This window comes from Phaethon aethereus (assembly GCF_964289735.1).
Source record: "Phaethon aethereus genome assembly, chromosome: 10".
Taxonomy (NCBI): Eukaryota; Metazoa; Chordata; class Aves; order Phaethontiformes; family Phaethontidae; genus Phaethon; species Phaethon aethereus.
Window position 1 is genome coordinate 23,027,739 of NC_138586.1, and position 70,817 is coordinate 23,098,555.

The 70,817-nt window shown below is 48.5% G+C and overlaps 3 protein-coding genes across 3 annotated transcripts; all 3 read right to left on the reverse strand.

The window, feature by feature from the left end:
* Positions 1-5,390: 5,390 nt before the first annotated feature.
* GPR174 (G protein-coupled receptor 174) lies at positions 5,391-6,359 on the reverse strand (the record flags this gene model as incomplete). The annotated part of the gene is made up of 1 exon (XM_082004204.1): positions 5,391-6,359. One exon carries the CDS (start codon positions 6,357-6,359, stop codon positions 5,391-5,393), a length of 969 nt encoding a protein of 322 aa, XP_081860330.1.
* Positions 6,360-20,074: 13,715 nt separating this feature from the next.
* Positions 20,075-21,187, reverse strand: LOC309408216 (putative P2Y purinoceptor 10; the record flags this gene model as incomplete). The annotated part of the gene is made up of 1 exon (XM_082004004.1): positions 20,075-21,187. One exon carries the CDS (start codon positions 21,185-21,187, stop codon positions 20,075-20,077), a length of 1,113 nt encoding a protein of 370 aa, XP_081860130.1.
* A 10,318-nt stretch (positions 21,188-31,505) lies between these two features.
* Positions 31,506-32,918, reverse strand: LOC309408472 (putative P2Y purinoceptor 10; the record flags this gene model as incomplete). Its single annotated transcript, XM_082004300.1, has 1 exon — positions 31,506-32,918. The coding sequence occupies exon 1, from the start codon at positions 32,577-32,579 to the stop codon at positions 31,506-31,508; it is 1,074 nt and encodes a 357-aa protein (XP_081860426.1). The 5' UTR covers positions 32,580-32,918.
* Positions 32,919-70,817: the final 37,899 nt, after the last annotated feature.

The following is a 70,817-nucleotide window of genomic DNA, read 5'->3' on the forward strand; positions in this document are numbered from 1 at the left end:
AGGAGCCTGCTGGGCCAACAAGCATGCGGTCGTTCCCCTTGTAGCTCCTGGAAGCAAGATGAGAAAGGACGTTCCTGTCGCTGTGGTTGCCCTGGCTCTGGTGGAACAGACCCTTGGACAAGGGTTGAGCCTTCGGGAGCCTGAACCAACGTCACCTCACATCAGCTGACCTAAATCAAAAATAGGATCGTGTCTGTCCCTGTTTCCTCCTGGGAAGGTCAGTGTTTTCGTTAATAGAAATTAATGAGCCTGCTGGCGTCAGCAGGAGTCTTTGCATGGAGTTCAACCTCGGGAAATAAGGAACAATATAAAAAGTACGAAATGTTTTTTGGGGTAATTTGTCAGAATTGAGAGACTATGGATGAGTCCTTGATGGAGCAGAAAACATTCAAGAAAGACTGGAGGAAAGAACTGATGATGAGCAAAACAAAGATCCCTGTACCTCTGACTGTTTCAACTGGAATGTCATGTCAGTGTTTTGCCCCCAGTTTCCCAAATACTCTCCTTTGTGGCATATTTTAATTTTGAGAAACTCATAGAGCCTTCCTCTATTTATTTATTTCAGCAGTGTTACCCATGCAGTTAAATTCTGAAGTGCAAATCACTGTGTTACGAGAGAAAGGTGAGTGAATGAGGTTAATTGGCTGGCAGTTGCTGGTCCCAACAAACTCATTACAGTGGTGAGTGGTGGTGCCAAAACAGCTGTTGCAGGTGTGTTCTGGGTTCTTATTATTTTGTTCTTGATGGCTTTAAGTAACTGGATCCATTTCAAAATCAGATCTTTTTACCACTAATGTATATCATATAGATCCTATTTACACAGAGCTCAGTTTATCAGCCCAAATGTGGGAGCTCCTCTGCCCTGACTTGGCTGTGTGAACCAGGCACTGTCCAGACAGGTCCAGCTTACCTGCTTTCTTTTTGTCAGGGTATTTATCAAACCATCTCTGACAAGATTTTTATCTGTACTGGATGGCATGTACTTGTATCTGGGTCACTCTCTGTGGATTTTTTTTTATTTTTTTTTTTAGTTATTGAGGTCCGAGGAGTGGTGTGCAGTGGCGCTGTCTTTGATGCTCTGTGTGCCTTTACGGCCAATGAGCTGGTTTTGCCACCCTGGGGACGATACTAATTTTTAGCCTCTAACAGCAAAGTGAAAAAGGAAGTAAACAGTGAAAAAGTGTCAAAGTTGGCTGCCGATGCAGCCTGAACCAGAGCAGGAAAATCTAACACCGGTTACAGAGAAATGGGGAGTCTTCTCATTGAGCAACCGGATAACAAAACAGCAAATAGTCTAGTCCTGATAAAAGAGAAGACATGTACGGTGGAAGAAAAACTCTGCTTAGGTAAGAGGAGCTGTAAATCAGCCTTTTTCAGGCAGAAAGATCTTTTGAGTTGCCTGGATAGCTCATAGGCAATGGCTGGAGATGAAGAGGACACTGGAAATGTGATGGGCTGTGGCCATGGAGGACCCCTGCTGTGGCCATCAGCGCTCGGCCCTGCTCCCATCCGGGAGGTCGCTGGGGGTCCTGAGCGCGGGTGAGACCTCGCCTCTACTGAGGCACGAGTCGTGCAGAGGAGGTGCAGAGGGAACCGGTCGCTCGTGGTGCAAGAGGAAGGGACACCGAAAGAGCAATGTACGTATAACTAAGACAGGGGATTCGTTGCCACTGGACTTGAGGTATCGGTGGGTTCAGGTGTACGTTGGCCAAGCAGGTTGGGAAAGAGCTTTTCATGGCTCTGGAGAACGATGCTTTCAGTGCAGCTGCAGCAAGCCCCACAGCCAGCGGTTGAGGACGGCTGTGCCCAGGCAGGTTTGCTGCCCACAGCCCAGCCTTTCAGCACTCTCCCCAAGCCCACCAGCAGCAGCGAGACACTGCCATGGTCTCTGATCTGGCTCAACGCAACCATCTTGCGAAGGTGTGGAGAACGGGAAGGGAGGCAGGCTCTCCCACTTCCATAGCAGCCTTCGCTTGCAAAGTTCAACGAGCAAAAATGAAAGACCAACCCCGTCATGTCTCTTCTCCTGGTGACAATGACACAAAGGAAGCTGTGAGAAGCAGCGCCCGAGGTGTGATGAAATCATCTGCAGCTGTTGCAGGCGGCGCTTGCACTTTCCGTGGTGCGTGGGTTCAGAGGCACGTGGCTGTGTGGGAGTCGATGGAAAGAGGGGGCTGTGATGTGAGGCCTTCAGAAACACGCCGAGAGCTCTGCTTCCACCCAGACCTGTGTCATCATCCTCATTCGCCTTGAAATATGAAATAATATTTCATGTATAAATAAGACTTCCCAAAAAAGCTTGATGCTGCTTCTGAACAGCTGAACATCCCCAACCATCCCCCAAGAACCTGGAATCATAAAATCACAGAATAGTTTGGGTTGGAAGGGACCTTCAAAGGTCATCTGGTCCAACGTCCCTGCAACGAGCAGGGAGGGACATCTCCAACTTCCCTGGGTCTGTGCTGTTACCGTGATACTTTTTCTTTTGGTCTAGCACAAATCAAACATAACACTATTTGTGACAAAAAAGCCACTTGTCACTTGAGCATAAAGTCTGCCAGTGAGGTCGGTGGCAGAGACCTCAGTACTTCGCTTCTCAACAATAACAACCCTCTCAAGGGAGAGGTGCTGCTCAAGCAACCAGAGGAAATACTTCATGCAGAATAAAGGAGATGTTTTGGGTTGGTGTTTTTTTTGCTCTCAGTTACATTCTCATTCAGATTTCCAGTCTAGTGCTGCAGACCAGGTTTATTACTCAAGAGGCTTTCTGGAGAAAAGATTTCTGTGGGAATATCGGCTTCTGCAGGCTATCGGAGAACTGCAGCCAGGTGAAGAGTTGGATCTTGCCCAGCACAGAGCTCAAAGCTGGGCAGAAAAGCAATCAAACAACAACTGCTCCCTCCTGCTGCAGTGACTGGACATTATTTGTCTTCTGCAAACCTTCTGTGTGCCATGTGGCATCCCCACTTGAGGCTTTCTCGGGAGGCGGAAGTGCAGCAGAGCATATTTCTGCTGGTGTGTGGTTGCTCTGGGGCTCAAGCATGGGCTGGTGTCGTGGTTCCTGAGCCATCGACAGGGCGTGAAAATACACCTTCTGTTAACCGAAGTAATATCTTGATTCCTCAGCTGTCCATGGCAACATCAGCCAAGGGCTTGTGAGACCTCTGCGATGGAGAGCGTGGCCCAAGCAAAGCCCACCCAGAGCAGAGGTGCGGTGGCAAGAGGAGGGCAAGCAGGTCTCCCCCGAATTCGGCTCACATGAGCTACTGCGACTGTTACACCCGACTTCCTGTAAAAAGAGACGGTTCATACTAATATGAATAAACCACGTTGCTATGGCAGCAGGGAAGAAGGCTCATGGTGCACCCACAGCGTTCTCTAGGTGGGAAGACTTAAGCTTATTGAGGTTCTTTCTCATTGGAACAATTTCTGAACTTCTGACACTGCTTCGTGTAACATCTTTTACCCTCGGAAGCTAAAAATAGTTCTGAGAGTGTTGTACGGGGCCATCCTGCTCCCCTCCCATGTGGCCAGGGAGCAGGGATGGTGGCCAGAAAGGACAGTGATGGGCTTGTGCCTGTGCTGGCCTTCAGCTGTGGGAACTCACGTTGGCTTGTAAGCCTCTCGTGGGGGGCAGAGGAGCTGCTGCACTTGGCAGCAGTGTTTTGTCCCTTTGCAAGCCAGCGTTTTGCTTTGCTCCCCGCTGCGAGAAGGAGGTTGAAGTCATTTTGAAAAGGCATCTATGATGTTCTACAGGTGCTCGAGGGGTGTCGGCAATCCAAGCGCTGCCATGCGTTGGTCCATGCAAGCATGTATTGGTGATGCAAGCAGTTACAGAGGGGAGCGTGGGCCAAGAAAGAATTACATTAAAAAATTTTTTTTAAGGCTTTTTTAATCATATACTGCAGGAAATTAAAAAAATAAATATTTTTTCATTGCTGTGAAGAAATTACAATGCGCTTCGTGGTTTTCGTGAATTAGCAGAGCTTACTCAGCCGACATGCTCAGGTACAGACACACTGGTTCAGACTCCTGTAGGGATGAGGTGGTGGAGTTTTGTTTTATTATATAGAAAAGTTTTTCAAAAGAAAAAGTCTTTCTGTGTTCCATCATGCTCTGGGATTCATATAATTTTTCTACAAAATATATATCTTTTTATAAATTAAATCTATAAAACAACATTTGCATTAAATAAAACCTAATACCATCACAGTATTTTTACATTTCGAAATGTAACATTTCAAATGTTCACAGAAAAATAAACTTGACAAGAAGGTGCAAATGAAATACCAGTGAAGCCCAAAGCTTCTGTTGTTTGATTTTAAAGAAATTATTATTAAAAATACATCCACATTTGAACCTTTCTTAAAAATCTCTCATAGCCTGTTGGGTGGCACCTTTAACTCTGCTTATAGTGAGTTCCCATTAAGTAAACTTCAGAAAGGTTTGGTTCCTCTGACTCGTGTTTTAATCACGCTGCTGTTAATGAAGAGTAGATGTGATGGTGCGGGGCCAGTTATCAGTGAAAGGGAAATAATTTGCCCCATCTTTGGTGAAAAGAGGACCTGAAAGGCTTGATGGACGTCTAGCCTGAATGCACACCCTTGAAGCACAGCCCCGTGGTTAAAGCTTATCCAAGGCAGCGATATGGCACCAAACCATATGGCTTTCAAGCCAGAAGCAGGAACTGATGGCAGAAATATAGTGTCTGGATGCTTCGGTGGCTTTGTGAATTTGGGGCATGTCATTTGCTACACCTCAAAATGGAGGCTTGGTTAATTATTTCAATGGCAAGTCCTCTGGGGCCACCTTACGCTCCTCGCTCTGTGGTCAGCACGGCTTGAGGCAGGCTCTTGGCACTCTCCATAGAAATTAGTCACTTCTGGATTGTCTTTTGCTTCAGATAGATACAAATAATACTGTGTCACCTACTAATTTTTTGGATCAAATTCTTTCTGCATAGCAAGACCTCAAATCTTTGCTGCCTCTTGCTGAAACCAGGGTGCGTGACCAGGATACGGCCAGGTAATGGCCCCACCGGTGACAACGGGGCGCAGCATCACCTCTCGCCATGGGTCCATGTCCTCCTCCTACTGCCAAAGCTACCTGCTTCTGGCTGCCCAGCTTAGAAATCGGGCCTGTGGGAATTTCACGATGTTATTTCTATTCAGAGAAAATTTGCAACCAATGTATTAAATCAACATATTTTTGGTCAGGTTTGGGGTTTTTGTTTGTTTTTCTCCAACCGTCACTGAAATCAGCAGAAGCTTGCCTCAGTTGTCACTCTCAGTGTCCTGGGGGTTAAAAAAAAAAGGCAAACCCCAAAATATAGTGAACATTTGCAAGACCTGGCAAATATTTGGGGAAAGCCAGCGCTAGTAGTCCATGGCTCAGGAGTCCCTGAGCACACCTCTGGAGTGCTTCCTCACGTAACTGAGGTTGTGGAGCTGAATGCTGTCTTGCAAATCCTGCCTGGAAAGGCGTCTCCTGAACTCATCTGTAGTAAAGTAGTAGATGACTGGGTCCACGCAGGAGTTCAAGCTGGCAAGGCACAAGGCTACGACGTGAAACACCGAGATCACCTTCTGGGCACACCCGTTTTTAATCTTTTTGGTTTTGACAAAGAAATCCAGTGGAAAGCTGATATGATAAGGTCCAAAGCAAATCAGAAATACCAGAGCACAGGTGAGAATCATCTTTAAAGCCTTTTTTTTCTCTCCGAGGTCACGTGAAGCAGAATTTTTTTCTTTTAGTGTTAAGATAGTCTTCCACGAGCAGTATAGGATGATGAGTAGGGGGGTTATGAACCCCACCAATTCACCTATCGTCATCATTGCGATGGAGACAGGAAGGTCAACTTCCTTGACGGGGAGATCCACAAAACACGTGTTTTTAGCATCCTGGTGAAGTCTGAGAAGAGGGAAAGGCAAACAGCCGACGCAGACCACGACCCACCCAACGATGCTGATATACACGTCACAGATGCGTTTGCAGTCACTGAATTTGAACGGGTGCATAAGAAACAAATATCGTCTTACACTGATGCAAACCAAGAAGTAGATGCTTGCGTACATGTTGACGTACTTCAGGTAGAAGCAAAACATGCAGAGACCTCCTCCAAATTCCCACGTCCCGGTCAAGTAGTAGAAAATCCTCAGGGGCAAGGACAAAACCTGCGATAAGTCGGCAATGGCTAAATTGATCATAAATATTACGGCCCTTTTAGTCTCTTTCATGTACCCGTAAAAGACCCACAAAGCTAATGTGTTTCCTATTAGTCCAGGGATCAGGATGAAAGTGTACGTAATCGCATAGTAGGGCTTGAGGTCTGTTTCGGTGCAGGTTGAACTGTTCGTCATGGTTGTGCTCCAGATCCGTGCTCAGCCCCGGCATGATAACATGTTCCTCACTCGCGTCCTGCAGCCAGCTTGTCCTCAGGTTGTCAGGGCTTAAATAAAAACGTTCAGCCCCGGCACCTGTGCGTGAGGCTTCGGTTACCAGATCATCGTGTCCACTCTGGGGAAGAGCTTCGTTATGGGGTGAGTCAGTTAAAGTCCTGTTCGTGTGCTTTGCTCATACCCTTTGTCTGAAGTTACCAGACTTTACTCTCGTCGCTCACAGGATTGACGGGGAGGGGATCTGCACCGAGAAACGCATCGTCGTGTGCTGAAGCCATTGACAGTTCGTCACCAGAGCTGCACCTCTGTCACCTTTTGGGTGGCATTTCAGCCACTTCTCTCAACACAGGAGTTTGACAACCGATGTGGCCCCGCAGCTGAAAGACAGAAAAGTGCAGTTAACACACTGCAGGGAGACAGGGGTCTTACAAAGCAGAAGGTACAGGAAAGCAAGAGCCGTAGGAGCATCTCTCTAGCAGAAACCTACTGCTGGAGGCACCTGCGGTGGTCAGCTCTTCTCCCGACTTACAAGCGCCATGCCTCGCCCAGTGAAGGGAGGTGCAAAGCCACTGAGGAATAAACAGAAAAAGTGTTTAATTGCTGCCGCAAACCAGCCTGCCGTGCCGTACCGCCGAGCAGAAGTCACCCCCGATGGCCGGGCATATTTAACTTGCTGCCAGGTCTTGCAGCTGCGTCTTTCCCAGCTCCAGCTTTTCCATCCGAATCCCCCTTTGCCTCCGGTTACGTTGGTCTCCCCATGACCGAGTGCGCGGCCAGCGCAGAGATGCTCCGGCCAGCCCAGGAGATGGCGGAACGAAATCTGCTCCTTGTGTAAGTGAGCCTGACACAGGCGCCTGAGAAATGAGCATTTTCCACCGGTGCAGCCGCTGCTGCTGCGACACGGAGTGGAAGTCCCAACTGGCTTTCACTGAACCGCAGTCACCTTTTTCATTTCTCTTCCATGAACAGAATATGAAACATGCAAGCAGGGACAAGTGGCCCACTCGTTAAACACTTTTTGCTGCAGAACTACCTGCACTATATTAAATTTGATCTTCTCACAACTGCTTTTTCTAAGCCTTTCCTTTACCCACCATGTGCATGTGACTGCTGTGGCTGTTGGAAATACCAGATATCATCACTGCAGTGGACTTTATTTTAAAATTGTTAGCATGGTAAGCAGCTGTTACTAGCTGAATCTGTCAGACAAAAACATAAAAACCCAGATCTGATAAATATAGAGGGGATTCAGATCTCTGTCCAAACCCTCTGAGGTTTGCCTTTTGCTTCAGCATGAAGAATTAACCTACAGGTCTAAGTGGGAGAAGTTCGGAGATACCAACCAGGATGCCAAAGGCACATTTATGAAGGAAAAAGTATATCCTGCTGCAATCCCTGATGTTTTCTGCTGTGCTTTGAGGTATAGGCATTATAATGTGAACATTTATTAATGACGTCGATGTTCAACCCTTGCCAGTGTGATTGCACCGAAACTTTGAAGTAGCTTTGGGTGGAAACAGAAAATCTTCTACAAAGGGAAACAGTTCGGGGAGGCAGCTTTTCTATGTCTGTTTGCATAGTTTCTCTTGCATACCGCTGAGTAACGCTGATGGGACTGAGATGTCTTCCTTTCTTCCAGAGAGTCAGCAGGTGCTGGAGTCACCATCACTGGAGATGTTCAAAAAACGTGTGGACGTGGCACTTCGGGACATGGTTTGGTGGGCATGGGGGTGTTGGGCTGATGGTTGGACTTGATGATCTTAAAGGTCTTTTCTGACCTTAATGATTCTGTGAGTCTGTGGTCTAACATAACCAGTGAAATAATCTTGTTGCACTTCAGAAGCGATGATTAGTAAGCCATAGAATGATTAGCCTTCTGTTCAAAGACTTTCCAATTCTTTTATTAATTCTCCACCCAACTTCTGATGCACGAACCTACACCACTAATTCCAGAAATGTGAGTAATCTCTTCATCGTGCAAGAAAACTAATTGATGCTCACCTACTCATGAGGTTTTATTCATCACTGGTGGGTAACTTGGGCTTCGGGCTTTGGTTTCCATTTGCTGGAGCTTAACTGGCACAAGTAACTGGGAGGGGGCTGTGGATGTGGCTGGGTTTTGGCAATGCCCGGGGGTTCCCTGGGGCTTCAGAGCTCGCCCTCGGCAGCTGGTTAACCCCTTTGGGGCTTCCTGACAGCAGCGCCCGCTTCGGGCAGGTTCTTCCTCTTCCGTATTGGGATGGAGCCAAACTGGTTGGCCAAAACCAGCACATCCTCCCCGAGTGGTCTGAATTGCCCTGCTGGGCTTGAAAAAATGCTGAGCATAGGTACAGGCAGAGCAGGCTGTGCTGGGAAAGTATCCAGAGCCGCTTAGTGGGAACTGGTACTCGTAGAGGACGGGAGGGATGCTCTCTTTCTTGTTGGTTTTCCACGGCGGTGCTGAGCCACGTGCCCATCTTCACTGTTACAGTGAGCTCCTCAGCGTGGCGTGGCCGGGCTTCCCATCCAGGTCCTGGTCCCGCCAGGGTGTCCGAGCAAAACAACCGCCTTGTAGGTCCCTGGGCTGTGCCCACGCAGCGGGACCGGGGCACCAGTGAGTGGATCTGCTATTCCTCTTGGCTTCCCAGGTGCCAGCACTGGCCCTGGGACGTGGGCAGCCTGCCCGGCAGAGCGAGGGTGCTCGCGAGGAGCCGCACAGCTTTGCCTGGGGTTGATTTTCACTTTTTTTCCACCCAGAATGTCTCAAGTCCTTGCCTGAAGTTTGCTCCGAGGCGCCAGCAGCGAGGAGCTCGGGTGACTTCGCGGTGCCGTCGCCCGCTGCCCGTGCAGGCGTCCTGCTCCCGCAGATGCACATGAGCCCAGCTGGCTCCGCTCTGTGATCTGCAGCAGCCTCTGCAAGGTGAAGCCCTAAGCCCACATCACCCGGCTCTTCCTTCCAGTGATTTTTTAAATTTTACTGTTTCTAAAACCAAACTTCTCTTGCCCAGGGGTTCCCATCACCCAGTCGGGGAGGCTGAATCAGGCTTCCTTTCCTCTGGCTGCGTTCCCAGGTGGGTATATCCATCCTACCTCCGTCGCTGGGCGCCGTGGGAAGGACGAGGTGCAGTCCCAGCCCACCTGTCTGTTCTCAGCCCGGTGCGCACACACGCGCGCGCACACGCGCCTTTTTCCCGCTGCCCCCCTCCACCGCACAGCGGCTTTCCTGCAACACCGACCTCCGCTCCATCCGTCCGGCCCCGGGTCAGGGATGCGCTTGCAGCACCTTCTGCCCCCGCCGGGGCTGCAAACCTGCAGCACGAGGGGTCCCAGAAAGCCCGGCTAAAGCTGGGGAGCACCCGAGGGTGCTCACCCAGGGCACCCAGAAATGCCCCTGCGAGAGCGGCCGCAAAAACACAGCAATGCGAGAAACTGCACTTTGGAAATCCCGAGCAGTAACGTTGCGAAGTTCAGACAAATGTGCTATGTAAAAACCAGCAGGATGCTAAAAAAAGCTCCAGAAAGAGGAAATTTTGTTTTGTGTGCTCTGCGCTCGCTTCCCCTCGGCGCAGGGGGCTGGCTGCGGCGGTGGGTGCGAGACTCTCCCCAGGCACATCTTCCTTCTCCCCCGAGCGGTTTTCCACCCCCCTTTTGCCGAGGAGACCCCACGATCAGCCTTGAAAGCTCTTTGTTTGTAGTTACTGAATTTTGCAGGCGGCCATTACAACCAGGGCTAGTTAACGCTGGGCACGGGACTGTGTGACGTATTTTCTATCCGCTGCCGGGCAGCCATATAGCCACCCGCTCCGTATGAGCGAGCGCAGGAGCTGTGGCAGCCGCGACACCCATGGGCCTGGGAAGCAGTGGGGCTCTGCCCCACGCCCATCACACCCTCTGTGAGCCCTCCAGCCCCTCACCTGAGGATGGTTATAACTGCCCGGGTCAGCCCAGGACCCTCGTTAGCAAATCCTGGGGGTTTTACCCCAGGAAGCAAAGCCACCGCAGCTCCTAAAACCCAACTGGGTGGAGGAGAGGCTCTTCATCCAGCCGGGGGGGAGCAGCCCGTGGGTGGGTGCTGCCCCTGCTGCAGCATCATGCCTGGTCCCCTCCTGGAGGGGGGTCCTTTGGGCGCGCGGGATGCTGCCCAGCACCTCCCGCTCCCTCCTAGAACCGGCGTGAGAGATCAGCCTGGCCGGATCCTGCCACCAAGCGCTAATCTCGCAAGGACCGGCCCCGGTGAGCAGCGGGCACGTAGGTGCCCTGTGTTTGGTGCGGGGCTGGTATTTACGCTGTAAATCCAGATAAACACGTGGCAGAGCAGCAGCCGGTGCTGTACCCGGCACCCTGGTGTCTTCTGCTGACTTACCCTTCTGGGGGGAGGTTTGGGTGCTGCTGCCTGGGACCTCTCTTCTATTTCTCCTCCTTTTCTCTCAGGGCCTAAAATAAAAAGAGAACGTGCACAGGGGTAATTTCGAATGAAACTTTGGTTTCCTGCTGAAGCTGCCCAGGCAGAGGCGGTGTGGCGGCGGCTCCGTCCCTGCGCGGTCTGTCGGGGATGGGGGACGTGGGAGCTGGCCCAGGGACCAGAGCTGGCGGTGTCCTCTGCCAGGCTTGTCTTCTATATCACCTCAAGTGCTACTAGTAGTAATAATTAATAGGTATTAACTAAACAGAAATGATAGAAATATAAACTGATCATTGCATGGGATTGCTTTTTAGTTCTTTAAAAACAAAAAAAATTCAGGGGAGGATAAAGGCTTTTCTCCCTGGAAGCAATTATCTGGTAGATATGTGGGTTTTGTATCTCCTTCCATAGGAGCAATGTTGCCTCTTTCTGTGCCAAGTGTGGAGATTTATTTCCTCTTTGGTGGCCCCAGCGCTTTTGTTGGGCATCCTCAGGGCCTCCCGTGTTCTGCCTGGCACGGTGGGAACCCTGACCCACGGGGGTCCCTGCCTGCCCGGAGCCCACCCGGGTGCCAGCGGCCTCCGCAGCATCCCCGCCTCGCCCAGCATCTCCTCTGCGCCGCGCGCAGCCCTGCTCCGAGTTGCCGGAATGTATTTGCTAACTGTTGAGTTAGCTGCAGAGTGCCAGAGCCGGCTCATCCCGTCCCATTTCCGTGGTTACCTGAAACTGAGTCACTAAAGGTGGTGAACGTTTGTTCCAGGGGGAAAAAGCCGTGAAACAGCCAGGATTTTACAGGTTAGGACTGTGGGGCATTGGCACGGCGGAATGAAAAGTTTCTTTCTATTTTTTCTTTCATTAATTTCTCATTTGCCCGTTATTAAGGTGAGCGGGTGTTTCCGCGGCATGCGACCCTCTGCCTCTCCGCCCGCGCTGGGAGGAGCGGTGGAGCTGCCTCCATCTGCTCGAGGGAGACTCCCCTGTGGCACTGCAATTTTGGGACGGGGCTGTGGGGCTGGAGCCCCGGGGGAGCTCGCCGGGAAGGGGGCCGGGCCGCGGGGCTGGCCGCGCGCCGCTGGGCGGTGAGTCAGGCGGGCAAGCAGCCGGGGACGCCGGGGGGAATTCGGCTGGGTGAATTCCAAGAGTATGCGGGCGAAAAGAAAAAAAAAAGCTGTGGTTTAAGGCTGTGCGAAATAGGCTGCTTTTGCCTTTTAATCCCTTGCAAAAGCTCTTGTCCTCCCTTGTTAATATTCATCCCGGCTAAAAAGGGAAAGTACACCTGGAGCAGCGGTGTATTAGCCTAATCCCCCACCCCTCTTCTCCCTCCTGGCGCACCCTCATGTCCCTGGTAGATGTTCATTGTAACAAGCACCAAAGCCGCGAGTTTTCCACCCAAACCGTCGGCGCGGGGCCGCGAGCGGCGATGGCGGCGCAGATAACCCTGCCTCCTCCTTCCCCCGCTGCTTGCGCTTCAGAGGAGAATTGCCAGCGGAAAGTCAGCGTGCCGCCTCCTGCGAGGAGCAGACCGTTTAAGAAAGTCCACCCGACAAATACGCGGGGACAAAGGCAGGTGAGACCCGGAGCGATGAGAAAATCAGCCCAGTTATCTCCGTCTGTGGAGATGGGGCTGCGTGGGCTCAGAAAGTCCACGTACAGACAAGTCCCTTCAAGCAGCTGTGGGTTTTCCAAAGGTTGAGAATCACTCCCGCGGCTGTTACTCTTAAACGCAGCTTCTTGATGCTCCCGTAACCGTAATAGAAAATACGGGTTGGAACCTCGTGGCTGGCTATTTTGGCTTAAGCCGTACCCCTTCTCTCCCGCGGACACCCAGAGCGTCTCGCGAGCGCTTGCAGGAGCTTGCTCTACTGAGAAATGGAGATGCCGGCTCCTCACCCACACCTGGGCTCAGCCTGCATCTCCTTGCTTCTACTTATCTCCTTCTGGAGCTTCCCGGGGTCGGTGGCTATCGCTGCAGCCTCCTGCCCCTCGGTGGGGTGGCCCCGTCCCCCCTCAGCACCTCGAGCGTAAGGGGCACCAAGTCTCCGTTGCAGTAACGAAGAAAAGCACAAGTTAAACCCGTTGGCCTGAACCAAAGATAACTGGGGATAAAAGAACATCGGCCTTACCTTCGCTGTCGCGGCGGGCTGCTCCGCTGGGAGCCCGGGGGCCCCGATCCGCGGGTGCCGGCAGCGGGTCCCCACCCCGCCCGACGCGCAAAGCAAAAGCGCAAGTGCCGGGAGCGGCAGCCGGCGCCGCGCGGGAGGGGAGCGGGGCCCTCCCCGCCGGCAGCGCCTTCCGCGCCGCTGCTCCTGCCCCCGGGTCTGAGCCGGGCCTGACCCTTCTTCTTTTTTGTGGTTACATACGTGTGTGTGTATATATAGACGCTCGCATGTCAAGGCGCTGTCGGTTTCGGGGTGTTTTGGAAACTGCCGAAAGTTTCCAAAAGTTTTGGTGTTTGCCGCCGGTGCTGGGGGGCCCGGGGGCCGCGGGGCAGCGCCTGCTCGCAGGGCCCCTTCCGCGGAGGGCGCGGAGCTGAGCGGGCTGATCGAGCCGGAGGCTCCATCAATTATTTTCCTCTCCCTTTCCCAGCTGTCCGGGAAAGGCTCCTTCGCTCCCGCCTGGCTCTTTTTACCCCTGCACCGCAGGCCGCCGCACCCGGCGCTCCGGGGGGCTTCAGAAAGTCACGCCGAGGCTGGGCGCGGTCCCCTTTGGGCTTCCCCAGAAGCAGGAGGTTCTCCACGGTCATTATTTTCTTGTTCAGTGGATTTCCGCAGCCGACGCGGACCAAACCAGGGCCAGAGCCCAGGACCCTCCGCTTCCAAATAAGCGCGTGTGCCACGCCGCGGTGTCACCCATGGGTGCTCGGCAGGCGATGGCCCGTGGCGAAGAGCGGCGCTGGCCACGGCACAGGCTGCTCGCTTGCCTCTGTGCGCTCGGTGATTCTCCGGTTCTGACAAGTAGCGCTTCTGTAGCTGCCCATCTGGGGACTCCGGCCCAAGAAGTATTAAAATCTTTCTTTTTTTAATATCGAGAGGTATCAAGAATTCTTTATTCAATTGGTTATTTTGAAAAAGTGACTTTTTTAACCATTTCCGCAGCAATTCAACCTGCAATTATTTGCAGCTTTTTAATCTGTGTTTACTTTTTTTTTTTTTTTTTTTTTTTTTTTCCTCACGTGCCTGCTCGGGGGAACGGGACTGACTCGGCAGCACGACTCGTGGAGAGGGTGCAGCTCTGCAGAGGGGCCGTACAGGTGCCCGGGGACCAGGCAGCGCGGTCCGCTGCCGCGTCCCCGTCGCAGCATCACGTGCGCGCAGCGGGTACCAGGCTCTGTCACACCTACTCCCTTAAAGCGTTACCGATTTACTCGTGTAACAATCTCAGCTTATAGCAGGGCTTCGTAGCGCTGTGTGCTTTTTATTGTGGTTGATAGGAAATTAATCTCTTGGGCACATCGCGGGCTTTTTATAGCCTCGGGGTGTGTTGGGCTTGTCATCCCTGCGGTGGCACAGCTCCTCGCTGGGGCTTTGCAGCTTGCGCCTCCCAAAACGCGCGGGCGCTTGCCTGTTTCAGCAAATAATCCGAAGAGCTAAAGCTTCTAGCCATTTTTTGAAGCTTGCTGATTACTTAATGGGCCTTAATTAATCTCGTGTGGGAGCTAGAGCTTTCAGCACTGTGGGATCCTCACCGCAGAGTGAAGATCCTTCCCCTTGGGTGCGGGGATGGATTTATCTGCTGATGCCTTTGGGCTGGAAGCAGGGGAGGTTTGGGCTTTAGTGCTTAAACGGGGCTTGTCACTGTTGCGGAGTCTCCTGGGAGACGTGCCGAGACCTCGGTGGAGGATACTGGCTTGATTCACGTTGATCCTGGGGCATTTCCGTGGTCGCGGTGGGATCTGGGGTGCAAACCTTCCCCGTGCTTGCCGGTGCCTCCCGGCAGCTGCCTCCACCGTGCGCTCTCGCGCTTTGCAAAGGCTTTTCACCATAGTTATTTAAAGAAAATCCTTTTATTTCCTTCCCCCTGTGCCTCTAAATCATGTGCTGTGAAACCTGGCGGTCCCCAGGCTCTGCTCCTGACCCGCCAGCCTTTCCCTGCCTGCCCCTGGCTCCGCAAAGGGGACCGTGGGGCCGAGGGGGACGGCTTGGGCACCGCTTTAATAGACAGCGGAGTTGCAGCCAGTCCCACGAGTAACGGCAGTACTACCCCCCCGCGGCTGAGCAGCACCTGGGCTCTGGAGGTGTCTTTTACTTTTCTTTTCCTAATCAAAGGCGCGATGGATGCTCAATTTCGCACTTTCGTTTCCGCAGCAGCCAGCCTGTTTATAAGAAGGCATCGCCTGCGCTTGGGGCGGCGAGCGTATTTACGGTACGGACAGGCTTTTTGTTTCAGAGGCACCTTTCGGAGCATAACCATATCCTGTTTTGCTGGTGCCGCGCTCCGCGCGCAGCCGGCGTGCGTCGCTGGCGGCATCCATCCCCTTTCCTGTCACTCCAGGAGCCGTCGCGCGCGGCAGCGCCGGCTCAGCCCCTTCTCGAGGTGCGTGGGTGGGAACCCGTGGGTGCCTTCCCCAGCTCGCCTTTACCGGCAGCCAAAAGCGAGTCTGAGTCGTGCCGTCCCCCGGCACGGGGTGCACAGTGGCAGCGCTGGCCGGACCCTCCCCAAACCTGCCATAGTTGAGGCCACCAAAAATCAGGAGGACTTGGGGCTGGGCACAAAGCAATTATTTTACGGTATAAGATAAAATCTTATCTCACATTTTTATCTTATACTTACGTTTTTATCTCTCAAAAATTGGAAATTTTCAGTTTGTCTCAGCTTGTGCTTCGTGACCTTGTAGGAGACCCTCAGACAGAAAGAGCTAAGGTCTTTCTGGTCTGCACTGACAAGTCTTTAATAGAAATAATTCCTGAGGGTAGGTTGCGTGGCTGCTCCCCACGTGGCTGGTGAAGTTTTGCTCGGTGATGACACAGCAGGGGCGCGGGGTGGGTGCGCAAAGGGGAGCGGGCACGGGCCCCCGCAGGCCACGGGCATCCCGGGCTCTCGCCCGCAGCTCCCAGCATCAGCGGGGCTCGCCTGGAGCCAGCGATGCAGCCCTGCCGCTGTCACCACGCCGGGGGGCTAAAAGGTTCTGGCTTTTCCTCCCCAGCCTCGGTGCCTGCTCCACCCGCCTACAGCAGTGAAATTTGCTTTAAAAAAAAAAAAAAAATTTAAAATATCCCCTGTTAGGAGGAGCAGGACCGAGCGATCCGCGTGGATCAGGAAAAATTCCTGCTGGAAAGGACTCGCTGGCTGCTGCAAGGTTGAGGCTTTGGCTGTTTCTTGGGGCAGAGCTAACCCTTAGCGCTGAACGTGGCCACGGCATCAACACGGAGTTCCCAAAACCCTTTCCCTTGTGCCTCAACAGGACCCTGCCGCGCACGAGGGGCAAACGGACATCGCTGGGTCTCTAAAGTGGTGCTGTCCCATTGAACACCGGTGACTTGGGCTTTGCAGGGTGCTGCTGGCTGAGCCCGCGAATTAAAAAAATCAGACTGGGGTCTGACGAAATCATGACTGTCTGGAAAACCGCTCCCTGGCTCGGGCTGGTTTAAAGCAGGAACATTTGCTTTCTGTGGGTTTAGGTTGCACTCGGAATCGACGCTGTTGTGTTTGTTCCTTTGCCAGGCGCAGCGCTTGCCCCTCTCCTCGGCGCGAGGCGGGTGGATGGGGAAGCGGCTCGTTGCCAGCAGCGGTGGCTATTAGCACTGCGCCAAAAGCCTGAGCCTCGCTCCCGGGGAGGTGGTGCGAGCGGTGCCGAGAGCTGCGGCTGAGCCGTTTTCCGGAGGCAAAGTCACTTTGCTGGGGCTGGACTGGAAGCATGAGGTCATGGAGGCAGGAAAAAGGTATTTTTAGCAAAGAGAAAAGCAGCCTTCTCTCCTTCCTTGCGGTGCCCTAGAAAGCGTTGTGCACAGGAGACGCCTTGCACGTTCCCAAGTACTGCGTAATTTTAGGTATATGTAAGCGTAGCACCTGTGCAGGGCTGTATGTGTATATGGATGGACACACACAAAAGCAACTACGCCGCTTTAGTCAAAGGAATAAGCCCTACAGAATGACCCATGTGAAAAGCTCGGGGCGTGCGGCGGCTGTCGGTGCTGGCGGAGGCCCGGCTGAGCTGCCGGCTTTGCTGCTCTCCCTGCCGCTGCAGCCGCTCGCCCTTCCCAGGAGGACATTTCGGAAGCCCCCCTGCAGCGCGCCTTGCTGGGGGGGAAATCATGGCTGCCAAAATCGTCCCCAGCCACGTATCGGCCTGAGCGCTCGGGCTGGCTGCGGCCAGAGCGTCGTGCCGTGCGCTCGTCCCTCGGAAGAGCCGAGGATGTACGTGGGGACGAGAGTGCCCCGGGGAAGGGACGCGCTCCTGGCGCGGTCGCCGCTCGCGAGCGCGCGGCCGGAGTCTGTAACGCGTGACCTGGCAATTCGTGAGGCTGAAGCGCAGGGTTGGGGTTATTACTGGCTGCTTTTTGCCACGTGAATAAAAAGTTTGATGCGCACAGGTGATGGCTCTGGGAAAGGCATCCTGAAAAGCTCTTAATTCACCCTGTCCTCTCTTCCCCCCACATCAGCTCCCAGTCCCTTGCTCGCCCTTCTCTTCAACCTTGAGCTTCTCCCTTGTAAGAAGTTGTCTCACACCTTGGCCTCAGGAAAGCAAACCCTCAATGTGGCAGCTTTTTACCTAAATCTTCTTAGGAGCACCACAGAGCCAGGCATCCCCCAGCCCACGCTGACCTGCTGCCCCACAAGGTACCCGAACCACCAGCGGTGGAACCCACTGCTCCTGCATCTCTGCGCCGGGGACCAGCAGCATCCCTGTCTGTCCGTCGCCCCTCCCTGGCTGTGGCAGAGCTGCCACTGACCCCGAATCCTCGTGGTTTGGGTCCCGGCGCCCAGCCAGGGTGTTTGTGGTAGTGGGTCTTGGTGGGCTGTCACGTAACAGGAGGGCTGGCGGGTGTCTCGTGCCCTCTGAAGGGCAGAAAGCACCGGTCTGCACTGGAAAAGAATATTTCCTCAGGGTTTGGTTTGGGTAAAACCCAACAAAATCCTTGCTATCCAGTGCATCTAACCCAGAAAGGGATTTTTCTGCCGTATTTCCCATGCAGCCTGTGCCACAGGCAAGCCCGAGGTGCGGCACGGGCAGCCCGAGCAAGGGCTGCTGCTGCGTCTCTGCGTGACAGATTAGTGAGAGTTTTTGTTTTGCTTTCTTTTTCCTGTTTTCTTTTTGGAAGGAGGAAGCTGCGTTGCAGAAATTTCAGAAAAGCTGTGCAATCTGGAAACGAACCAGCAAAGTCCCACCAGTAACTGGTGCTACTGAGAAACCTGGAGCTGGTGCTGCCAGTCAGGTTGGAGCTGCGGTACGGGCTTCGTGGTCAGCCAGCAGGACTTACCAATATCTGACTGTGGCTATTGAGGGCTACCTGGATGTCCACCCCAGCTACTCGGGGTTGTAGCATTCCCGAAAGGCGCTCGCAGGCTCCCGGTTAAGGTGCTGGTGGTGCGACTTGCCCGGCCCGTGGTGGCTGCCTGGAGCCACGTCTTGCCGGCCACGGCATCGGCGAGGTTTTGCTTGGGTTTCCTGTTTTGCCTGTGCACACTGCTGGGTTTGTGCCGTCCGAAGCAGCTTTTTTCAGCCCTGAAAATGCTTCCCTCCACTCCCAAGAAAATAAGGAAAACATGTTCTTTTGTTGGGTTTTGGGTTTTTTTTGTGAGAGGTCAGGGAGGTTTGGGACAGAGCGAGCCGCAGGGCAGCATGTTTTCTGCCTGTCTCTGGCACGCTGTAAGTACCAAAGCAAATTCCTCCAGGTTGTCTGAATCTCTCATTTGTCTAAGACCGGCCTTGGCAACACAAGGGTAAGCCACCGCCCGCTCTTCCCAGAAACTCCGCACGGGTTGGAAATGTGCATCCAATCATCAGCGAAGCTGTTTTCTATCAACCCCCCTCTGCCTACGTTTACTTGTATAATTCCCTGAGGGTTTCTTGGCTCTGCAGTCGTCGATGCCTTCGCCCACACGGAAGAAAGCTCATAGCCCCCGTGCTGGCTGCTGTGCCCGGGGCCGCGGTGGCAACGGGGCCTCTCTCAGCCCCGAACGGGGGTCCCTCCCACTGCAGATCGTACCGTTGCTCTGAGAGCAAATGTGGTGCATAATGAGACTATTTACAAGCGCTTAAAATAAAGCCCACAATGCTAAAATACGTGTCGATCATTTTAATTCCTCCCGAGTTTGAAGCCTTAAGGATGCGCTCGGGTCAGTTTTGTAAACTCTTCTCGGTACCCAGTGAGGGCTGGGGCCTTCTCTGGTTTTTAAAGGCTTGAGAAACACCTTAATCTACGACCACGGGCTTTAGCACAATGTCAAATAACACAAGACTTCTACCAACGACATGAGAGACAGCAACACCAGCTACTAGTCCTCCCTTCTGCGGCTCGCCCGGAGTCTCTGCAAGCAAACGTGCTCTGGGAGACACCCTTCATCCTTCCTCCCCTTCGCTTGTGGCAAATCCAGTCACAGTCTGTCTTCCAAGTATTCATCCCTCCCAATCAGTGGAGCATCCTGGAGCTCTGAGGAGCCGGCAGACTCCCTCGCTCAGCGCTGGGTGCCTTTTTCAATAGCGTGAGCTGACCCCAGTTTGTTCGAAAACTCCCTTTAACGCTGATGTGGATATAGGTTAATGCTCTTTGCTTGATATATGTCGGTAAAGTTATAGTCTTGCAGTCCACATTAGGCTACATTAGGTCCAGATGACTGGGTTTTGCAATGGAAAGAGGTTTGGTTTATATGGAGATACTTAACTGTCCTGATCTAGAGCCTCATGCGGGCACGGTGGATGCCGTAAGTCATGACGGGCCGCGGGTAGCCGCAGTTGGCGCTGAAACGCCGCTGGTGCTGCCTCTGTGAGCTATGCTGAGGCCCCTGCTTACAACACAGGATTTAGAAGGTTTTTCAAAAATGACAAATATGTAGAAGCACTGAAATGACAGAAATGAGGGACGCATACCTGGCTGCAGTTCAGCACAGGAGAAATACTGGCATCAGCAACGGCTGTTTCAGGTTTTTTAACAATAACGTGATGGAGAACGCTGTAAGGCAAACAGTCCCCAACGGCGGCAACACAACCCGCAAACCTTTTTTTCATCCAAATGTCATTCTAGGTCAGATCCTGGCATCTGTTGCACACAAGGGTAATTCAGGACTTTTTGGAGACCTAATTCAATCTTCACTCGAGCTATGAGAAGCACCTACATGGACAGAAATGGCTTATGTTTCAAGAGATGGACTCCAGCAGAAGCTCATCGGGCGGCATGGGAGGGATTTCCATGCTGTTTATTCGGCCAAAGAACTTGGAAAGAGACCAAAACTTAAAGCGCGGAAGGTTTCTCTTCATACGAATGTCATGGCCAGTTTCGGTGACGGAGAGGCTGCTCCCGCGGCGTGTGAACCGATCTCGCAAGGCAGCACAGCTGTGGCGCAGCAGCTGGTCCTGGAACTCGGAGGTCATGAAGTAGTAGAGGACCGGATCCAGGCAGCAGTTGAGGCTTGCGAGGCAGAGGGAGATGGGGTGGAAGCGGAGCGTGCTCCTGTGAACGGCACAGTCCCGAATGATGTTCTCTATCACCATCATGAAGAAAGGGAAGTTGATGTGGTAGGGGGTGAAGCAGATGAAGAAGACGGCCGCGCACATCAAGACCATGCGCAAAGCCTTCTGCTTCTCACTGGTGTTCTGCAGCTGCGTTGGACACTCCCGCAGCGACTGCCGCATCTTCCAAGTGCAGCAGGCAATGATGCCGAAGGGGATGACAAACCCAAACAGCTCCGCCACCGTCACCAGCGCGATGGAGGCTCCCGGGCTCAGCTGCTTCACCCCCAGGTCTGAGAAGCACGTGTTTGTGCTATTGGACAAGGCTGGGCTCCTCACCACGAGCAGGGGTAAGCACGCCGCCCCGACGAAGAGCCAGACGGCAGCGCTGATGGCTGCATCGTACCGCCGCTTCCAGTCCTTGGCTTTGAAGGGATGGAGGAGGAAGAGGTACCGCTGGATGCTGATGCAGGTGAGGAAGCAAATGCTGGCGTACATGTTGAGATACTTCAGGTAGAAGCACACCTGGCAAAGAAAACTGCCAAACGGCCACGTGTGGTTTATGTAGTAATACATCCGTAAGGGCAGCGAGAGGACGTGAGCCAGGTCAGCCACGGCCAGGTTGATCATGAAGATGACGGCTTTGCTCTTCTTGCTGATGAAGCGGCACAAGACCCACAGGGCCGCGCTGTTTGCCAGGAGGCCGGGGATGAAGATGATGGTGTAAGTGGTTGCGTACAGGGTGGACTGGAAGGACATCTGGGGATCGGTACAGTTCCCGGAGGACACGTTGCTCTCCATCTCGGCTGAGTCTCTTCACTCATGGAGCGATTAAGGTGTGTGGACGGTTCCTGTAGGGGGTAAAAATAGATGCTGTAAAGCCAAAAACCCTCCAGTATTTCCCCCACATGGAGTAAACGCACTTCAGTACAGAAGGGCAAGTTGTGTGTAGGTGTGTGTACAGTGTGTGCACAGGCGTGTGTGCAAGACGGCGTGGGTGTTGGGAAGGGTGCAGCGGCAGACCCCGCTTATGGGCCGCGATCCCGGGCACCTTCCACGCAGCTCCTTTCAGGTGTGCTCGGCAGGATGTTGTACCCTGCCACCCCCTAAGGCGATGCCACAATTAGGGTGACATTGCAGTCGAGCTCCGTAGCGTTAATCTCTTTATTGCTAATGCCAGAGAGTTTCTTCAGCTCCCCGGGGTTCTTCATGACCATTTTTATTGCATATCGCTTTCTGTCAGACTCCCATCAAATTGCTCTCTGATATGTCTACAGGCAGTTTTGGTTGGACTGTAAATAAATAGGGACTTTAAACGCACAGATCCAAAAAGACAGTGTCTAGATCCAGAGATCCAGTGCGAATCGTCAGCGAGGGCAATAATTAGCATCAGCAAACGATGGTGCTGGCAGGCAGCTGACTGGAGCGGAGGCCAGTGGGAGAGGTGCAGACAGATCTATCAGAGCTCTGGCTCCAGATTTAAGGCTGGATTGATAAACTAATAGCTGGCCGAACACACGCCAGCTGCTCTGCCAGTCCTGCTAACTCAATTCTAGCGCTCATGGCACATTGTGCAGGCATCGTGTTGTAGCAACAGAAATTACCCTCCAGCAACAGTTCAGGACTTGAAGGAAGATAAATACATCCGTCTGTTAGTTAGAATAGAAATTCTTTTCATCCGTTTACCCGTTCCAGCCAGCGCTGAGGGTATTAGCGGGTCACGGGGAGTTCACAGGTACTCGCGCAGGTCTCCGGAGAGGTGATGGATTTTGCCATTCGTAAGCAGAGCCCGCGGGGAAACGGTCTGCTCTTTCGGGAAGGGGCGATTTGACGGCAGCAGGTTACAACCCAAGGGCCCGCAGCATCGTCTGCAACAAACCAGAGAGTTTTCCCCTTGGAAACGGAGCCTGTAGCTGCCTGCAAGGTGTCGGGCAACCTGCCCTTCCCTTCCAGGAGACCAGAGCCTGACCTGGCAGAGCCCTGAGCACCTCCTGCCTTTGCCACCGAGCCCCTCAACAGTGGTGTTTAATTAAGAAGCGGCCAGCAGTGCCGTTTCCCACAGCCCTGAGCCTGGCTTTCGCCACAGGGACGGATTTCTAAAAGCTGATTGCTAATTGCCCACAGCAGGGACCGGACTTCTGCGCAGAGCCCGGCATTGCTACGAGGCACAGGGTGAAGGCTCGAGGCGCTCCTCCTCACCTAGGCAGCTCTTCAGAGGGGTTGTCATGTTTTCAGTTTCAGAAGGAAGGTTATATATTTATATACACAGATAAATATATTACATATATTCTCTCTGATGCAGGAAGGGTCAGTGCATCTACCCTCGTTTCTGTGCGCGTGCGGCGCTTACGCCCCGCGTTCTGAACGGAGCCCTTGCCACCCCGCCGTCTCCCCGTTTGCTGATTTCTCCAGGGTTTGGCTCCCAAAAAGCAAGACTGAAGTGAAACCCCGGGCGTTGGGCTAGTGCACCTTTTGGCTGCTGGCTGTGCTTGAGCCAGTAGCCCCGGGCCGGAGGTTTGGTTTCTCCACCGAGCCGGGACAAGGCAGGGGAGCCGGGATGTCTGTCGTGAGGGGACGGTGGGAAACAAAACCCTTTGGTCCCTGCAGCATCCCCATGTGCTCCTCACCTGCCTGAAAACCCACGAGGGGCTCGTGCTCGGTGCTGGCCCCGCTCTTGGCCGCTGCCCTTTGTACTGAGTCTGTTTAACCCTGGAAAAGCGGCGGCAGGGCACCTTGTCTTCGCATCCCCGCAGAAAAGAGGGAGGGAAAACAGCCGGGGAGCATGGGGAATGCAGCTATTCCCAGCTCTCGTCATGGCCTTCCAGCGACAGAGCTGGCACTTGGTGGTCTGGGCTTGTGAAAAGGATTATAGGGTGCCGGTGTCCCTGTCCCACCATCTCCTCCCTGCCACGCGTCCCAGCCCGAATCCTAAGCCTTGTCCCTGCAGGCGTGACCACGGGGTGCCTCCTTGCTGGTTTTCTCCTTTTTTTTTTTTTTTTCTTTCCCTGGGAGCACCTATTTCTCGGCCGGAGGGCTGGTGTCACTCCTGGTACCCAGCACTTTCAGTTTTCAGGTGACAGCCCTTGTCAGGGCACCTGGCGAGAGCTGCGGGGAGCTCCCCGCCGCGCCGCCGCCGGCCTGGGTTCAGGCCCGTGCTCGCTCGCTACAACGCTTCCTGAAGGAGCGGGGTTTTTTATTTATTGTTGCTCAGTTTTCGCCTCCCCCCCGGCCTGCGCCTTGCCCCGAGCCCCTCCGGCTGCCCCCGTTTTGCTGTCGGCGATGCCGGCGTCGGGGCAGAGATGCTCCCGTGGGCTTTGGCAGGGGTTTTGTTCAGCGGCTTCATGAAGTCTGTAGGAAATACTCCCTGCTACTCCCTGATTGTTTTCCTATTTCATCCAGGCGTGGATTTACACACAGGCAGGAGCAGGGGGGGCTCTTTTGAAGTGGCAGAGCTGAGTTTTATCTAGCCGCACGCTGAAATCACAGCGGGGAGCCCATTATTGCTGCCAGAGGACGAAGACCACCGGTTGTGGATGTAGCACTGCACTTCATTAAACGTCGGGTAACTTTGCAACTAATTAGGAGGTTAAGGCGGCTATTAAAACACCGGTGTGTCTTTTTCTGCGTGTGTTAGCAGTGTCTGTTCCTGGAAGCGAATACGGCTGTCGTTATTGGAAATCGCCTGGCTGCTCTGAATCACCCTGCGCCCCACCCAGCCCTCCACGGCTGCGGCATTGCATCCGCTGCGCCCAGATTCACTGGCAAACTCGCCCTCATCTTTTCCACGGCTCGGCTGGACAAACCGGGCTCAAGCCGCGCTGCAGGCGCGGCCGGGCAGAGCCCCCGGCTTGGGGAGCCCCGGAGCCGGGGGGCTGGGGTCGAGCTGCCTCCCTTCAACCCCGCTCAAGCCTGGGCTGCTGGAGGGAAAAGCAGTCTAGGGGATGGAAAAAAATAAAAATCCGCTTTTGGCTTGAAATAAGCTCTGGATTTGAGGCAGTGGAGGTTTCCTGGCATTTGCGTTTTAAGCAATAATTTTGTTTGTTTAATCCAGGCGCTAATAGGAAATACATAAACAGAGCTGATGGCTTATGGCAGCTTCTGTCAAATTACCCAAAATTGAAGTATTTTGGGTAAAACAGGCTTTCCCCGCGTACCGCCGCACGCAGCAGCCTGCTCGGCTGCACCGCGCTCCGCTCGCCCACCCCTCGGAGCCGAGCGAGACAGAAATACGTGGGCACAGTCAGAGGCAGCTGAGGATGTCGCACCAGCTTCTGCCCGATAAGATCTCTTGAAGAATAACTAAAAAAAAAAAAAAGTGATAACACTGCTCAAAACTGCAATAGCTTCAACCTACTGAAGCAAACGCACAGCAGAAATCGAGCTTACCTTCCCGTGAGTCCCATCCTTCAGGGGGGTGGCATCCATGCTAGGGAGCAGGAGGAGCGAGCTTTCTGCTTTTATTTCCTACTGATTTTTGCAGCAATCCCAGCCCCAGCGGCTCCTCGTTAAACTTCCACATGTTTTCGGAGCGCTGGAATCCTGCCGGCATCTGCAGCCCAGTACGGTGGCTGCAGAACAGGAAATCCTGTATTTTGTTTCTCTTCGCCACACAAAACGTGTACAGCTAATGACGTTAAAACAACTGGGAAGGCGATGACGTCGTTTGATCCAACCGCCGTGTGATAGAGACCTCGGACGCGGATTTCTTTCCTTCTCTTTGCACTGAAGATGTGTAATGTGACGGTGTCCTTCAGTCGAGCTGCTTCTGCTTTTACGCACAGTCACTTGACATTTGCTTGCTAAAAACTGTGAAATACAGGAGCAAAAATCTTCCAATAAGCGCTCGCTAAAGGGAAACTGAAAACTGTGCCCGTGTAAGTTACTGGAAGATAGTAATTTTCCTTCATTTTCTTGGAAGTTTGGTTAGCCTCAGACTATCAAGGCTATAGGCTAAAGCTAGGGGTTTAGACTTTATTTCTGAAATAATACGATGGTTTAAAGTGGAGATTTTCCCAAAATACCCAATTTTTTTAAAAAAAAAAAACCACAAATGTGTATCGTTCCCAATTTCTTTCTTACTGTAGGTAACGTATAAATAGAACTATCCCTGCTCTGTGCATCTATTTTCTGTCATTGGTCCTATGACCCCAGTAAATTAACAGAAACGTTAACTGTGGAAGCGAAGTGAAAGAAGGAAGCTATTACCTTTAATTGCAGAATAAGTTGCCAGCTCAGGGTCTGGGATCGAGCGTGCTGCTTTCCCCACGGCAGCTGAGCCCGCCGGCTGCGCGGTTGCTGGGGTTTCGCCGCGCTGGCAGCGACGCCGACCCAGCGGCACGTCAATGTGCTCCCGGGCCATGAAGTGGCGCTTCCTGACAGTAGCGTAGAGAAGGGAGAAGAGGATCCTTGACCTGGAGCATCCTGTGGTGAGTGGAGATGCAGTTACTTAAATCCGTTGGTCAGCATCCTCATGAAGGCCAAGGCGAGACCAGTTTATATACAGTCTATGTACCACGTGCCTTTATGGTCGTATCTACGGGCTTCTTCCTTATCATTTGCTTACCCATCACGTAGACGTAGCCTGCTAGCAAATAAGTACCTGTGAAGCCCCATGCTTCTCATCTCAGCTGAGAGCAAAGTGAGTTGGAAGATGCAAGAGCTGCTTATCATTCCAGGTTTTCTTCTTGTGCATCCTTTTCAGCAGGTGATGGCGATCCTTGGAAGAACTTGCAAAACGTTCACAGACTCGTAGAAGGGAGGCTGGCACTGCGCCCCATCCTCTCCAGAGGTTAAAGGTTTATCCCAAAGGGTGTTTTATCAGGATATCCTGCCTAGGACATCCTACTTCTGTGTCCACAGCACACATCCAGCACTGTATCCAGCCATCTCTGAGTCCTATTTTTAGGTACGTGTTTACAGCAGGGCTGCTGGGGAAGGAGAGGTCAGTGGATGTCAGACCATAGTGAGGGTCAGACTCGCCTCTCAGGGTTCATAACCACGTCAAGTCCTTCCTCTGCTCGTCATTTTTTTTGCAGTACTATTGCAGAAGATCAGAGCCTCCTGGTCATGAAAGGCTGATGGATTGACAAGCCTCAAGCCTCTGCCTTCAACATAACTAATCGACCTCTCCATTCCTCTTTTAACTGCATGTATATTTTTGTTTAGCATTTCTGCTCTTCTGGCTCATTACCGATACTAAACATGCATTTTTACACCATGCAATGTTATACTTTCGAAGGCAGAGCACACAAAGGAATTTTTAAATAACTGTAAGACCTTATCTAAGGCCTCCAGATAAAGGTCGTCTTCGCCTTTAGCCTGGTATCCTGTGGGCAGAAGGCCAGATGCATATGATCAGCATCTCTTTAAGTGCTCAGCATTTAGAAATATCTGACAGGATGCACCTGAAGGATGTATGAAAAACAGTGGGCCATTCAGGAGGAGGAGGAGGTCTTATTCACACAAAGCGACTCACCCTTGTGCAGCGACGTGCTACGGCTTGACCGGAGCTGTTGGAATGTGGCCCGTGGGGCTGGGTGAGTCCCCGGTGCCCTGTGGCACATAGTCCTCCTCACCACTGCACAGTGGCCTCTACAGGGGCAGCATTTTTGGGAAGCTTTGGTTTATTTTACAGCAAATAATTGTCAGTCACTCCCAACCTTTTCAGGCTAAGCCCTTGTGTAATCTACAGACCCAGCATTTTTGGTCAAAATGCACCAGTCGTAGCCCCAAAATCCTTTAAGTGCAATGAAGGGTTTTCATATTTTTGAGCTGTCTCTTAGTTGTTGAGCTGTTATCCTGCATTTACAGCATATTTTGTTTTTTCTTTGCGTAGAGAGCTGGTAATTTCATTTAAGGAGAGAAGAGAAGCTGAGGTACCCACAAGATCCTGCAGCTCAGAACCTGAGGCTGCAGAAAGGTATGAAATCCCATGGGGTTTCTTTCCAAATACGTTTGCTGTCAAATACAGGAGGGCCTGTTCTCAAGGAGACGAATTACCAGACCTCTGATACCAGTTAAGATGGGGTGGCCATTTGCTTGGCACTGCAAAGAAACACATTTTCTTACACTAACTTCTGGTAGAGAAGGAGCATGTCACGCTGGGGTATTGCCCGGGGCTGTGCCATCAGGGGACGTGCGCTGCCATCGGTGTGGGTGGCTTGGAGACCTCCCAGTCACCCTTTGGGGTGAGGCTTGAAACAGGGTTGCCCCAGCACCAGGTGCCAGTGGAGTCCTTCAGATCCATCCTTCACAAACCTGCCTAGCTGTAGCCAGGCTCCGGATTTGGTTAACTTCAGCCTTTCTGTGGCATCTCTGTTGAAAGCCTTTGGTTTTGTGTCTGCCCAAGAAGGATGAAGATGTCTTCTTTTTATAGCTGATGAGTTTGGGCAGCAGGACAAGCACAAGAGATAATGTCATGATGTTGCTCCTAGATTTTATTTCCTCTTGTCAGAATAATAAACATGTTTTACAGTCACAGGAAAGGGGGTGAAGTACAGGAATTGTAGCCAGGCACATTGTGCTGTTGAAAGTGTGAGAGCACTGGCAGACAAAGCCAGCACCTGCGGCCCCAGGTCTTGTGTCAGATCCAGCATCTCCCAGCCTTGAAGGCAGCCGAAATACCGTCCTCCTCGGCAGTGATGCTGGATTTGTCTCCTCTTCTCTTCAACCACGCTGCTGAGGTTTTGAAGGACCTGAACTAAAGGCTTTGAGTTTCACATATGGGTTTGTGGAGACCAAACTGATGGTCTTTGACTTTCTACATGCTTCCAGAAAATTACAAGTTTTCCTTGATCTCTTTTTACTTTGAATTGTTGCTCTCTAGGTTAGCTCACCATCGTGACCATCTTGGCTACCTTTCTGTCGTGGTTTAACCCCCTCTAGCAACTAAGCACCACACAGTTGATTTAACTCTATCCCAGCCAAAACCAGTACACTTCCCACACACCAGAAGAGACCATTAGACCCAGTTGTCTAACCTCCTGCACGTCAAAGTGATTTGACTTGAAAGCCTTGAAAGTTGAGCATGTGACTTTTCCTCACAGGCTGGGGCTGTATGTAAAAAAGACCATTTTGGGGGCTTCTAAGAGAGTTCAGAGAGTGAGTGAGGCAGGAAGACGGGGAAGAGTGTGGGCAGCTGAGGTGCTTGGGGATGCCATCGTGGTGACGGGGAATGTTATCCCTCATAGAGCCATCAAAATTTGTTGTTAAAGTTAATGGTGGGAGATCCACCAGCACTCTTCGGACATCCAGGTGCTGGAGCAGGTATTCCCATGCTGGGTCCATGTTATAATATTCAGTGTGTAGGGACTACAGTGACCAATTTCGGCTTTACCAATCTTTTCTTGCCACCAATCGTGTGAGTGCTTTTTGAAGCCGTATAGATTTGGATCTGTGAAATGATTGTTGAATGAGATAGAGATGGCTTCTGTGGTCCTGCCTGCGCCTAAGGGTGATAGCAGTCACTCCTCCCCAGCCCGTCACGCACCACCCACAGCACAACTGTTCCCATGGAGCACCTTTCTCTCCCCAAAGTAACTTTAAATCCAATGTAAGTGTGTAGTTTAAAAAAAATAAAAATAAAAATCAGTCATACTAGAGTGGGGTGAAAACCTTTCTGTAGACAAGCAAGCAATCCGTTTAAGAATAACAAATGTTGATGCACTCCGCTTGAACTCTTTCACAGAATCATTAAGGTTGGAAAAGACCTTTAAGATCATGAAGTCCAACCATCAACCCACCACCACCATGCCCACTGAACCATGTCCTGAAACCTTTGGTTCAAGGACGAGCTGATCCCGTTCAGTTTTGCAGGTATAAGTGATAACTATGAAACCCAGCTTATGTTTGCAAAAACGCGTTTATTTTTTAAGCATCAGTTTCTGGAAAGAAAAATGTAGGACAAGCTATATAGTTACTATAACAGTGCCTCCAACTTGTTTTCACCTGATAAATGGAGAATTGCATGAGAAAAAAACCACAGTCAACAGCTCTCAGTCACATGCTAGCTGATCAAGGTCCATAAAAATCCTCGTAAGAAAACATCCATTGAAACTAAAGTCTCCTATAGTCTCCTGACAATATTATACAGTGTCTAGCTTATGAGAAGACTTAAATTGACAAAAAATTAATTATGCATGCTTAACTGTGTACCTGAGCGTCAACCTCTGCTCACATTTTTAAAGGCACTACTTGCAGTGTGTAAACATATGTGTATATCCTTGGCATAACGAAGTGCCACTTAAAGGAGACAAAACATTTCCATTGACCCAGTAGGAGAAGGACTGTTTGCCTTCTAATGCAGCTTTCTCACCAGAAGCCTGCAATAATACTCTCTGTGTGGAAGTTACTTCCTTCAGATAGGCATGTTTTGGTATTTTCACTTATCTACATGTAAGATTAAGTTCATCGCGCTGTAGCCCATAATCTCACAAATTGGAGAACTACAAGACCGTATTGTATTTGATCGGTATGTCTTCATTGCCTTTTAGAGGAACTCCGGTGTAATGATTATTTAAACCTGGCTATTGTTTGCTTTTTCCCGTTTTTTGTAAAACAGTCAAGTGGGAAAACATAATAAGCAGAAATTTTTTTGGCTGAGTTAAAATGTAATTAAGTGGAATTGAGTAGTTAGATTTAAAATATACTTAGTAAGCATTTCTGGTATTTCTCCTATTTTTGTAGCAACATGTAAGATGCTGCCACTGGTGCTTACTGAGAATTGTACACGTTCCTTTTGAAAAAGCACAGCCTTTCAAAGGCAATAAATCAGTGTGCCTGTGTTCAGCCAAAACAATCCCCAGGTATCATGAGGATACCTTTGAAGTTACACAAAGTGGGTGAACTTGGCCAAAGAGCTGTCACTAATTTAAAATAAAGGGTAAATGGCATTCTTTCTTGTCATTGCTTTTCATATCTTCATAGCCAATGAAGTTATAAAAATGTAAACATTAAGATCACGAGAGGAGCTGGTGAAAAGAAATCACAATGAATAATTTACTTAAAAAATCAGCTTTACTTAAGAAATATGCTGTATTAGTGAAATCACCTTGGCAAGGATACCTCTCTTTTTTAAAATATGTGTCAACTGAATGCATTGAGCAGAGCTTTCACAGGGCACATCCATCACAGGTACCTCTGGGCCAAAGAAGCCACACGTGGAAGACAGCGAGGACCCGAACGGGGCCACCAGCATCGTCAAATCCACCTGCACCGACGCCGAGTCCAGCTGTGCCCAGCCTGCAGCGCGCACCCGGTGGTCCTGCCCCTCGGGATCCAGAGGCAAAGGCCATGTGCTGATGCCACCCTTGCCAACAGGGGCAGCTCGGAGGGGAAGAAAGTCCCTCGGAGCAAGGGAAGGTCCCACTCTCTGGAGTGTTCGAGGAGCCGTTGGGAGAGTTTGTCTTGCAGAGAGTCTTGCACCAGCTGTAGGTGCAAGTTACAGGACACATCAGCAGTTAAGGAGCAAATTCAGAGCTGGGTGAGGAGGAAATAATGAACAAGAGCGGGAGCGGGGGGTGGGAAAGACGAAGCAGAAGTAAGTATGGTGACCAGTGGGATGCACTCAAAAGCCAAGAGCGGGCAGCGGCAAGCCAGGGCTGCCGTGCTGAAGCATGGTGCCAGCCTCCACGAGTCTGCACCCTGAGTGCGGAGACCAAAACTGCCATTTATTATTACTGGCCATTTTCAGGTTCTTGTGTGTGTTGTGTGTTTTTAGTAGAGAAGACACTTCAGCAGATGTCAGTGTATGGATGTGGGATTGTCTTTGGCTTGATCATAGAGCCGTGGAGTTGGGAAAATAGAAGAAAAGCTCTTGGGATGTTTCCACCATTTCCTAGCAAAAGCTTTGTCACTCCCTCCTGTACATTTTCTAGTCCAGTGAGGTCAGGCATGGGTGGCACAGCAGTAGGTGCAGTCACGGCAGTTGGGTCACTCTTCAGCTTCCAACAATTGGTCTTAAAAAGAGTTTTATCTTCTATATACCAAAAGATTTCCACTGCCACAAAACTCCCCTGAATAAAATTGCAGGATCTTCCACAACGGAGTTGGTAATCAAGTATCACAGAACAGTCCCAGATTCCATATGAAATATCTTCATTCTTTTAAGCTGGCTTTCTTGTCATTCCTTAGTTGATGAGGCACTCTCTTTGCTCATGAGCCGACTCCTGATGACCATGCTGCTGTGCCTTGATATCTGGTCCTGAAACTCTGAAGTCATAAAGAAATACAGAATCGGATCCAAACAGCAGTCCAGACTTGCAAGACTTAAGCAAAAGGGTTGGGCGTAGAGCGTGATGGCACTCAGGAAGCAGTCTGTAATGACATGTTCTTTCACCAACATGTAGAAAAAGAAGTTGATGTGGTAGGGTGCAAAACACACGCAGAACACAATGGCACACATGGAAACCATCCTTAAAGCCTTCCTCCTCTCACTGCTGTTTTGCAGCGGTATCTGGAAGCCCCGAAGAGAGTCTTTTGTCTTCCAAGTACAGAGTAAAATAATGATGAGCGGGCCGATGAAACCGAAGAGCTCCGCCGTGCCTGTCATCAGCACGGTGGCCACCTTGCTGTCGATCTGCCGGACTTGGAGGTCTGCAAAGCAGGTATTTGTAGTTTTGGCCAGGCCGTAGCTCCGCATGATGGGGAATGGCAAGCATGCCACCCCAACAAAGAGCCACACCACAGCGCTGATGGCTACGTCGTACCGCCGCTTCCAGTCCTTGGCTTTGAACGGCTGATACAGGAAGAAATACCTCTGAATGCTGATGCAGGTGAGGAAACAAATGCTGGCGTACATGTTGAGATACTTCAGGTAGAAACACAGTAAGCAAAGGAATCTCCCAAAAGGCCACGTGGAGTTAATATAATAGTATATTCGCAGTGGCAGCGAGAGGACGTGAGCCAGGTCTGCCATGGCCAGGTTGATCATGAAGATGACGGCTTTGTTCTTCTTGCTGATGAAGCGGCACAAGACCCACAGGGCTGCGCTGTTTGCCAGGAGGCCGGGGATGAAGATGATGGTGTAAGTGGTTGCGTACAGGCTGTTTTTGAACGTTATATTGTGATTGGAGCAGGTCTGGTTGCTTTGCATCATGACTGGGCTGCTGGAAATACCTGTTGTGGTATAGGGCGGGTGGGTCATTCCTACAGAGAACAAAAACAGGTGCTGTAAAGGCCAAGGCACTGCAAGCATTGTCAATATTCATTTGCATTTCCAATTTGACTGTTCAGTACAAAGTAGAGGTTTGGAAATGTCTTCTGTCTAAAACATCCTGCTATCTTTTTCAAAGCTGCCCTTTCAGAGGTCTCCCACTATTCACGCAGAGGTGGGGGGCCATTCCTGTTGTGTCAGTCCCCTTGCGGGGCTGCCCGAGTGCCATAAACACAGGTGAAGCTGCACCACACTGCTAACGGAGGAACAGGAGACGCTGCCTAACCTTCTCAAGGTCATCTGTGGTTTGGTGTCTGGGTAGCAGGGGAGGAATACATGGAAGAAAGGTGTGGCATAGCCCAGCTTCTGCACGAGCAACCACATGGCCCAACGATCAAAGTGTGGGTGCCAACTACTGAGTCATATCTGCCGCCAAGTTGTACATTAGGCATTGCACGGGTGGCATGCCTCCTGACCCCATCAGTGGACCTCATGGACCCACCTTCTCTGCCATGATGAGGACAGGCCATGTGGAAAAGGGTCAGAGGGAGTGGGCTTGAGAAGTTTGACTGTTGTAAATGCAGCCAGTGCTGCCATGTATTTAAGCTAATGTAACAAGCAGAGGCCTACTCAGATCACCACTTCCATTTCTCATCACCTCAGCAGCCCCAGGTTAACACGTCTTTCCATCAGACAATTTTATCTTTAGACGCTTCCAGTTTCTGGCTCTCTTTTGATTCAGATGAGTAGGGGTGGCGAAATGTCACATGTTGAACTGTTGGGCCATCTTTCTTTTGTCAGCTTTTGTAACTGGGACTTGTCTTCAGTAAGGCAACGCAGGCAGGAGGAGTTTGGTTTTATCAGGTATTTCCCCATAGGGTTATAATTCTCATTACAGTGATTCCCTCCTGTGTATAATATAACGGTTAAAATTGAATATCAGCTTCCTATTTCATGTGGCACTGCAGACACTGATTCATTCCTCCTGACTCATTTCCTGCACTGCTGGCAAGGGTCATTTGCCAGAAAAAGTGTCTCTGTAGGTAGATATTAGTAACTCGTACCCTGTTACTAATGTTTTTTTCCTTCATATTACAAAAAAAGAGTAGAGTTTAGAGCTCTCAAGTGACAAGGAACAAAAATAGCTGTTTTTTCAGCTTGTTAATCGTTGCGGTACTTGGACTTGGCAGCTCATCCAGACATTGTTCAAGGCTGCTATGGAAGGGTTGTAATTCAGGCCCAGACGTGGCAAAGTCCCAGGATGGGACACAGGCCACCCTCACCGCGGGTGCAGTGGCTCTGGCTGATGCTGACGATGAGCAGGGCCACCTAACCACTCCCTAAACAGATGCTGCTGCCAACTTTCTTGCTTTTCTTTTAAACTTGTCTTTCATTTTCTCATGCTCTTCAAAAAGCAAGGTCTGCATGTTTATCTCCTGCAGCACCCTCAGCTTTAGCAACTGGGCTACATCCTTCAGTTGCACCAAATATCAAAGAAATGCTCTAGTTGAGAAACCCTCTATCCAATCCCCCTCCTTCACCAAGATGGCACGAGTACGCTGAGGCCGGGTGCCTCAGAGCATACCTCCCAGGCTGGTTTTGTCCCTCCAGGGCAGTCCCTCCAGTCTTCAGTTTGCTCCCAGTAACCCTCGCCCCAAGGCAGCTCCAAAATGAGGTGCTCTGCTTTGTGGTGGGGCGTCCCCAGCTGCCCCCGTCGCAGGATGCCATAACCTTGCTCCTATCATGAGGCCGTAACATGCCCAGGAGAAGGGAACAGAACTCAAAGGGCACTGGAAACAAGGGGGAAAGATGCATCTGGCCCATGGCCTTATCTCTATCGGTCTGAGAAGCAATGTTGGAGGCCTCCCACTCTCCTTTTGGGTGCTCCTCAGGATACTGAGACAGGGAGTGGACAGGGCATGGAACTGAGCACTGGGATGTTCACTCAGAGCGTTGCTTCTCAGCGAGGTAAATTTGGGTTACATCCCACTTCTTGAGAGTGCTGTGAATTTCTGGTGCTCTGGATGTTTGTGTTCCCTTTCCACCTGGTTCACCGGCAGCTCTAGCTGGACATGTTGTCTGCTGCCCTTGTCTTCAATAAGAGCACTGCTCACTACAGCCAACTTCTGTCCCTTCAGGTGACCTCTCGGTTTGCCAAGAAGCCATTAAAGAGCTACTTTCAAAGTTACTAGCTGCCTGATTTCCCTTGGTGTCAAGGTTAGGCTGACTGGATGGTGCTCCTCCAAAAACACGAGTGCCAGATGGCATTGAAACCATGGAGGATTAGGTACATTTGCAAAATGTTCTATTTTAAGGACAGGCTCATATTTAAATGGTGGCCACTGGGTGTGTGTTCTTCAGTTCAAATGAGTCATGACAGTCGGTTTGCGTATTGAGGTCCCTAGATACAGTTGGCCCTTATTTACATTTCATGTGAGAGCTAAGGACCCGACCGCAACGTCAGCAATCAGAATAATCAAGTTCAGGCTGCTGACTCAAACTGGCCTCTGAATGGAGCCATGTAGGGCAAACCGACGTGTCCGGGATGTGTCTGCTGTAACATAAGGGTGATGCTGAGTACACACGCTTGATACCAGAATTCAGCCTTCGCTTTCTGATTGCAGCAAACCGACCAGGCGTGCAGATGGGCACAAGCCTGGGCTGCAAGCGTGCCGGAGACCATGGTGGAGCCCACAGCACGGAGAGGTTCCCCCTCGGGCTTCAGCCACATCTGCTAATTGTCCACAAGGTGTCAGAATTAATCAAGATTCTATTTCTTTGTCCTCTTTGAGGTGGTTTTCTAAGCCCCAAGGGACTAGGGCTGTCTGAGTGGCGGGAGGCAGAGGCGGTAGCGTGGCTCTGTTCTTGTGTTGCTATCTTCTAGAGTGATCCCAAATTGAAAAATTCCTCTGTTGATAAATAGCTGGTATTAGGGGTAAAAATGCTCTCAGGAGTAGTCGTCATATTGCTGGTATTTACAGGTAGAAGTATCCTGAGAAGCTGCACTTTGATGGAGACTAGGGAGCTGCTTTGAACCTCGGAACCAAAAGGTTATAAAACCCAACCTGTGGAAATGCAGGTGATGTCCCATCCCCACCAGCCCAAGCAAGTGTAAGACTGGAGTTGATGAACAGGAGACGTATGGCCCGTGGAGTCAGAAAAAGCCTCTCCTTTGCGTTCACCAAACCCGCGGTCAGACCATTTACAGTGAAGTGGGCTGAGCAGGGTGACCTGGCTGGCAGTGCAAACGCATTAAGACAATTAATATATACATGGGTGATGTCTGCTGGCTCATCAGAACAGGGCACTTCCTGAAAACGAATGATTTCATTACAAACTGATAAAAATATAATGAGATTCAACCATCTCTTTAAACAAAATGCACCCAGGCATATGCGCAGGGGTCTACAAAGTGACGTGTTTCTGTCCTTCCTCCCACTTCTCTTGTTCAAATTGAAGCTTAATCCCCCACTGTCCCCTTACCTCCCCACCGAGAGGTACCACTGAATGTCTGTCTGAAACGAGGTCTCCAAAGCTGTTAAGAAAGCAAACTCATTTGCTGCATGATGGGTGTACAGCAAAGGTAGAAGGTTGAAAACTCCATCAGATTTAGCGATGCTTATTTACATGTTGCAGGGAGACAGCTCCTACTGCAATACTGTTTTCAGAATATGAAATTAAAAAAAAAGAAAGGTAGTAAATAAATACGGTGCTATCTAACTACTGCTTTTTACATTTTAATTTGAGGCTGTTGCAATAAGGACATAATTATTACTCGTAGCTGGATGTTTGGAAACCAAACGTGGCATTTCTAGGAAAAAGACGTTCACCTTGATAGGACTGAGAAGCACAGGAATGTCATCACAGAGACCGACCTTTCTGGCGTGCCGGTCAGCAGATGTGTTAATTGATTTAATTAAGACACAAATGCCTCTAAACTCTGCCCTCAGTGCATGGCCATGAGCATCTCTCACTATTGCACTTGCACTTTGGTATGAAACCTCTGCAGTCAGAAAAGGGAAGTTCTACAGTTAAGGGTACTTTTTCTGGTTTTCTCCTTCTACCAAAAAAAAAAAAAAAAAAGAAAAAGAGCCGATCTGGGTCGTCTGATCTGTTGTGATGAGATGTTTTTATTTTGCAACGCTAGTCTAGTTCTGACTTTTGCAGCTCCGGCAGCTGAAGAAGCAAGGGCAGGCGCACGCAGCAGGACGCCGGCAGCCTCGTTGCAGCCCTTGCTCCAGGCTGGGCGAGGGCTGTCCCGCGGATGGGCTTCCACCATGGGTGCAGTTGCCATGGCTGGTGATGTTCGCACCAGAGCCAAGGTCCCAGTGCTTTCATTTGACATCAGAAAATGTGCCCTTGAACAAAAATCACACTCTTACTTCACACATCCTACTGCTCCAGCCTGCCGCTGAAGTCCTCCCCACATAAACCTGCGGCAAGCCAGATTTGACATACTGACTCACCTTCAGTGCGATTCCCTTTTGATTTACTTTAAGAAATTTCAGATTCAGGGGCCACCCACTATGAATCCTGTCTACAATTGCCAAAGTACATATGTGCTCTATTGCTGTGCTCCCGTCAGAGCCAAGCTGCCGGTGCAAGTGAATGCAAGCCCACTGTAAAAAGTGAACCACCTTTTACAAAGTACAGTTCAAAAGCTTCAGTCCATGAAGTTAAGTTTTAATCCAGACCAGTGACTGCAGTCTGGATTATGAATTAAAACTGCCTCAGGATTCTCATTAACAAAAACAAGTCCAAGTAATCTTGCTATTTTTGTCATATTGTCTCTCCCTGACTAATATTAATTTCTTACTGTTGCAATTCGGTCAAAGAGCATTGGATGGCACAAAGACAGGGAGCATGTAGATTTTTTTATGGTCATATAAATCACTGTTAGAAAAAACAGGTTTGCAAGTTTCCCGTACTGTCAAATACGATTTTAAAATAAAAGGTATTCCCTGAGAAACCAGGCAAAAGAAAGAAATTGTGCCTAGGAATGACACTGGAGAACCGCCAACTGCCCACGCTGTAACGTTTTGCTTTCTCTAGCAGCAGCAATTTCATGCAGCCGCCGTTTCAACTCCTCCATGCGTTCGTGCGGAGGATTGGCGCGCAAGGAGGGCTGCTGAGTTTTGCAAGACTCAAAGCGCCGCAAATCCCCTCCTGGCAAGAGCCAACCCCTCAGAAAAAGCCCGAGGAGCGCAACATTTTCGTGGGAAGCAGCACAGGCTCATTGACGTTGGTTCTAGATCAGAAAGAGAGAGCTTAAAAGCAGCCTTACCTTTTCAGGCAGAAACGCAGCTAAGTGCAGCCGTGCTGTCAGGAGGAAGTGGAGTGTCCCGGCTGAACCGCACCAGCCGTGTTTACATGTGCCCAGTGACCTGAATGACATCACGGGGTGCTGCAAGGTGCTGCTTTGCCTGCGGCTCTGCGCCGGGGCTGCGCTGGCTCGCAGCCCCCACCTGCTTCTGCGGGACTCGCTCGGCTGCCAGCCCTGCCGAGCTGAGTCCCGGCCAGGCATACGCACGGTTGCCCCAAAACCGGGTTCGTGTGCCTTCGTCCTTGGTGTTTCCTCTCCTGGTGCTCCACCAAGATGGCTCAGCACCCCTCGGGTTGCTGCGGGAGACAGTCCCGAGTGGAGCTGGGTGCTGCTCTGTGCAGAGCACCGCTTCCTCCTCTCCCACTCTTCCTCCTCTCCAAGCCCAGCTCCGAGCTGACCATGGAAATGCTCCCGAGGCTTCTGCTTGCTTCTCCCTGGGAAGTTCAGCTTTGCTCTCGCCTCCTGATGGAGAGGCTGCGGGCACTCGTCGCTGTGCGCGAGCCTCCGCTGGCGGTCGCTCTGTTTCACCTGATGAAGTCCAACTTCCCAGTGGCTTTTTATAGCACTCGTGTGAGCCTTGCTTGACATTTCTCTTGAACTAAATAAGCAGGCAGCTCAGTTTACCCTTGCTGGATCTCGCTGCCAGCAAGGTCAAATGGTGGCACTTCTGAAATTGTTACAAGCAATGGGGTGAAATCCATCCTCACCCTTATCCCGGGGGGTAAGTGCATTAGGGGGGCTGGGACTTTGCCCACCTGGAGGATCTGATGGTCTGGATTTCCAGAAAGCCACTGAGAATCTGCCCTGCTTTTGGCTCTTCAGGGTCAGCCTCTGGCTTGCAGCACACGACTGTCCCTGTAGCTCAGCAGTTAAACTCTCTGCTCTGTTGTGGTTTAAGAGTGTGAAGTAGAACATCACAGCAGCTACTACCTGACCTGGGGACAATATAAATGTTGATGTCTGACCGCTCAGAGACCTCAGGAACCCAAAAATAGTGGCTTTGATTCGAACAAGAATGATCCACAACAAACACCTCCTAAAATGTAGCGCTGCGTTTTACCGATGGTCCCGTTTCCATGAATTGTCAACGGAGGTTGGTAGGAGTTGGGGGATTGTCTGATGTTTATTTTAAAATTATCTATATGGGCTTCATGAAAAGCAACAGTGAGCTTTTGGCTGATGTTGCAGTGTTTATCAGTACATCCTGTTTAGCTAATTTTTTTTTTTTTTTTAAGTTGTTCATCAGCAATGGGAACACATTTGCTGGAATTTATCCAATCACAAAGTTGTCTTTAATATTAAATCGACTGCACAATACTCTGCAGCCCGACAAGCTAAGCAGAGCCTCATTTGGGAACGACAGTTCAGAAACAGTTCACTGGTTGACCTGACCAGCATTTTTGGAAAACAAACATTATCAACTCTCCTGCAGATGCTCTCTTGTCTGCATGAACTTCCATCTGTAGCGCTTTCTTCCCTCACTCTGTTGTCACTAATAGACCTGACTTGAGCAAAAGACACAATCTTTGTAGAGAGGAGAGATGAAGTTAACCTGCACTTGTACATGTTGGCATGGCAAACACTGCAATTACAGAAGTAAACTATAACAATAGAAAAAGGTGCTTGTGAAAATACACGGCATGCTTAAGAAGAGGTCTATTACAGAAGAGGTGCAGCTACTGTTGCTGCTCTATACTCAAACACATAGATAGTTCTGGCAGCCTGGTTTAGGGAAGATTGTTATATGGGAAGCGTAGGACCAAGAAAAAGATTTAAAGGCAGAAATCATAGCCCCTGCAAATAGTTCTGCTGAATTTCTTTCTGCTTAAATTTATCCGATTGCAAAGTGGGGATAACATTTTCTGGTCAGAAACTGAAGGCTGTTTGCTGGCTGGACTTTTGTAAGGCTCAGCTAGAAGATTACACACATTCAAAAAATTTCTAAGTGACCTGTCCAGTACCAATGAACGCTTGGTACGGGACGAGGACTGTGGTGTAGCCAGCCTGGAGGATCTGCAGCTTGCTTGCCAATATTGTGTATCAGTTATCCTGCAGGCAAGGGGTGAGGAAGGAGCTTTTTCTGCTGATGAAACTGAACTTACTCTCGGGATTTTGCAGACAGTTATACCGCTTACAGATGTACTTTCCCTATAGATCTATTTGCCCTAACCATGTAGGTAAAATTTCGATTTGCATAGCATGCCAAAGACTGTTTCCGCTCTTGGTTATTGCTTACCAGAATAATCAGCTAATAATATTTGCTACCATAATTACCTACATTAGAGGAGAGCGCGGCTCCTGCAAAACAGCATGGGCAATATTTCCTGGAGCTCAGAGAGGGGCTTTGACCTCCGCTGTATTTGTGCCACTCTGGGTTGGTCACTTGTGGACCTTCCCCGGGGTGGCCGGCAGCATGACTTTTGTGTCCTCCACTGTAGAAACGAGAAGCCCGCGTGGAGCAATATCCCTGCGAGGAGGGTGTCCTAGGCTGCGGCGCTCCGCAGAGCCTACCTGCCGGCCTGGGAGGCGTGGGGGCTTAACTGCGGCAGCAGCCCGGACGTTAGCGGCCGCAGCACGTCGGTGCCAGCGCTGCCGCCGCGAAGTAGTGAGCAACGCACGCTCTCATGGCTTTAATGCAAAAAAAGAGCTCCGCGGTTGCCTGGTTGCCTGTTAAGAAGCTTGTTTCAACGTGCAAGGATGAACACATGTAGAAACATGTTACTGTGCCTTTTTCATGCTTCGGTTTCCTTTCTGAGTTCTTTTCCAAAATCCAAAATTAGGTTGCTGCTATATGTCTTACCGGGCAATACCAGCATCAATGCATTTTAGTTCATTTTTTTTAGATATGCACGTTTTCCACATGTACAAGGGAAGGAGTGACATGAAGAAAAAAATCCATCTCCACTGAGACAAATTACAGCCCTTTAGTGGGAAACCAGGGGAAGAAGAGTTGCATGTCTAAATTATTATTCGTATCACTAATATTACATAATTATTAACATTTACCTGAAATAAAGACTTAGAGTTAGATTTCATGTCATAGCATGGACAGCAAATGTCCATGTTTTGCTGTCAACTCAAACCTTCATAGTACAGAAAATAAGATATTCAGTGAAAGATGCTACCCAGAATTTATATGAGTTTGCTCAAAAGTTGTACTATGACAAACAAAAAGTAAATATTTGTATCCTGATTGTCTTTCTTCTTATGGAGAATTAGACTTAAATTAGAATTAAAGGAGTACAAACACTATTAATAAGAAGTGAAAAGCATATATGCAGATTAAGGTACATAAATATGTTGTTTATTCTAAAATCCTCTTGCATGTTATAAATCAGATAACAAAAAAAGGAACACAGAATTGCAAAAATTTCAAAATTCTGTACTTTTATCTATGCATTTGGGCCCCCAGATGGTAATCATTTTTTTGCCTTGCAAAAAAAGAAGAAGCAGGCACAATGAAGAGGTAAAAACTGGGTGTACTGTGAGAAATAATTTCTAATTATTTGCCTGCATTTTTATGGCAAATGAAATATCGTTGCTCATTAGTGACTCTTTTGCTGTTACAGAGCTAAAATGACATAGCATAGTTAAATCATGTTGTTAATAATTTCCTCTGGTCCTAGTACAGACGCACACGTTACTTTTCTCCGAGAGAGGCAGATTCTGTTTGAAATAGATAGGTTTTTAATTCAAAACAGGAGAATTTCCTAATAGAGAAGCCTGATAGTTCTTAGTTCATCACTGACTACATCCCACAACACCCGCTCCCTTCCGTGGGCTCTTGAAACTGTGAATAGATAATGAACTGAAAACATCCGTATCCAAGTGTTTCTGCAGTAATGAAAATATTCCTCTCTGACAGCAGAAAGAGAAAGGAAGTCTTAGAATGTTTTGGAGTCTGGGGTACCCAAAACCTTGGAAGCTCACCCCAGATTTTATTCAGACCAGCTGAGCACCTTGAATCTCTGGTACTGGATGAAACTCTTGAGAAGATTTTCTCATGGGAGATTTGGGGCTGGCCAATACCACCCGCAAGTACTTACCCATCAGAACCGTCGCTCTTTTGTTACTGTTATTTACTTCTGAAGTTCTGTTTTTCAGCAGAAACTAAAAAGGAGGAAATATGTCTTCTACTCTAACACACCAGAGCCTCTGAGAAGTATTTTCCATGCAACTGATGCTAAGAATAGCTTCATCGGTTGTCTTTGGTAAAACTTCTTTCCCATCCTTTACAGTTCAGAATCCCTTGACACACAGAATCCAGTAACCTAAGGCCTTTTGGAGGGGATAGAAGAAAACTGGGGGGGGAGGGACCTGGGAGGGAATGCGTGCTTGCTTTTGTCAGTGGTGATTTTAGTTTCTTTGTCCAGTTTGTCCATGAGGCTTGTAAAAGTTCTCTTTCCGAGGGGGTCTATGTGGCAGTGAATAAGCCTGTAGCAGCTGCTGCAAGCCTGCGCAAGTGATTCCTTTTCCTTATCCGCGCAGCATACGGAACACATCCTTTACGTGCCTTTCGGAGCTTTATGCTAACTGCCGTTCCCCACTGCCCAGCAGTGTTCCTGGAACTGGAACAATCTGGTGAGATCCAACTAGATGTAAAGTTTATACAATTAACAGGCTTTAGAGCTCCCTGCATGACGATCTTCTGGTATCAGAGCATCATCTAAGGGAACCAAAATCAGCTTAGAAGGTATCTGCTAGAGTTATGTCAACTCTTATGCGCTGGTGCTTAACCCCTTTTGTACTGGCAAGCCAATTTTAAGAGTAGTGGTAATGAAAGTCTGCGATAGTGGTGTGAACTTGTACATCCTCAGGTTGTTGCCATTGGGAACCTACCTGAAATATATCAGCCAGATTTCAGGAAATTAGATTATCAAGATGTATTGGAACCATTGGGGCATTCTCATGCCCACAGCTCACCCTCTTGCCTAAGCCAACAGACATGATAACTCTGAAGTGCGATAGTGCCTGGGTCAGCAAGGGAAAGCTCATGAAACTGGTGTGGGAAGATCCACGGTTCTAAGTTCAGGTATTTGCATTTTTGCAGTACTTCCTCTCAGCAGACCAAAGGAGTTCCCATGCGTTACACGATGTTGCTTACCAGCAGAGGAACTCACGTGGTGATTTATCAGACCTGGAGAGGCTGAGAATCGGGCATCAGGAAGACTGGAGGAAAATGAGGCAGCTTCAAAAGCCATTGGTGTGCAAATGTCCCAGATATTGTCTGTGATGCTGCAGGCTGTTGCAGGCTGCACATGATGGCTGCAAAGTGAAGGAAAAGCATTTTCATGTGAACTGGGACACAAAAAGCAATGAACTCCACATGGGATTCCCAAGACTGGAAAACACCCTCCTAACAAATATGAGCAACCTCCACTCATGTTCTTCATCACATTTGCTTCATAAGGCAGCGCTTCCCCTTTCACTTCATCTGGGTAGATAGCAGCAAAGGGGAACTTAATTAAATTTAAAAACTAGGAATAACTTGACAAGAATGAGGTCAGACTGCTAACATACATACACAAATGAGATTGGTGCACAGATCAAACTATACCTGAGCAAAAGTCAAAGCAAGTCAACTAAACTCAATGTACTGAAGTACTGGTAGGGGCTTGGCACTAAAGCTAATCCCTTGTAAGCCCCTTTCGTATCTTCTGCCTAAACCAAAGCCAACCGTAGCTGAAGGAAGATGAAATCCTCTGCAACTTCACTGGCCATCCTTCAAAGTAATAACCAAGCGTGTGCAGCCAGCAGTGCGTGGGCTGAGGCCCAAGCAGCCATATGTGCTGCTGGCAAGCCACGAATCCAGGCTGGAAAGCCCTCCCTGGCGTTCAGGCAGTAAAGAGGCCAAGAGGGTGCAGAAAGGTGAAGAGATACAGGAACAGAGAATAGTGGGACTGCAATGGAAACCCCTTCTATCCATGGGTCTGTAGGACAAGACTGTGCTGCAGATGGGATATTTCCCAAAGAAGGTTAGCAGGTGTCTGCATCCCCAGAAATTGTGTACAGCTGGCAACATCATGCTGGATTGGTGTGGTAAAAGGCCTGTCAGGTGCCGTGTAGGACAAACAAGGTGTCTTAGAACCATAGAATCATAATTTAGGTTGGAAAAGACCTTTAAGATCAAGTCCAACCATTAACCTAGCACTGCCAAGTCCACCACTAAATGATGTCCCTAAGCACCACATCTACACATTTTTCAAATACGTCCAGGGATGGTGACTCAACCACTTCCCTGGGCACCCTTTTGGTGAAGAAATTTTTCCTAATATCCAATCTAAACCTTCCCTGGCAAAACTTGAGGCTGTTTCCTCTTGTCCTATTGTTTGTAACTTGGGAGAAGAGACTGACACCCACCTTGCTACAACCTCCTTACTAGCATGAACACAGGGCTAGGCATATGCCTAGGTATCAAGATGTAAACCTGTTCAGCAAAAAAAACTAATTCAGTGACATCAACAACTACCACCAAGATATCAACAGCAAAAGTCATATTGCAGGTCTAATGTGGGTAGCTCCTGTCTGGTAAAGAACTCCAATGGAAGAAAACAGGCTCATGAAACAATCGTTTTATCATTTCATTAAGATGAGGAACAGCACTGGCAGTACCTACAAATCACAGCATCTGCAACAAGGATTTCACTGGCTGATTGGAATAATGAAAAGACATGAGAAGGTTTTGCTCCTGTCACTACTTCCCATTATTCTGACAGAGCAGGATAAAGTCTTGGGAGCTGGTTTAATTTCCCTGCCCAAAGGTAGACATGCGGGGATGTATGTACATGAAGATATAGCAGCTTTATCTCAGCCCTTCCTGAGAAACATTAGCTAAGCACAGTATGATTTGGGGTTTTTTTGTTTATAAAGGTCTTTCGTAAGCTATCATTCTTGCACTAAGCGCCTAACTGCGCTTGGACTCCAGTGAAGCTGAACACTGCCAGTTATGAACACCAAATTTGTGCCTTCCTGTGGGTATAGACAAAGTTACGCTGAAGACCTACAGTACAGCAAGTTCTAGGCAAATAGGCAAAGGAGAGCTGGGAAGAGCCATGGAAAGGAGATGTGGCGTCCCACAAGAAGGTGGATATGGTTTTCTGAAACTGGTGGGAGGGAGCAGAGCAGGAGCCAACGGGACTGTGTGTCAGACCTGGGGCCTGCTTCCCGTTTTGGAGAATGCTGTCTTTTGCTTGCATCCCATGAGGACTGTTAAATCCAGCGATGTGTTGGAAGGAATGAGTAAGTCTTTACTATTACAGGCAGTTCATTTGGATAGAGGAGTCAAGATTTCCTTGGCAATGATAAATCATTCTCCCTGTTGATTTTTTCAGTCACTACTTCTCCTTTTGACAATTTCTCCAGTATCTCTGTATTTAAGTTGTCTCCTTTTTTCTATTTTCTCTTTCAAATTTATCTTTCACTCATCAGTCACTGTTTTTCTCTGACACCTGGGGAGGAAATGCAACACAATATCTTAATTACATCTGCAGCGTTCTGCAGTGTTGCCATGTTTCGAGCAGAAAACATCCTTCAAATTCTGGGATGACACAATGATTAAGCTACATCCTATCTTCCTTTTTTTCCTTATTTTCTCACTTTTTAAGCTTCTCACCTATTTCATTTTCTATCCATAATGTGGACTGTACCAAACTACCAATTCCTTAAATGGTATTTCTGAAAGTGGGATATTGGTTGCCTTAAGGGATTTGCCTCTAAATTGGTGTTTCTAACCATATATGATCAGATATAGGATTAATGAGCTAGGAGAAGGAACATTTGTTGCCTTTGAGTGGGTCTAAATTTAATTCCCCCCCCGTATTACAGTTGTACTTGGAGAGGGAAAGCACAACTACCAGTTGCATTACCCTTGAACCAGTACCACAACTCCTATCTGTTCATTAGGGCTTATATCCGAGCTTTAACTGGCAAAATCCCATGCAAACATTCCACATCATTTCTAGGGCTGTTTATGTTTTTGCACAGAAATCAGGCCCACTGGAAGTGCGTTTGAGCCATGTGTGCGAACATTAGGAGCACTGACCACAAGCACATCTTGCAAATGACTTCACACACACACAGCGCGCCTTTTGCTAAGATACCTAATCACAACAGTTCTACTCACTTTGAGAAAACAAGTATCCCAAGCCTTCTAATGGATTTTTAAATTGATTGTAACTTTCAATTTTTACTGCTTTTTTTTTTTTTTCCGTTGCGAATCCGTTTGGGAGGTTCAGAGAAAGCTTTTGAGATTGGGATAATGCCTCTGTCTTTAAACCTGTTGAGAAACTGAAGAGTATGATCTGGGGTGCTCCAGGTGTAGAACATCCCAACGAGTAATCAAAGAGAGAAAAGTTCAGAACTGGCTTCTTAAAAAGTCTAATTTCAGACTAAAAGCCAAGTTCCTTATTTCTCCTCCTCCCTGAAGTCAGTGGAAGAATGCACAACAGTCCTATGATCCCCTGTCAATCAAGCCATAGCTAATCCCAGTTTTCGTTGGGCTCTGACTGAGAAATTATAATTGCCTTTGAACTAGAACTGGACTCTACACTTTCTCATTTTGGGCTGGGTTATTGGGTTTGGGGCTTTTTTGTTTGGGTTGGTTTTTTTTTTTTGGCTTGATGAGCTTTCATAAAACACTTTGGGGTGGGGGTTTTTTTCTGTTTACTCTTCATAAGCAGAACACAGATGTTTCCCAGATCTGTCAGTACTTCTCAGGTTCCTCTCCCACATCAATATCAACCCCATCTCTACTCTTCCCAGGATGTCTCAGCATCTTTGCATCTAGATAAAAACATTTTTAGTCACAGTAAATGACAAAATACATTGTCTTGCATAGCTGCATCTCATAAATTCATGGTGCAATCATTTCTTTCTGAGAACTATCGTACGGTTGAAAACAAAAAAGAAACCACTGGTTTGTGGTCAAGACATGCACAGTGATGTGAGGGTTTTACTCAATTGAATAATGGTGTCAGGGTGCAAAGATCAGCCATGGTGATTCCTTTTTCTTCCTTTCTTTCTAATTGGAAAGAGAACTCATATCTGGAAGAAGCACTGAACAGTGACTGTATCAGGGATTTCAAGTTAGCTCAATTAACATGTATTTATTAGATTGCCGCAGAGCAAAAGACATCAGGCTTCATCAAAGCAATATCCTGCCTTTCGTCAGCGGTCTCAACAGATGCTTCGGAGGAAGGAAAGATATGCCTTCCACAGAGTGTGCGGCAGTGAGACAGCATGTATTAGAGCAGGAGGGAAATTCCAGCGAGAGCACGTGAGGAATATCGCGAGGGCTGAGCAGCGTTTAACCACTCTTACTCACTGCTGCTCTGCTGTGGCTGGTGTGTGTTTAGGCAGCTCGGGCAAGTAAGAAGTGCCTGTGCCCTGAAAGATGCTGCCGTGGGAGAGGCGTAGGAAACAGAAAGGATAAGCATATCCTGAGCAGTCCATGGACAAGCTTGCAGGAGGAGGAAGGGACAGCGAGCACGCACGGTCTGGCGCTGAGACGGTGTCGGGCACAGACACCTTTGAACTGTAGCACAGGCACTGCAGAGCAGTGAGAGAGAAACAGGACTGATTTCACATGAAGGCAGGCCAAATCTGCAAGCAGGAAATGTTCATTATTTGCTGGCAATATGGTTTCTTGTTAAAAGTGGCAAAAGTCATTAATCCTGTTCTCGTGGGGAGTGAATGAGCAATGGTAACAAAACATATTTTTGCTTCCTAAAACATAGATTAAAGCCACTGCAGAAGCGAGAGGAGCTGTGCAGCTGAGGGAACTCATTGTTTTTCTGTCCTCATTCAATCCTCTGTTGAGAAATGATCATCAAAAGATAGAGGGAGGGCATTTCCATCCTGTTGTGGTGCTGCTTAAACATGACTTTTCACAGTAAGGTGTGAACTCATCACACACGTCTTAGCAGCCTCTTCCATTACAGCTGTATTTTAAAAATTACGTGTTTAAGCCCAAATAGCTATTTCTTCAGACAAGGCTATATATATTCATCTGAAACTGGCCCAGAGCAGTACATGGCTGCTTTTTACTTGTGTATGTTGGGGCTAGACCCACTGCATCTGTATATCCTTGAAAAATAGGCACTCCCATGCTTGATATTTGGACACTTAAGTGAATGCAGAAGGCTGTAGACAGCTCACGGGTTTCTCCTCCAGAGCCGGGGGAGGAAGGCTCCTTGAGAGAGCGAGTGCTGCAAGCAGGGAGCTCAGAGGAGAAGCTGAGCCGATGGGTACATGGTCTTTCCCCCCCTCTTTTGGCTCAGTGAGCCTTGAATCCTTGGCTGCACGAGTGGAAGAGCTGAGAAAGGAAGGGTGGAGAAGGCACCCTTCCTTTTTACAAGGAATAACTGACAAGTGCGGTAGTTAGGGCAGTCTCCCTTGAGGTGTGTGACATGGGTGGGAGCCCACCTTGAATGCCAGCACTGAGCCCAGCGGGTCCTCCAGCCGCGTGGAAATTACAAAGGACAGCAGTAGCACCACCACAACTGCCAGGCACTTGGTTTCCGTGTGTTTATTTTAAGCACGACTGCAGCTGCATTTGTGAGAGGCCTGATCCTGTCGGTGTAGGTGTGCCTTGAGCGCAGGGGCTGGGTGACCTAAGTTGTCCGAGAGGCCTGAAGGAATAGCACTTTCCTGGATTCCTGCCGGATTGAGGCAGGAGTTTGGTGTTGAACAGAGCATGTGGCTCAGTTCCAGGCACCTTCTGTAGCATAAGTGGAAATGCAAAGTGTCTAAAGCACTTGGGCACATCCAGGGCAGCGGTGGCTGCCTGTGACTGCAGTTTTGGTACCCCTGTCTTACCAAAACCACTTTTAAGAATCCCAAGTCCTTTGTTCAACCCCAGCTTGAGTGTTTGGGACTGTGCTTGCTGACGGAAAGCTGATCACCAGGGAAGACGATTGAAAGATTTCTCCCTGTGGGTCACCAAAGAAAGCTTTGAGGAAAAAATGTGTTTTTCTCAGCCTGTTTTTTGGCAAGAGAATAAACTTGGGCACAAGGCTGCTGATACTAGAACACTGGCCATGCAGCCTCATGACACACAACATTGACCTGGCTGAATTCACTGAGGTTTCACATCTGTTCATGAAATTTTCACTTCAGAGCAGCACATGCAGGAGCAGTCTGTCCTGTAGTATAAAATTGACCGGTACTCGCCACTGCTTGTCCTGATTTGTTTGATTGAAGTGTCACTGCTCCGACCAGAATCCAGACCAACTCTGGCCTGTTGGATAATCCTGTGGTGCAGGAACCCCCACGTCTCCCTGTGCTGCAGTTGCAGAATGCTTTACCCTCAGAGCATTGAGCTCTAGCAATGAGCAGTGTGGCTGTATATCACAGTTCCTTGCATGAGCTGTCTGGATATTTATGCAGCTTTGTGGGCAGGCTTCATAGCCCGCACTGTTCCGTGCAGCTGGGGCTGGACTGTTATTAGTTCCCCAGGCAGCAGGTCTGAAGGCCCCTGAGCTAGCCCCTGAGTTATGAGATGAAGCCTAGACAAGCGTTTGTGTATTTATGTAACTTCCCTGATCAATTATTTGAGCACCTCGTGGCCTTTAATGTGTTCAGCCTACTAGGAAAGGCAGTGGTATTAGTGTTGTTTCACGGAAAGAGGACCAAGAAACAGCAAAGGTTAAGACAAAAAGCTTCTGATTTCTCATGTTGGTCTCAGTCCCTTTGTCCACAGTCCTTCATGTCAGTGTTTGTTCGGCTCTGTCTTCATAGCAGCCTGCCCTGATGAGAGATCTCCATGTGCAGAGATTCATTCATGCTGCAGCTCTGCTGAGGGATGCAACCATGCCAAACCAGCTGGCCACCCTGCAGCCCTCCAAAAAGATCCTTGCAGATTTGAGAGCATTTTAGCCTTCCTAAAGACCAGAATGCATCCAACAGACCCTGGAATTCTTGAATCTCTTCCTTCTGAAACAGCAGCTGGTTCTTAATCTGTTCACTGTCCCACCTAGAGAGGGAGGCAGCCGCCGTGCCATTAGCACGTGCATCTCGCGTTGCGGGACAGGTAGCTCTCCTTATTTCTATTCTTACTAACCCAAACTCCACAGTCACTGGGGCTGGCTTCCAGACTGTGCCATCCTTTCTATTTACTGGCTGGTGTGACACTTTGTCTAGCCCTTTTTTTTAAGCAGTCCTGGAAAAGAGTCTGAAAGGAGTGATGCAGGCAAAGGCAGATGATCTAGAGTTGCAAGGAGCACTCTGGGTACAGTGCAGCAGAAGGCTGCAGATTTGGTGTGCATTGCCTGACAGCTGTATTCGTTTTCTTTTATCACATCAGACAAGGCTGTTCCCATCACCTAGGGCCTGACTTTTGGAGCAGTCCACATAAGAAAGGACTACAGAAGAGGTGGATGAAAGACTTGCACCAAGAACCACTGGAGAATTTCAGGAGTTGCTGAATATCAACTCAGTTTTTGGAGTTTCAGGAGCCCAGCCCTGGTGCAGAGCGAGGTGGCCGAGCAGAAGCGGGGCAGCCAGGTGAAGCACAGCCATCCACCTTACACAACATCTGTCTCACACAAACCTCACAGTTCTTTCAGAAGCTGTTTGAGCCTTGGCTCTTGCCTCTGCCAAAGCCATGGTTGATGGCTTCTGCAATGGAATTCCGTGCTCCTTTCATCCTCTCTCTGCTTCCGTAAAGACTTCCCATGGAGCCATGTGGCAGGTAGGGCACACAGCGTCTACAACAGCATGCAGGTTTGGTACAGAGGAGCGGGAATGGGAGGTGAAGACCACCACCAGGCACATTCCTGCCTTTGTGCTTGGAGAAGGCCAGCAGAGACCTGCTGAGGGGAAACGAACAATCCTGGATTCACAAGAACACATTTCCACATTGCATTCAGCAGTTACGGTGGTGGTGAAGGGAGGAAAGAGGCCTCTACTCTGCAGACAGGGCATTGGTTTACTGGAAAAGGAAGAAGGTTTTTCAAGGGGCTGCTGAAAGGAAGCTGGTGTGAGAGTGACTCAGTGTCTTATTGTAGAAAAGTCTGGAGGTCTTGCAGGGCTCCACAGACAGCAATCTCATAGCAGTGATGTTTGGCAGCTGCGACATCCAGTTACTAAACCTTTGCTAGCGTCAATACCCCTTAATGGCCCTGAGCAGCCTCACCTGGGGCTCCCCACACCTGCCCATGGCTCCATTTAAGCTCAGGCTGGGGCCCTCAGCCCTTTCCTCACCTCAGTGCAGACATGTCTACCTCTGGCCCTACCACTGGGAAGGACCTCTGCTGTGCAGGTAACTTGTCTCTGGGGTGGACCCTTGAATGCATGTTGTAGTTTGTTTCCAGCCTGGGCTTTGACCCTGGCTCTTGGGGGGAGGTTTTGGAGTCTTATTGCAGCCTGGTCTTCAGCCCTGCATCTGGCTCTTCTTCCCTTTCCTCCTGTCTGGAATGCCTGGCTGGACCCCGGACTTGACTCCGTGCTTGCCCTGGCTGGGACTTTTGATGGGAAGAGCTGCCTGCCCTGGGGCAGTTGCACCCAGGGGGTGAAGGCACTGCCTGTGCTGGGATCGCCCTGGCTCCCAGGTCTCCTGTCCTAGCACCCTTGTGCTCCTTGATGGTCTCCTGCTCAGTCTGAGGTTGTACATAACTTCCTGACAATGCCTGAGTAGCTGTTTCCTCTCAAATAAGAGTGGGAGTAAATAAAGGACTTGTAGGCTTCAACGTCGGTGTTGGAGTAGCTAATTTTAGCTTTTGGAGTGGATGCAGAACTCGATAAGGTGTTGGTGCTTCCCATATGTTCCCAGGGAAAAGTAAAGCATCTTAAAATGGGATCTGGAGCAGCTGGCTTTCTGTGCAGATAGCAGCCTCAGCTGAGCTCATAAGGAGCACTGAGCCCCGGGACCATTTTTTACTTTTCTTTTGAAAGGAAGTGCTGCCTGTGTTGGAGATCTGACAGCTCTTGCCATCAGGAGGGTATCAACAGAGGATGTCTGTTGGGCTCAGCCCGTCCGGAGAGCCTGTAAGGACCTTGTTGGGGCACAAGCGAGCACTATGCTGTGAACTACTCATGCTGGGCTCCTCCTTCAGTTACCAAGAAGGAATGGGTATGGTTAGGATGCGATTGTTTTGGATACCTGTTCTAGGAGAAGCTAAACTTTGCTATTGTAAGTGCCTACTTTTCTCCAGTGACTAAAGTGAGGCCAAGATGCAAGTTGTGTCCCATGCCTGGTTGCTGGAGCCATGAAAAGTTTGAGATCAGACATGCCTACAGAGTTCAGACAGCGGTGTGAGAAACTGTAGGATGTCAGTTGGATTTAAGCTCCTAAATTTCACTTGGATGAGCTGCCAAAGTCCTTTTTGGATCTAGCCTGGCACACCTGGCATAAAGGTCAAAGTGGGAGCTAGGCCCCCTTCTCCTTCATCCTAGTGCCTTTCCAGCTGCTGAACTGCTTTTTCTTCCGTCAATTGTGAAACCACTGGTTATGGGGCCGTGTAATCCCCCTCCTTCCCTGCCAGCCTCTGCGACCCATTTCTTGTTCTCTGGCAGTCGTGGCTGTGGAGTTCGTTCCAGTTTCAGATGATTGTGCTTACAGGGCAAGCGATTTTATAGCGATGACTTACTAGCTTCTTGGGCTTACTTGCTATTTTAAGCTTATTTTTCAGCTTCAAGCTCTGGCTAAACGGACTTTCCCTTGCTGAAAATGTGCCTTCAGAACAGGAAGGCACTTGACTTTGTGAAGATTTATGTCCCTTTTAACCTAATTATGTGACTGTTTGTAACAATAAGCTTCAGTTCCACTTCAGATAGTAAAATTTCTGCAAGCAGTTATTTGCCCCAGGTATCTACTACTGAAACGCAATGAAATGAAGGTATTTATATGTATAAAACATGTAAAATGTGTTATTAAAGTCTGGGCCTTGTCTTGAATTCTTTGTGCAGAAGTCTAAGGATGTGGAGTTGGAAATACAAAATATGTAGAGCAATACAAGAAAATGTTAATTTCTAAAAAACACTTAAGGTAATTTAAACTGAGCTTTAAATGTTTTCTGGCTGAAATGAAGACAAGATTGGAAAAAATTCTATAGATTTTTAAGTGTAGGCAAAGCAGAAGATTATTTCACTGTTATTGAGAAAATATGAAATGAGGAAAAGGTGTTTCTTTGAAACCAAGAACCTTATGAAATTTTGAGAAAAAGCACTTTGACCGCTTTTGGTCTGACAGATGTTTTCATCCAACCGGACTTTATTTTAGCAGTAAATACATGCCTGGAGGTTTTAAGCAAAGATACACCTTAGCAAGTGTTTCATCTCCAAGTAGCTTCATTCCCGCCTTCTTTCTTGCTCTGTGCAGCTAATGTTTTTTTTCCTTTAATTAAAAATGTAGCTAGATGGGCACCAATAACAAGATTTCCCCTGTTGCTGGTATGGCCTCCATGCTGTCCGGGCCCCCTGTCCCTGGGGATGCCCTGCAGGAAATGGCGGCCAAGGAGGCTGACAGTGCCGTTAGCTGTGGGGACAGAGGAAACTGTGGCAGCGAGGCTGCCTCCAGCAGTGAGAGATGAGTCCCCATCTGCTCTCCGTGCACATCCAGGAGCAGGACGCCATTCCCAGAGGCTTTGCCCTCAGGTGCTTCTTGGCCCTGGGAGTCATGGCCATGCCAGGGCCTTGAGGTCTTGCAGGGCGTGTGAGGCCACCTCACAGGGTGGGTGCTGTGACGAGCACTCGCTCTTCATCAGATAGTTTCCTCGGTGCATTTCCATTTTCATGATTTTTAAATTTTTTTTTTGCATGTGTGTGTGTTTCCTGTGTAGGATGGACCAAGAGATGTGATAATAGGAAAGCACAGAGCTGTATCGCCCTCCCTGAGGCACAGCAGGGGTGCGCAGGCAGCGTGTCCCCTCGGGCCCCAGCCGGCCATGCTTCCCCGCAGGTGCTATAAGCACCAGCGCAGAGCGTGTCGGCGTCGTGCTGCCGTAAGCTGGCAGCAGCCCTGCTCCGCTGAGGGGAGCTCCGTCAGGATGGAAGGGCCTGGCAGTGCCATCTTGGCAGAGCCCTGTGCTGGAGGGGAAGCAGCTGGGTGTCTGTGGTGGGGGCTGCCGGCGGTCCCGTCCCTGCTGGCACCCCGCACTGTGCCTCAGCACTGGCTTCTGGGGAAGGCGCCCATTTCTCTTAACGGAACCCAGAAACGCTTCTGACTTTCTTCTGTCTGCACAAGTGTAACAGCCCTGTGCGTTGCATCTGCCCTCCATTCTCCTTCTGTGCATCTCGGGACAGTGAAGATGTCCTGCTCTTCTGCTGTCCTCTCACTTGGCTCTTTCCCCCCATCCTCCCTCCCTCAACCCTTGTAAAACTCCCCTCTCTGTTCTCTTTCTTACCAGTACTTTTGTCACCTCGTGCTCCTTGGTTCTGGAGACCTTTTTTCATGCAGGCAGATGATCTTTATCTTGACATCTCCCACGCTTGTTTCCACTACTATTTCTGCCAACCTGGCTCTCATTTAATTCACTTCATGCTTCATTTTCTTTACCTCTCCCCTACCTCTTCCTTTTCTGCTTCTGAAATCTTTACTCTGTCTCTAGAAGTCTTCTTCCCTCACAGCCTCTTCAGATGTCAGTCCTCTAGGCACTGATCCTGCCTTTGACAATGTCCATTTTCATCTCCCTCGCTTCTGCTCCCCACTCCACACCCTTTCTCCTCTTCTCCATCCCCTGGTTCTTGGTAGGGATCTTCACTCAGCCAACTCCTCCAACGGCCACTTCTGCTTCTTTGTCTTCTCTTTGCCGTTTCCTCCTCTTGCCCTCCATGACTTCAATGATTCATCTTGCAGTTTTGTTCCTTCCTCATGTTGCATGGTCCAGCCTGACAACTCCAGGCTCTGCCCTTCATCCCACACCCTTTTTCTGGTTAGGTGTATACCTGGCATGAAGGCCATTGCCTCTCTCCACTGCACATGTGATTTCTTTCTCAGAAATTGTGGTGCTGTACTTAGCAATTCTTCTTCTCTGGGTTAATCAAATCCCAAACCCACAGTTCTGTTCTCCCGGTCAGAACTCCATAGTCTCCTGGTTTCCCTGCTATGTCTCTAGTCCATTTTTTTTCAGAATACACCTTCATTCATGACTTTTTTAGGTTTCCTAGAGGACTCTGTCCTTCATTCTCTTTTATTCTCCCTCTATACCTCATCTCTGAGTAATGTCACAAAGAGAAAGTCTTTGCCTGTGCTGTACAATGTGCAGAGTGAACCTCTTGGGTTCTGGCCTACCTCCCTTTGTTTGAATTACAACTACAGGACAGCCAGATGCCCACTCCACTTCAGCATGGTCCTTACTCTACTTTTCCAAACTCACCACTGGATCCTTTTTAAACCCAGGAGACAGCATAGGAGTCTTATCTCTCATCTGATATTGCTATAGCTGTCACATAACTTTGCAAATTTGTTGGAAATTCGTGACTCAACACCCCGATTTGTATGGAAAGCAGCGAACAATGCCCCATCCCTGGAAACATTCAAGGTCGGGTTGGATGAGGCTCTGAGCAACCTGATCTAGTTGATGATATCCCTGCTCACTGCAGGAGGGTTGGGCTAGATGACCTTTAAAGGTCCCTTTCAATCCAAAGAGTCTATGAACAGTGGCCATCTCCATTAGGACTTTCACTTGCTTCAGCTTTTTTCTGTTGGGTTGTTTAAGGAATGGAGACACCTTCTCAAAAGGATCCTTAACAATTTGATGTTAACAAATAGTTGGCCTCTCTCCAAACATCACTGACACAAGTTATCTCTCAGACTTCTATCTTAAAAATCCAGTTTCATTACAAAAAAAGATTTTTGGTTGCTGACATTTGTCTCCAGCTTGTTCCCTGGAACAAGCCATGCCAGCTAATCTTGTCCTTTAAGTTTCCAGTAAACTGCAAAACTACTTGAACATGTGCATGAGTAGAGCAACAGCATGGAAGTGAGCTGGGTCGGTGCTTAGGACTCTGCCTGTGCTTCCTTAGAAAAGGAAAAAGAAAACATGCCATCTGGCAGAGTGACATTATGGTGGGTCCAAGTAAAGCACCAGAGCTTTCAACTTCAAATTCAATAACTTTGTAAGAGGTGTGAAAGTGGGGAGCAAAAAGAGCTTTGTTCTTGTAAAAGTCAAAGGAGAAATAACTTGGCTTAGGTTTATGCTTCACACAAGAACAGGTGGCTTGGGTTTTTTGTTTTACCCACTTCATCTGTGTCTGCTTTGAAGGTCAGACAGTTTCAGATCAGCTTTTCATGGGAAGCTGAGGGTCTTTCAGATTGTTTGCTGACAACTCAGTAATATTCAGCTATTCAATTATGAAGACATCAGTAGGTCAGCCTTCTTGGGTAACAGTCACTCTGTCTTGTTGCAATAAGCCTTTTATAATTGCATGAAAAATCGAACTCAGATAATGACCAAGTTCCTTTGAGGGCAATGACACTCTGGATCAGGGGATTAATAAAGTCACCAAAAAGTATGCTTGGTACCTCTACTTCAGGAGTCTCACACTGCTAATTCCCAAAGTTTTTATTTCGCTGCCTGCAGAACTGTGGCTCTGCCATCACAATACCAAGGGCTGTTATTGCCAAAGGGTGACTCTGAGCAGTGGTTTTGAAAGCAGTTTGATAATCCCTGAGTAATTTCTCATAGCAAGGATGGTGGTGGCTGTGGGAGGAAGGCTAGAAAATGGGCACAGCTGGGGTTTGTTCACCACCTGAGCCTTGTTCCAAGGTCTGCACCAGGATGGGGAAGGCAGGAGGGAAAGCTTGTGTGATGAGCTGGTTGAGTAGTTTGATTGAGGCTAGCTATTTTGGCTTTTTTCTCTCCTACTCTCACCACCCTTTTGTTTGATTATCTCGTACCTATTTGAGGGGAGCATTTTATTGCACGCCAGTAAGTACACTGAAGTGTATGTGCAATGTTGTCAGGAAGAATCCTTATTTCTACAGGGGTATTTCAGAGCTCATTTGGGCAAATGAGCTGAGCTGCTTGGAGCAGTAAATTGGAACTGAACACTAATGCCTGGGAGTAGCTGATGTTACAGCTCTATGTTCAAGATGGCTTGAAGGTCTTGCAAAGCAGAGGTGTTCTCACTCGCCCTCTAAACTGCTTAGGTCAGTTCCTTTTCTTGCCTTGTGCTTTACTTTCTGAACGCATGATGGCAGTACATGCTTTAAGCACTAGTTACAATATTTAATTTTGAAAATAACTGAATGCAAATTTCTAATCTTTTCCTTTACAGTAGCTTGTAAGAGATCAAAGAAGTATTTATTCCACCATGCCTAAATAGCTTATCTTCCTTTTCTTTATAAAAGTGCAATCCATTCCTTATTCTTCCCCTTTAATTGAGTTCTGTCCTTAGTCCTAATGTTGCTGAATTTTCTCCTTGTGCTGTGAATCACAATGGGTTTGCTGCAAGATGGAGCTTCCCTTGTGAGGATAACACAGGTTTGGGGATTTTGCTGATAGGTCAATCTGTAGCTCAGGACAGCGCAATGGGAAAGGCCATTTCTGGCATGGGAGGAATGAAAGTTTTGTCAAAGGAATCTGTCAATGGCAGAATAAAGACGGCAGCTTGGAGGAAGAGGACCCTCAGAAGCAGTTGTGGGGGAGAAATTCTTGCTATGAATATATGGCATGAGGATTTGGAGTGCCTCTGGCTAGCTTGGATAAGCAGCTTTTAGATGAGCTTGATGAATTTCTCTTTTTCCTTGTCTTTCCTCTACTTATGGTGGTCATGTGGGTAGCAACAATCTTTTTCCTCCAAAGACACCCCCAATTTTCTCTGTCAGTAGATGAATTTATGGGAGGCAACTCTCGTTTGTGTTTGACCGATTCCCGTGAGCGCCTACTCGCACCTTCCCCTCGTGTCCTACGGCTGCCCTCTGGTGCTGCCGGGGCCCGCTACCACCTTTCTGGTTGCCATTAAGCAGATTTGCATACAGGCTTTGTATGCAAATAACTTCAGTTACTGAGCGTTTTGTTTCATGTCGCTTATCTTTTGCCATTACTGCATTTGAGGGTATGATCTAGGACCAGACTTAAATTAACAAGCTCCAATAACGACACTGTTTTGTTATAACAGACTACTTTTTCTCTAAAAGGTAATTCCTTACAACTATATTTGTGTTCTTCACTAAATGCTTCACAGTTTCTGCACCTCTCGTTCCTTGATGCACCATCTGATTTGACTTCTCTTGTTAGGTTTGATGTATATAATCGTCTTGTCTATCATACAATGAGAACTTCACGCAGGAAAAACACAAGAAATGGCTCTTTTCTCTACTTTTTACAGCAATCAAAACCATCCATGCCTATTCCCTTGTGTGGGACAATGGTTTTGGCCCAGCAAGCCAGGCAATCAAATTAAGTAATTTGGAGCACCTTGTATTCACTCTTTCAAGCATTCTGGAACCACCAGTGGTGTGGGCAGTCTGGGAGGGATGCTCTGGTCTGTAAGGGTTGCTGTGGAGCAGGCTGCTGTACGGATCAGAGGCTCAAGTTTAACTGGAGACTGGGTAAAACCCTGATATGGAGCAGAACAGACCTATTGCACTGCTTAGTTCAGTGACATCTGAGCAACACGGACTTGCTGTAAAGAGGCTTTTAATTTTTGAAAAGAAAAAGGAGCTGCTGTCTGAAACATAGATGGCTTAAATTGTGAATTATTCTGTATCTAACCAGTGGAGAACAGGGAAAAGAAAATTTTCAGAAACTTGCTATTTCTTCAGGCCCTTGCTATCTTTAATGGCTTCATTGGTCTCTTTAACTTGAGTGAGCCACAGAACTGAGCGGTACTGGACTGTACTCCAAAGGAGTGGCTGCACTGCCCTCAGGAAAGCCAAGGGACACTTGGATACTGTAAGTAAGATATAAGTGCGTAAGCCAGTTGTGGAGCTAGAAATTCAGATGACTGGAATGATGACAGAGGCAGAAGGCAGCAAGCATGTGAAACTCAAGGCTTAGTGTGAGCATTTTCTCACTGAATGCATGTGTGTACCTAATCATATGAATAAATAATGCTTGCTAGCAGAAGTGTGGGGAAAATAAACTGTTACTAGATTTAAAATATCAAAACCCTTGCCTAATTAACAGCTCATTCATGAAGAGGAGTTTGTGGATGTCTTCTGTGGGTTAGGGAAGCTCAAAGCGATGCAGAGGGAACCCATCCATTGCACAAGACTCGTGCCTCGGACAGCTGCTCATCTGCAAAGGCAGAGAATGACAGAAGAGTATATTCTTGCTTTCCTAAGCACCAGAGAAGAACTGATCATGTGGATGCAACCATTTGTCATTGGAAAATGCTCTCCTTGTACACAGAACCCAAGTAATTAGATGTGTGAAATTCAGAAGCATCCTTTACCACCTTCAGGGGTCAGACTTTTACAAAGACTACCTTAAAAAAATTAAAATGACAGCCCAACAGAGTTCTGAGAGCTATCCTTTGGCAAAAAAAGCAGGAATTTGTGCATGCTCTGTACTGCCTTTGGGAGAAGCAGCCCAAGTCCTGAAGATTCAAGGATGTAGGAAGCAAGTCTTAGCAAAGTGCTTTCAACTCTGAAGAGGTTAATTGAAGAGGCCCTAGTCCTAATGACAGTAAGTGCAAAACTACAAGTAATTCCCAGACGTTTCCTGTGGAGTGTATTGGCACAGCGTCCCTGCAGCAGGATGATCGGCGGAGGAGACAAGTCGCTTGTGCGTTCTGGGGATTAAGACAAACAAAGCATCAGTGCTCCCACGTAGCGTTGGCCAACTTCCAGGTCTCATTGGTGGGAAAGAAGTATTAATTGAAACTTATCAAAAACCTCTCACTGGCATTGCTAAAAGGGGTCTCAAACAGTCTTCCTCCTGACTTCTGAGGCTTGATATTAATTTTTCATCTAACTGTATAATCTGCAAATGAAATGACAGTGGACACGGTTTAGAGAACATAAGCTTGGAATTTGCAGTAAAGCACAAGCCACGTTCCTGAAAATCCCTATTTTTCCCAATCTAGGGTTGGTGCACATCTCATCTGAAGACTGCAACATTCACACCAGGGCCCGGGGGGGGGGTGCGTGCATGTGAAATTGGAATTTGATCTGTCTTCAATGAGTACAAGTGAAATTATGACTTGTCACCTACTGAAGCTTTGCAGAGCAGAAAGCAGCAAGAAAGCCTCAGAGATAGGGACTGTCAGGAGGTGGGTGCTAGGGAGCAGCCCTCCCTCTGAAAACAGCCCCCTGGGTGCTACAGAGATGTCAGACAGCAGCAAGGAGGATGCAATTTGGGTGGGAGCAGGGGTGTGAGGTCACCCACCCATCTTTGGTCATCAGAGCTCTCCTAACAGGGCCAGGGTGGAGATGAGTTTGCAGTTAGGATAGGGGTTGTGCACAGCAAACAGGTTCAAGTCTCCAGAAAAAGTCATTCTGCAGAAGCTGGTGTCAGGAGCTGCTGCCCAGTGAGAGCTCAGGTGCTGAGCAAAGCAGGTGCCTTGGCCCAGAGCGATTACTGAGCAACTTGCATAGTAAATTAATAGTTGCCTTCCACAGCACTCTGCAAGCTCTGTGGAGCACCCACCACAGAGAGCCTGAGGTCTCAATCAGTTTGATGGGGAGGGAGTGTTTTAAACTTGTAGTAATATCAGGTTGGTGATATTTTACTCAGCAGAAAGCTGCTGGGGGATCTCAACTGTCTTGTGCTTGGTAATTATTTAGGAATTATTGTATATGTGCATGTAGTAGTGGGGAGGCAATTGCCTGCCCTCTTAGTCCAATATCCTTGCGTGTGGGATCTCACAAGAGCAGTTGTACCTTGCTGGCTTTCTCAGTACTGGCAATGATGTGTTTATTCTTCCTGACTTCTTACGCTAGCAGACAGTCATTCCTGTAGAAGAAAACAGGATGAGCTGGTGGTGTGGATACTTTCTGGGCTGGGAGACTGTGGTGTAGGAGTCGATGACATCAGTGATGCTGGACCTAGGAGTCTTGACCCTTTGTAGTGCCTGTGAGAGCCAGTTTCAGCACATGATGGATGGGGGGCTATAAAAAAGTGACTCATGCTGGTTTATCTTCCACTTTCATGCTTTATGTTCTGGGTTTTTCTTTCCTATCTGTCCTACGTCACCTCCCTCTTCTGCCCAATTCTATCTCCTCCTTGGCTAGCTCTCTCCTTCCCTCTAGTTCTTACAAGTTTCCTTCAGTTTTACCTCTTTATTTGCACAAGCCCATCTTGCCCCTTCATGTCTTTCTCCCAGCTTTCTGCATGTCCCCTTTTCATCTGTCTGTTGTTCCTTGCACCCTCCCTTCCCCTAGGGACATGGGATGACTTAGAGCTCTATCTCCTCTACTTCTTAATTAAGTAGAAGTGTACAAGTCATCTAACCAACCCACATTAGCTGATCCCAACCTCCACACCAATTCTTTAAGGCAGGGTAACGCATTTAACTGGCTAAAATCAAGCGAAGGTAGGTTGAGGAGATGCATTTGAGGAGCACCAGTTGCCAGGCAATACCCAGGTGGATTTCAAAAAGCAGGTAGAGGGCTGAAAAGTCTGTACCAGGATTACCTTCAAAAGTGGCCTAAGACTCAGCAAGCAGGACCTGCCTAAGAGTGGGTGACGTCTCTGTTCCTGCCATGTGGCAAGTACAGAAATGCAGGCTGCTAATGAACGTGTTCCTTTTCAGGGTCCCCCTCCAGATGACAGGTAGAAAAGTGGTGGGATGACCCTCACACCTGAGTCTGTCTCCTCAATCCTGTGATGTGCAAGGAGTAGCACCTGCCCACAGATACCAGCCAGCATCACCCCTGTGATTTCATCCTGCTGAGCATCCTGCCTTTGGATCACGGGTAAGGAGTCAGCGCCCAGCTGCTGACTACGCGAACCTCCCTTTCGGGTACACCGTGTTTTTATTGTTCTTGAAAGCTGAAAGGGAAAAATGTTTCATGTTCTAGAGTCTTACTCTGAGATGGGATACTTTGCATTTTTGTTTGTCACGGTGTCTAATGAGCCATGCCAGTGGCTTAAGAGAACTAGGCAAGGCACAGGGGAGTGTGCTTAGAAATGGCCCTGGGCCCAGTCAGGTATCCTAATCTCAATTCTCACTTGAAACGTGCACCAGAGCTTCAAAGACTAAAGAGAAATACTGACATTGCTATAAATGAAATTCTTGATATTTTGGCTGCGCCATTAGAGCTCTAACATGAAATCAAATGTGTCGGCAGTGGTTTAGCATCTCGTGGCCAGGCACTTGGATGGCCATGCTAGGGATGACTGACCACCTGAAGTGAAACCCAGCACACCTGGATATTCACAGCCAAATAATGCCCAGCTGCCTCCTTCCCCTGCCAGATTTGACTTAAGTGCTGGGTTTTTGGAGGGGAAGAGCAATGCTGTCAGCATTCAGCTCTGAAGGTGGGGGCCACAGAAGCGCGCATGCGCGAAGCCCCAGTGCTGGTGCAGGCAGTGGTTTGCTGCTTCAGGTGTCCAAACTGCAGGAGTTTGCAGACTCTGGGTATTATGCCTTGTTTTGTTGGTTTGACTGTACAATTCAGTGTCTGAGGCGGTTGTTGTTGTTTTTAAGGCAAAACTGTCTGTGTCATTTCCATGGTTAGGGAAAAACACTCTATACAAACAGCGCCAATTCTGATACAGAAGTACGGTATGCAAGGAGCAGGCATCTCTGCATGACCGCTGAGCTAGGGCTTACTACTTCCAAGTCCATAGTAGCTCAGGGCCAGCTCAGCAGAGCATTCTCTAAGGCTGTTTTTTTCCACTTTGGTTTTGGGGGATGGCTTTGGGAAGGTCTGCACAGAGCTCCTTGAAGGTTGTGTGTCAGGTTGGGATCAGTCCTACCTGTGTCACAGGTCTGAGCTGAAGCCACTGATGGGGCTGTTCTTGTTCAGAAACAAATGAAAGCGTGCAGCACGCTGGGCAGGTTTTCTTCTTTTCTGTATATTTATAAATAAACAGTATAAATGTCAGTTCTTCACCTAATGGGGAAAATCTAGACTGTTTAAAGGGAGATTAGTTTCCATGTCAGCGGTCTGTCCTGCCTCTTCTGCCGTTGATCAGTGTGACTATAAAAGAGAGCAGCTTCGACACTAGGGACTAGAGCAGAGAAAACCAACTAAAAATGTTTCTGCATGATTCTCCAAAGTATACACCCCTGAAAATAAAGCTTCCTTTGCTGTCTTGCCCTACACCTTCACCAGAAACCTTGTCTTTTCCATTGGGGAGTGGTGTGAGGGAAGTGATGTATGGATATACAGGCCACACAGTGAGAGCAGACCAAGAATTTTCAGATCTTAAAATGAAGGATTTTTACTTTGGCAGGGTTTTTATTTTTAAATAGATCAAGCTTAAAAATAAGCCCAGTTGTTCTTGTGTGTTTGGCATCAGATATCCTGTAGAAGTAATAGTAATAAGGTATTTAAATAATGACCTTTCCCCTTTGCTAGCTTTTGCTGCTATCCTGACGCTAGCTTAAAAACAGTTGCTATGGATATTCAAACTTGCCAGGCCATATGCATAGGATTGGAGTTTGACTATGAATCAAGAAACAAAAGGAACTGGAAGAAAAGTCTCTTTATCTGAACGAACATCTTCAGCAGTGATCACTTGTAATCAAAATTCCTTCCCTGATTTCCTGCTGGAGACACAAGACTGCAAGCCTGGCTGCAGTACAAGAGGAGCTAACACGAACCTATTTTTTGTCACCATGGTGCTAGGAATAAATAGCCTGTTTTAGGACGGTCTCCAAAATACCACTGGAGCTTGCTAGCTAACACAGTCATTCAACTTCTGTATTATCTGCATCCCTTTGTATTTCAACTTATCCCGTGTTTCCTTAGTTAAAACATTGTTTTCCATATGGGGATAGTTTCCTTCCACGCTTGCTTTTCATCTTCACACTGGGAAGAGAAGAACGTGAATCAAACCTGCTACCTACTACCAGCTTTTTCCTGAGAAACTAAGTGGTGACCTGGCAATCTCTGTGATCGCTTGTTTTTAGCCAGTTGCTTCTTGAGGTCTGAAATTGTGTGAAATGCTGTGACACTGAGCTTCAGCATTACAAAAATGACTGGGGAGATGGAGGTTTTGGAAGAATTATTTTCCTTAGTCCTGTGAAATAACTGAAACCGGAGGACTTTTTCCATGGTGTGAGGTTGCAGTCTGACTGTGCTGTTCCGTGTGAAGATGTGACCTTGAGCTGCACAATCTGACTTGATGTGATAAGCACCTCGCAGCTCCGGCTTAGTGTTATAAATCCGAGACGCGCAGCTTTCATCAGCTCCATAAGGTGCCTACAGGCCTCTGGCAGAGCCCCTGGCTCCGCACGTGGGGCCAAGCACATTAAAAATTAGCTGGCTGAATTATTCCTGTGAACGTGTCCTTTAGCGTATCTCTGGAACTTCGCGATGTGGCTCAGCCCATCCAGTGCAATGTCAATGGTACAGACAGATACCAGGCCCCGTCTCTGGTCTTTATCCGGAGCAGTCGTGCATAGGCTATTGCAAAAAGGAAGAAAAGGAAAAAAGTAAAAATATGCTTGATATGTTTTCACGAGAGAGCACTGTGGAATATGCTCTTTAAATTCTGCAAGAAAAGGAAGTAAATTTGATCTCTGCTCCTTGCCTAGAGCCCTTTAGGTTTCTTGCTGTAGCAGTCGAGTGAGACAAAGCCAGTAAAAATATATCCTGTTCAAGCCATTGGTCTCACCCTGCTCCAGCTGCAACTGTCTGTTTAGCCTTACCAGATGAAGTTTTACTGCCGGAGCTTGCGCTATGAAACTGAGCACGTTTTATGGGGAGCTGCTTTAAATCTCCTGTGTTACCCATCTCCCCGGTGAAATATTTAGCAGAAGAGCAAGGGAAAGAGCAGTCCAGGAGGGAGGTGTGAAAACACTACCAGCAACAGCTGCTGAAAAAGTCACTGTTTGCTGGCAGAGCCCCGCGTGGTGTTTGCTTAGATTTCCTGTTTGAAGCACAGAGATGACTGGTGTTGATCACCGTTACCAGATAAAGATCGTTTTTAATGGTAAGACAGTACAGCTAAGAAACACTGCACGAATTGGGGGGATTGTGCTGATTGTATATAGATGGTTCTTCTACAGTGGAAAGCATTAAGCACATGCATTAGGAGCAGAGGGTATGTCCTCTTCTGTAAAGCATCCACCTTCATCTGAGGATGGAACCCTTAACAGCTCTTATTTCTCAAACAAATCTCTCATTGCGATGGGGACTCTTGCCTTGGGTTCTCCCTAAATACAGACAGAAAGATAGAGACAGGCAGGGCCTACTTCTGAGAGCTCCCACGCGTAAGTCGAGTCATTCTTGAACCAAAGGGTAATTCCAGCTCTAGCTGTTAACTCCACACACCACAAATTTCTTTGCATAATCAGGAACTTGTTGCATACATCTGGCATATAGATCTGCTTGTAGCATTTCCTTTTTTACTGAGATGTCCTTATACCGTGATACTTCAGTACGAACTTTCCTGTAAGTACTCCCTGTTGTTGTGCCTGTTCTGCAGCACGTTTTCCGTGTGCTGGGGCCAGGCGCTCGGCTCCCTGAAATCCCTGCCAATTCTAATCTGCAGCTCAAGCGACTTGGCACCCTTTTCTCACAAAGACCCTTGGTATCCTACACCTCTGTGCATATCCCAGATACTTATATTTATCTTTGCTTGATTAGGGCTCATCTGCTGCAGAGTTTCTGCAGATGTTTCTTTATTTAAACCTTACTTTATGAAGGGAAGGAAAGGGGAGACACATGCAGAGGAAGGAGGTGTGTTTCATAGCATTACTTACTCTGAAGTAACTCCGATGCCAGGAAAATGTGCACATTGCTTATAATTCTTTTTGTCTCACTTGTTCTTTCCTCCTACTCCCTCAAAAAAAAACCCCCACCAACAGGAATTCCTTGCTTTCTTACTTACTAATTAAATCTCTCTGCCTAGAATAAACCAAGAAGGTCTATCAATGAGGCAGTATGTGGTCAAATGATGGCTGGAACTGCTCAGCAGGAAATTGGGTAGGAAAATACGACTTCAGCAGCTTAGCAGGCTTTTTTTTTTTAGGGTGCTTGAGCTTGTTTAACTCTCCGATGCAAACTGCCAGATTTCTATTGTCAGATGGCTCGTGTCCCACCAGGCTGAGTCAAACTGGTGACTCATGGGCAAGGAGGAATCGCTTTGGCAATGGGTTGTGATTTTCTTCCCCTCTCCAGACTAAGATGGCGAAGATGATAAAACCCCCAGTCGAAGATGATAAAACTTGTTTGCAAAACTAACTTCCAGCTTGTTCTTGTTTTAAAAAAATCCTGTTTTTAACAAACCACTGCATTGGAAAATTGTTCGAAAAGCACCTGATGTGTTGAAGTTGGGTGCGTTTGCGCTTGGCGTGGGCTGCCTCGACTCGTGCTCCACGCTGGCCAGGTGCAAGCCAAGACCCCAACGGAAGCAACGGGGGCCGTGTTAGCTCTGCGCTGTTCCTTGGCCAGCAACCCCTGCTGCGAGCTGGGATTTATTCAACCTGGAGCACAGTGCTGTACTGAGGCAGGGACAGGGATTTCAGGTGTGAGTTGGCTGGCATCTAGCCAGCTTGGCAAGTGGATGTAAATCCTGTGGAAGATTCAAGTCCATATGTTATTTAGGGAAATTGATGTTCTAATTCCAGCACACGGCCTTTCTCCCTCTCCTGTCCCACTACTGCACTCCTCCCAAATCCTTATCCTCCTCTGTAGTACGAGCTACTCCTAGAAATCACTAAATTAGTTCTTTGAGATACGTACAGGTGGGATTATCTTGGACTCCTCGCTGCGCTCGCTGCTTACCCTGCTGCCCTTTTGGCTCTGTAAAGCCTTGTGTGCAGTCAGATACCGGCCAGAACACGGCGAGGACATGCTTTCGGGCCACTGCCCATAGAGATGAGACCCTTACGCCGCCGCTGGCGGGTTTGCCTTGCGGCGTGCCCTGAGGCAGGTCGGGGTCTGGTGTCCTGCAGGAGAGCAGCAGCTGAGCATGCGTCACTTCCAGCACTCCTGTGTCCTACACCCGGGTGTGCAGCTACTCCTGGGTCAGGCAGGCTGTGTAGCAGAGCTAGCAGGCAGCGAGCCCGACTGTCTGTGGGGGTGTTTTAAGGCTGTTGCTTCAGGCTTACCGCACCTTGCAGAGATCTTGCCAATTCGCTCAGAAGTTATTTAGAAGGAACCAGGCATTTTTTCTGTTATCACAGTCACCAAGAGGTGTTTGGCTCTAACGACTTGTCACCTTGCCCAGCGGGCATGTCATTCAGAGCACTGGTTCTGCACCTCGCGTCTGAGCTTTCCGCTCCACGTTAGTGTGCGCTAGGCATTGCTGTCTGGCAGCTGTTGAGGCACCGAGGGCATGAACTGTTGCTGTCGGTGTTGAATTATACTCAAGCACACCCCTTAAAATGTGTTAGAAGTCTCTCCAATACAACTTCTTGTTCTGTAGGCCTCATCAATGTGGAAAAAGATGGATGGCCTTTGCAGAAAGTACAATTAAAAACTTATTTAGTGCCACTCTGTAGTAGGCTACACGCTTCTGCTTATAGCAAGCTGATATTGGTTTAACGTTCAGTGACTTGTGTACTGAGGGTTTGTTACAAGTTCATAGTTTGGTAACTGTTTGAGTTTGTTTACTGTTTATTTTACTTTTAAAGAACTTTACTTGTTGTGAGTTTCTTACTGTAGCATGTCCTTGGGCCCTTCACTAAAGTATTAGATCACATAAAGTCTGAGGTTTTGGCGTCAGACAAATCCACGTTTGTTTTTTAAAATACCTAAATAGCCAAAATGTCCAGTCCTGCAGTTTTTACATTAGTCAAAGTCTGTCTCAAGGCCATGGCAGCCCATCACATGCAAGAACTCCTCAAGAACTCAGGCAATTTTTCTCACTGCTTGACTGTGGTTATCCTGATTTTTTTTCTCCTCTTTGGCCTTGTGACAGATCCACATGCCCAAACTGTCCTGCTTTGTCTAACAGGAATAAAGTGATAACTGTCCTTCCTCAGCTGCAGGCTTCCTGATTACCGTTAAAAGCATCCTTTGCAGTTTTTATTTCTTTTCCAAGGGCATGTTGCTATATCAGCAGAAGGTACTGTGATGTTATGAGAGCTGGAGTGCAAACCCAAACAGGTTAAGATAACTAAATAAAAATGGAGTATGAGTCAGGCTGCTGAAGTAAGGAAGGTGATTGTTTGCTGGGGGACGTATGCAGCCAGCTAGGTTATGCGGTGTAAATGATGCGTGCAATGGGCTCATTTCTATATTGAGCAGTGAAACGGTGTTTGAATCATCCTTGATACTTATGAGCTGAACTACATGTATGTTTTTGTGCTGACTTCTGAGGAGGAGATGGCTTCGTGACCTACTAGTTTTATCAGCTAGGGAGTTTAAACATTCAGGTGTTTTATTTAAGACTTCACACAGAAATCAAAACCCACCTCCACTACACACCTATGCTTTATTCTGGGAGTGGGGCTTTCGTGATGCACTGACCTGGGCTGCAGTGTTGGCTTTAAAGTACCTGTTGTTCTACCCCCACATATGCCCTCCCCCTCCGTTGTGCCAGCACAACTGTTAATGGGATAGAGCTCTTAACAGGAACTTGGTTAAATAATCCAGGTTAAAAATAAACCCCCATTTTGGGGGGAGGTGGTAGAAATAAGTTATATTTGTCTGCCAGATTGCTGCAATGATTTGGTTTAATGTCACCTCCCAAACAGTTGTTGCACAGCTCAAGGGCAGTGGAAGAGCCAGAGAGGTGTGTGGGGAGAAGAGTGGGTGGCAGCCTCTGAAATCAGTTTCATTGTCCTCCCCCCCCCCCCCCCCCCCCAAAAAAAAAAGGGACAATTGAACTGTGAACCCTGGTTTCAGAGAGTATCAATTAACCAACACGAGTTATGTTTAAAGGGGAGTTTAGAATAAATATTTGGGAATATGAGTGACTGCTGCCTGGCAGTGTCATACATCTGCCTCCCCCATTCTCATTTCTGGTTCCTAGCTGCTACACTAGTTTGTGATGATGAGATAATATAAGGGAACAAGACAGGAATCTGAACTGCCAAAGGGCAACCATATTATGGCTGTACCAACATCATGACAAATGGGTCTTACCAATCATCCCCTTTCTCTTGGGATGGGATGGCTCTATCATGCAAGTCTGTCTTCTTTCATACACACAAGTGGGAGTGGGGTTAGAAAATGAAAAATTATTCTCATGAGCAATGCTGAGAGAAAATGCATTTCAAATTATGTAATTGGCAATGCAAAACTCTTTAGGTTAGTGGAGAAATTTTAATAGGAACCCTTGGCCCCTTGCTCTGTGGCCTCGTAGCTGTACACATGCCAAGTGACCACTGCCAGCAGTGAAAACGGCATCACCGAGGACCAGAAACAGAAAATGCCTTCTCCAGATATTACTGCGAGAAGAACATTTAGCAGGATGTGATTGTTGGACTTGAGACTGAAATTTGTCCTTTGATAAAACTGAACCCTTTTCCTGCATAAATCTGAAAATGAATCGAGGTCTTCTCAAATTACTGCCTGGGTATGGTTGCAGTCAGGTGGTTACGTGCCTGGCTTTACACTGCTTTTAAGAAGTCATTTTGCATACTTGATATTGCTCATGTGCAGGAAATCTTGTTTCTCTTCTGATGGCTCTACAGTTGCGTGAGTGAACCTCAACTCCATTGTAACCTCAAGCTCTGTATGAGTGGTGCTCATCATGCTATTTATAACAGAAAATACTCTCTTGCTAAAATCTCTTTATTGCCTTACCCGGAGCAGCATGGTCAGCACCTGACTTTGCTGAATCATGCCCTATGCTTACGCAAGACTATTGTAGTGGGTTGTTTTAGTCTGGGTTGTGAGTGTGTTACTGCACAGGTTCTGTACAAGGCTGTAATGGTCAGTGACAGCACACTAGAATTTGTGATGGTAATAATGATAGGGTGTCACTATTAGAACACAGGATAATTTTTTACTTGTATAACTTATGAAAATTTGTAAAAGTGTTTCCCAATCTAAGACTCTATCTGTGCAGTAGAAAGCAATCCTCTCCGTGATATCTGTGTGCTCATCTGACGCTGTGCCATGGGACGCTTCTGTTTAAAGCACTTTCCCCAACTCCCTAATGCAGCTAATATTGATTTAGCATATGAAATAACACCTCCGGTGCCTGTCAGCTGCTAAATCAGCGTTGTTCAAACTGTGCCATATGGCAAGATCTCAATGCTCACTTTTGCTGAGATGGCTTTTCTGCCATCTCGCTTCCAGAGATAACACAGCTTGATGCCAGCTTTGGGAGCAGCAGAGTCCTTCCAATGGTCAAAAGAAATTTCAAGATTAATTTTATTCCATCAGTGTGGGGACACAAACTTTGTGCCACGATTGAGCTTGAAATGAATGTATGACATCGAAAACACCAAGTCTAAGAAGTCATTTTCCTTTTCCCTCAGCAAAGATATCTTTCTTTTTGGGTTGAGTGTACTGTTACAGACAAATGCCTTCCAGCACGGCATGAGAAGCAGGAAATGTGAGCATGAAAGGGACTGCAGACGTGCACACTGGAGGGAGGGTGGCTGTGGAAGGCATGGGGACACAAAGTGTTTTGGCAGCCCAGGCTCTGACTTTGTCATCCTGTGCAGGAGAGAGAGACGGGAACGTGGGGAAACAAATTTATTAAAATAGGTTCAGTGGCAACTGCTTTGGTCTTATCTGTCTGTTGTGGTCTTTGGATGCTGACTCTCAGAAGTGATCTGGTGAATGAGTTCCAAGAAAGTATTCCATGACTGCGGAGACGACTGAGGTTAATGATGCACTGCCTCAGAAGTGCATAAAGCATGCACTTGTATAAAACAAGAAAAAGGAATGACCAGCTTCCCATGCTTATGGCTTCCAGGAAATTCTCCATGCGTGCTGGATGTACTCAGGGTTTCTCAAGAGGTCTACAGCAAAACTTTAATTATTATTCCAGTTA